At 43.6% G+C, this 67,023-nt stretch overlaps 3 protein-coding genes, 1 non-coding gene and 1 pseudogene across 9 annotated transcripts; 3 read left to right on the top strand and 2 right to left on the bottom strand.

Annotated features, from left to right (window-relative positions):
* Window positions 1-11,750: 11,750 nt before the first annotated feature.
* Window positions 11,751-20,314, bottom strand: LOC129858899 (uncharacterized; annotated as a pseudogene).
* Window positions 20,315-23,442: 3,128 nt separating this feature from the next.
* Window positions 23,443-24,819, top strand: LOC129858995 (arylamine N-acetyltransferase, pineal gland isozyme NAT-10-like). Its single transcript, XM_055928277.1, has one exon. It carries the CDS (start codon window positions 23,891-23,893, stop codon window positions 24,734-24,736), a length of 846 nt encoding a protein of 281 aa, XP_055784252.1. The 5' UTR covers window positions 23,443-23,890; the 3' UTR covers window positions 24,737-24,819.
* LOC129858994 (E3 ubiquitin-protein ligase MARCHF6-like) lies at window positions 24,776-53,415 on the bottom strand. 2 transcript variants are annotated; one of them, XM_055928275.1, is made up of 26 exons: window positions 53,044-53,415; window positions 52,330-52,429; window positions 50,808-50,881; window positions 50,296-50,439; window positions 49,846-49,918; window positions 49,446-49,617; window positions 49,179-49,353; window positions 48,835-48,896; window positions 48,693-48,725; window positions 44,850-44,901; window positions 44,667-44,725; window positions 44,392-44,472; window positions 44,205-44,273; window positions 43,900-43,974; window positions 43,650-43,784; window positions 39,848-39,967; window positions 35,683-35,783; window positions 33,864-34,001; window positions 33,083-33,392; window positions 32,882-32,951; window positions 30,751-30,932; window positions 28,696-28,830; window positions 27,177-27,266; window positions 26,299-26,431; window positions 25,390-25,543; window positions 24,776-25,141 (listed from the first exon to the last, which is right to left on the bottom strand). In XM_055928275.1, the coding sequence occupies exons 1-26, from the start codon at window positions 53,066-53,068 to the stop codon at window positions 25,054-25,056; spliced, it is 2,850 nt and encodes a 949-aa protein (XP_055784250.1). In that variant the 5' UTR covers window positions 53,069-53,415; the 3' UTR covers window positions 24,776-25,053. The 2 variants fall into 2 exon arrangements, with proteins under 2 accessions (XP_055784250.1, XP_055784251.1); XM_055928276.1 differs by having other exon boundaries at window positions 33,179-33,392; window positions 53,044-53,414.
* Window positions 53,416-53,496: 81 nt separating this feature from the next.
* Window positions 53,497-57,076, top strand: cmbl (carboxymethylenebutenolidase homolog (Pseudomonas)). 5 transcript variants are annotated; one of them, XM_055928278.1, is made up of 6 exons: window positions 53,497-53,573; window positions 54,576-54,790; window positions 54,897-55,004; window positions 55,334-55,476; window positions 55,925-56,016; window positions 56,275-57,076. In XM_055928278.1, the coding sequence occupies exons 1-6, from the start codon at window positions 53,544-53,546 to the stop codon at window positions 56,455-56,457; spliced, it is 771 nt and encodes a 256-aa protein (XP_055784253.1). In that variant the 5' UTR covers window positions 53,497-53,543; the 3' UTR covers window positions 56,458-57,076. The 5 variants fall into 5 exon arrangements, with proteins under 5 accessions (XP_055784253.1, XP_055784258.1, XP_055784256.1 ...); XM_055928283.1 differs by lacking the exon at window positions 53,497-53,573 and adding an exon at window positions 53,577-53,654; XM_055928281.1 differs by lacking the exon at window positions 53,497-53,573 and adding an exon at window positions 53,939-54,061.
* On the top strand, window positions 53,695-53,768 carry trnat-agu (transfer RNA threonine (anticodon AGU)). The gene has a single exon. It is a non-coding gene; the product is annotated as a tRNA-Thr (tRNA).
* Window positions 57,077-67,023: the final 9,947 nt, after the last annotated feature.

Genomic DNA, 67,023 nt, shown 5'->3' with positions numbered 1-67,023 from the left:
ATTATAGATTGGCATAATGATTTTGTATCAATACACATGATTGCTATTAGTTACATATAATAAATTACATATTTCCCCTGTTTTCGTTCACCCCAAGACAGTAACTTCAAACTTGGCCCATATATTTTCATATTCCTTTGACTTTACATTGGTAATAGTTTTCAAAAATTTGACAGTGTTCATTGACAGTTTGAGCCATTCTGCTCCTCTTATCGACGCCTTAAAATGACGCTTTTAACAATTCGAGGTAGTGACCTGAGCATGGAAGCATGTGATGTATCTTCTGGGAGGTTCATTCCCAACAAGATAAAGACTGCATTTTTGTGTAGTCTATTTTCTATTGCTCCTTGAAATAGAGAAATATTATTTTCCAATACGCCTCCAATTTATGACAGTGTGGTGAAGAAGGCTCAACAGCACCTCTTCAATGTCAGGAGGGATGAAATTTGGCTTGGCCCCTAAGACCCCTTAAACATCATCCAGAAGGCAAGGTCAGTACAGCTGCATCAAAGCTGGGACCAATAGGCTGAAAAACAGCTTCTATCTCAAGGCCATCAGACTCTTTAAATAGCCATCACTTGCCGGCCTCCACCCAGTACCCTGTCCTGAACTTATTCACTGTCACTAGCCGGCTACCACCTGGTTACTCAACCCTACACCTTAGAGGCTGCCCTATGTACATAGACATGGAACACTTTAATAATGAAACACTGGTCACTTTAATAATGTTTACATACTGTTTTACCCATTTGTCACGCCCTGACCATAGAGAGCTGCTTATTCTCTATGTTGGTTGGGGTGTGACAGCGACTAGGGTGGGTTATCTAGGTGAATAATGATCTATGTTGGCCTGTTATGGTTCCCAATCAGAGGCAGCTGTTTATCGTTGTCTCTGATTGGGGATCATATTTAGGCAGCCATTTCCCCATTGTGCTTTGTGGGATCTTGTCTAGGTATAGTTGCCTGGAGCACTACTTTGAGCTTCACGGTTCGTTTTTGTGGCTTTATTGTTTTTTTTCTTCCAAATAAAAGGATGGAAACATACCACGCTGCATCTTGGTCCACTCCTTATAACGACCGTGACACCATTTCATATGTATATACTGCATTCTAGTCAAGGTCATCCTATTCAACTATTGCTGTACATATACTATTCTATCCTACATACTCTACAGATATGCTATACATTCTGTCCATAATGTCTATAATGTCTATACATCCCATCACATACAGTATATATTTATACTCCGGACTCCGACATTGCTCATCCTAATATTTCAATATCTCTTAATTCCATTCTTTTAATTTTAGATTTGTGTGTATTTTTAGATATTACTGCACTGTTGGTGCAAGGAACACAAGCATTTTGCTACACCCGCAATAACATCTGCTAAATATGTGCATGTGACCAATGAAATTTGATTTGATTTGAAGTGTAACCAGATCTGGATGAATTACGTACTATTTTGCATTTTGCCTGTACCTTTAATAATACATTTTTAAAAATAGAACAGGCTTATGTATTGTTTTGGACTCTTGTTTAAAACTTGACTGTTATTTTTGCAAACACAATTATTTTGGATGTAGCAGTCAGGATAGCTAGCATACTAGCTAACAATCATAATGGCAAAGACAGTACAGTATGAAGAACTGCTTCTCCAATAGAAATCCCCAATCACACTTTTAGGTGATGTCATGGCAACGTTGGCTAGCTAAGTTCAGGTGTGGAAACAAGTCATCAGGTCTAACGGTTGTCTCACACCAAACTGCGCATGTGCAGGCCGTCAAATCAAAGGCATTCTGTCGACATAAAGTTGAGTTTGATGAAAATGAAAACGTATCAGTTTGTCACTTTCATGTTGTTGTAGTAGCCTAATAAAATATTCAACTTCTTAAGACATTGGTTCCCAGAAGTATTGCAATGTTGCGCCTCTGGGTTTAGAATCTATATGATAATGGGTTTGGTTAGCTAGCTAACTAACTAAGCTAGCTACTGTCGTCAGCCAGATTAGCATCTGAATTTGAATTATTTGGAGTGTAATGCAGTTGTGCGGAGACAATGGTATGCACATACACTGAGTGTACAAAATATTAGGAACACTCTACTAATATTGAGTTGCACCCCCTTTTAATCTCAGAACAGCCTCAATTCGTCGGGCCATGGACTCCACAAGCTGTCGAAAATGTTCCACAGGGACGCTGGCCCATGTTGACTCCAATTCTTCCCACATCTGTGTCAAGTTGGCTAGATGTCCTTTGGGCTGTGGACCATTCTTGATGGGAAACTGTTGAGCATGAAAAGCAGCAGTATTGTAGTTCTTGACACACTCAAACCGGTGCGCCTGGCACTTACTACTGTGACCCATTCAAAGGCACTTAAATTTTTTGTCTTGCACATTCACCCTATGAATGGCACACATAAACAATCCATGTCTCAAGGCATAAAAATCCTTCTTTAACCTGTCTCCTCCCTTTCATCTACACTGATTGAAGTGGATTTAACAAGTGACATCAATAGATGGGTTTGCTGACAACATCACGAAAATGTTGCGCGTGCTTCATGGGGGCAGAAGTCCATGTGTTGTTGTGATTCTGGATGGCCAGATGGCTAATAACAATTACAAAGAAACTGCCATGTGGGGAATCGTAAGTGGTTAGTTTCAGCTAGTTTCATCTTGTTCTTGATTTTGAGGTGTTTTGATTGATTTCATGTCAATGCTAGTGTAACGGATGTGAAATGACTAGCTAGGTAGCGGGTACGCGCTACTAGCGTTTCAATCAGTTACGTCACTTGCTCTGAAACCTAGAAGTAGTGTTGCCCCTTGCCCTGCAAGGGCCGCAGCTTTTGTGGAGCGATGGGTAACGATGCTTCGTGGGTGACTGTTGTTGATGTGTGCAGAGGGTCCCTGGTTCGCGCCTGTGTCGGGGCGAGGGGACGCTTTAAAGTTATACTGTTACATTGATGCTGTTGACCCGGATCACTGGTTGCTGCGGAAAAGGAGGAAGTTGAAAGGGGGGTGAGTGTAACGGATGTGAAATGGCTAGCTAGTTAGCGGGTACGCGCTACTAGCGTTTCAATCAGTTACGTCACTTGCTCTGAAACCTAGAAGTAGTGTTGCACCTTGCTCTGCAAGGGCCGTGGCCTTTGTGGAGCGATGGGTAACGATGCTTCGTGGGCGACCGTTGTTGATGTGCGCAGAGGGTTCCTGGTTCGCGCCCGGGGCGAGGGGGCGGTTTAAAGTTATACTGTTACACTAATATGGCTAAAATTCGCTAGCTAGCTAACCAACAACTGTAATTATGTATTTGAGAGACAAGTGCTCATTGTGCAAATGTATTTATGTTTTCAATAAACATTGGAGACAAAATATATGTTGTCAACATTCTAAGCCAACCCTGTCTTTCTTGCCCCATAGTTGGGCACGTGCAGGTTTTGTTGATAAACAACCAACCAGTCTATAAGGGATCATAGCTTTCACCTGGATTCACCAGATCATGGAAAAATAATTGGTGTTCCTAATGTTTTGTACACTCATTTTTGTAATCACGGTGCTTGCTTAGCAAGTACCACTAGTTTTTAATAGCAATAAGGCACCTCTGTGGTTTGTGGTATATGACCAATATACCACGTTGAAGGGCTCTTGCATTGTGCCTAAGAACAGCCCTTAGCCGTCGTTTATTGCCTAATTATGTGGTGGAATTTTTATCACTTGACCTCAGAATGCAATTAGCTGCGCTTGTATGACGTAAACTCTGTGGTGATATTGTATTTGGTAAGCCTGTGTTCCACACACTTCAAAACTAGTTTAGTGTAATTTACAAAGACTGAGCGGGACATTTTTATTGCTGTATCATAGCCTACTGATTCAATATTTCTATCAAAATGCACACACTAATTATACATTTATTCAATGCGATGCTTAGAGTATTATTATGTATAGCAATTAGCAATGTTTGTATGATTTGTTGATCAGAAGTAACAGAGTGTAAATTGTCTCATCAGGATAGGTTCACCAAGTGTCCAATAGCTTCTCCAGGAATCACTGAGGTGAAGCGTCCTGGCTACACAACTCATGAAGCCAATGCAGTAAATGACACTAATCTGATCCTGTCAATTCATTTTACGTCTGTATCAGCAAGTATCCCCCAGAAAACAACATATTAACGAAAACATAAGCATATAAAGATATATAATTGATTGTTGCAAAATGTGTTGGTTACACATGAATTTGTCAACTAATGTTGCTAGCATGCTAGTGGTTAGTGGACATTCGGATTGCTAGCTCACTACAGTACTTGTTGTGACAGTGGCAGACATTTTGTGTGTAGCCTATACTGCATGTCTATAGTTAAGAGGCTTGTTGTTATCCTGTTAAGTTGAGAACTAGTTGAGAATTTCATGACCAAATGTAGCTTCATATAAGTGCTATTTTGGAGTTTGTAGCTACATTTAGCTAATCATTTTGCTAGCCCAATAATATCTAGCATTACGTCACTACATGCCGCGCCCACTAGCATTACGTCACTGCATGCACACTAGCTAACCCAGCTAGCAATGAGGAAACGGCCCAGAAGCGGAACTGATTGAATCGGCCCGGAATCAGGTGTCGGACTAGGACAGGAATCAAATTGAATGACTGCCCATAATCGGCCCAAGTACATCGGGCCGTTTCTGTTGACCGGAATTCAGCCAACTTTGCCGGCATCTTACAAGAATCCCCCCAAAAGTGCAAATTTAAATAAATGTATACAAAATTACCTGATTTAGTAATTTTAAATATTACTAATATACATTTTATACATGCAAATTATACGCATCCACAAAAATGTTTTTGTGTCAGAGGAAACACCTGGTGACCGTGTCAGCGTGCTTGCGCCTGGCCCGCCAAAGGAGTTGCTACAGCGCGATGAGACAAGGACATCCCAGCCGGCCAAACCCTCCCCTAACTCGGACGACGCTGGGCCAATTGTGCGTCGCCTCATGGGACTCCCGGTCACGGCCGGCACGGGTCTCGAACCAGCATCTGTAGAAATGCAGTTGAGATGCAGTGTCTTAGACCGCTGTGCCACTTGGGTGGCTCCATCCACAAAGTTTTTAATGCTTATCAATTTGCACAACGTATCAAAATACTAAATACCACACAGGACTCTTAAAGAATTTCTTTAATATGTTAATTGTGTTTATTTGATCACAGAAACAATGAGGAAAATATAGAAAAATAAATAAATAATGAGATGTTAATTATATAAAGCGTAATCATCTGCCAGAGAGTAGCCCTAATGAGCCCAAACGCCAAGTAATACATTTGGGCCAGATAACTCTCACCGGAATCGGCCAGAGCTCAATCCCCGTATCCTAGCCATAAGTAATACTGCCGAAGGCGGCCCAGACTCGGGCCACATGACGTTGGCCGAGTCTGACTCTCAGCCGAGTACCATTTCCTCTTGATTCGGCCCATACCTGACAAACTCAGGACCTCTGCCTTGCTAGCACACGTGACCGCCCTCCTGAGGCTTCTTACCAGTCGTTGCCACACAAAAAGCAAGCTGTTCGCTGGCGCAAGTGGGGACACTTCAGACTGAGGAGTGTGCTACACTAGCTAGTTAGTACACGATAGCTAAATAGCAACACAACACTGTGCCCCACACGCCACGCACCCTTGTCTGCCGTCCACAGATAGCCCTACTCAGCTAGCCTAGTTATCTGTATTCCAGTCAGTCTATGTAGCCAGTTGGCACTTTGCTATGTTAAATCTGTTATTTGTTCTAATGAATATCTCCAATTCATGAATGTTGAATGTCAAAACTTAATCTGATAAAGCACTGAAAGGGCAGTTACCCACTCAATTCAACATGTATTTTTTCCTCACTAAAGTGGTTTATCTTTATGGCTAGCTAGCCCACTATAATATCTGCAGACTGCAGTAATTACATGCTGCTCCCACTACAGTCCGTGCCCAGTGCCATTGAGGATACTTCTAACAGTCAGACATGTGTTGACTCGTACTGCAGGATTTTCCCTCCCGTTTCCATGGGAGAGCTGGATGAATGCCACACACCACAACCTCAAGCTGAGTGAAGGAGGTGGCTGCAGCTATGGTCTACAACAGTCTCCGCCATGACAAGAAAAGGCACGCACCGCTGTGAGGGATCCTGCCCAACCCAAATGCTTCAAAAGGCATCATTACACAAGAGGTTGTCTGTTTTGACAGGTGTTTATCAAACGGAAACCACCAGAACATTAACCCTCACGAGACTTAAAAAGTGAATAAAAAGTGATTGTTTGATTGAAATTGTTTTATCATAAACGACTGATTCATTACATGTTGGCTACATATTTTGTTTCCTGATCTGGTTTAATAAATCCTGACTGCTGTCTCTGGGCCAGTCTTGTTTGGCACATGCATGGCCAATACCGCTCCAAATACAATACATTTCCATGCTGCTATATAATGTTTTTATTTTTATATATTTTTTTATATAACCTTTCTTTAACTATGCAAGTCATTATGTATCTCATTAATCATTTACATAAACGTCTGTGTGTGCTACATTGTGATGGGTTGTCCTGCGTTGACAGTTGCAATGGTCAAAATAACAAGTGTTACAAATGTTTTTACTTTGATTTTGGTCTAAGTACCAGTTCTACAAGATGTGCACTCTGCACGCACGCACGCACATACACACACACACACATACACACACACACATAGTTGTAGTGTGTTGATGATCTATGCCAATGCCACCCCAGGTTTAAACAAGAGCATGGGGAGCTCTGCCTAATAATACAGCACAATACAGATTATTAGCAGAGAATGGGGAGCTCTGCCTAGTAATACAGCACAATACAGATTATTAGCAGAGAATGGGGAGCTCTGCCTAATAATACAGCACAATACAGATTATTAGCAGAGAATGGGGAGCTCTGCCTAGTAATACAGCACAATACAGATTATTAGAAGAAAATGGGGAGCTCTGCCTAGTAATACAACACAATACAGATTATTAGCAGAGAATGGGGAGCTCTGCCTAGTAATACAGCACAATACAGATTATTAGCAGAGAATGGGGAGCTCTGCCTAGTAATACAACACAATACAGATTATTAGAAGGGGCTTCAATTGGGTAGGGCAGCTAGCTCAAGATGGAAAATGTAAAAGTAGGCTAGAAAAAAAGGAACAAAAATCATTCCAATCCCGATGAAAATACAACGTCTGTTTAGTGTAAAGGAAAAATGCCAGCCTGTTTGCTTTGTCAGCCAGCCGTTTAGGCAGTGCGTGTTGCTTTGAATTGATGTTGACATTTGAACTCGGCCTTGTAAGCTCACTGCCAGCTGTTTTATGCACCATTTACTTTAACATTGATGTCTGCATCGGCTGCGACGAGAAAATAAGCTTCACCTAAAATAAATGAAATTTGCGCATCAAATAGCCTACCAAATAGCTGATTGTTGAGTTGCAACGGTCAGTGAAAAGCACTTAAATAGGTATTTTGCATTACTTCAAGCCACAATCTTTGGAAAAACATAGTCCAGGAAGCAAATGGCTAATGCTGAATAGAGAAGACAAAGAAAATACTAATATGTTTCTATTTATCAAAATGCTCAACTCCAAATTAAGCGAACAGTAGCCTATCTTATTGGCACCAGAAGAGATCATTGGCCAAATCCCTCTGTGAGTGCACACAAATTCAATATCTTTATCATTGGATCAGTACCACTAACCACGTTTCCATCGACAGTTTTTGAGTAAAGTCATACCATATTTAAAAAAAAAATCAAGACTGCTGTGATGGAAACAGGAAGTTATGGTATAATTATTTTTTTGTTCAAATCAAATTAATTTGTTCAAATCAAGTCAAATGTTATTGGTCACATACACATATTTAGCAGATGTTATTGTGTGTGTAGCGAAAAGTTTGTGTTCCTTGCTCCAACAGTGCAGTAGTAGGGTAGTAGGGGGTAGCTAGCCCCCTGGAGTAAGTGATGCTTACCTTCATGCTGATAATTACCTGACACATAAGAAAAGTCACAACCAGGTTGATGGAAACATGAAATGCTGGTATAATTTTAAATGCCAACAGACAATTTGTTTGTTCAACACGGTGAGATCTTTTTGTGTTGTTAAAATTAATTTTGTGAGAAATGGCTGTGGAAACATACAGAAGAGTATTAAGGCCAAGAGATGAGAAAAGAAATGGAGGGGTGATGGTACTTGTGGCAATATTTAGAGAGTAAAGTGGCAACATAATAGAGACACCATTTTGACAATGACGTTGCAGTTATATTTCAAGATGAATGTTGGTTGCATGTTTCCTTGGCTCCCTGTTACTGTGCCCGCCACTGCTGAAATGCCTGAGTTAGATGACCTGCTGAAACTATACTTTAGAATTGGCTTTAGTAGCAAGGAAATCCTTGCTCTTTTAGCACATATAAGTCTTAGGACCAGGAAGCGGTTGTGCCACAGATTATTTTCAGATAGAGGGACCGTGGTTACATATAGGTAGAGATGGGTGGGTTGTGTGTGTATGCAGGTGTGTGTGTGGAGGCAGTAACAAGTAGGGGTAAAACAAAAGAACGGCCATCAATCTAATGATCTGATACACTAGTTCAAACAGGCGTCACTGTGCAGTGTGCACTCACGATTATCAATCATCTAATCAGGGGCGCAACTTTGGTTTTAGAAGTGGGGGTGACATAACAATTTAATTATTCTTAATTTTTTCCCCCAGTTGGATAAACTCTCCAAACAGCCCACTCGACCACTCGGAGGTGTCCACATGGTCCTAAAGCACACCGTTGACTCATTTTGTATCACTTTGCAACCGCACGGCAAGCGGTACCGTTGTGCCAAGTCTAGGTCCAAAAGGCTTCTTATCAGCTTCTACCCCCAAGCCAAAAGACTCCCGAACAGCTAATCAAATGGCTACCCGGACTATTTGCATTGACCCCCCCACTCCTTTTTTTATGCTGCTGATACTCGCTGTTTATTATCTATGCATAGTCACTTTATCTCTACCTACATGTACAGCTCAATTACCTTGACTAGCCTGTACCCGGCACACTGACTCAACCGGTACCCCCTCTATATAACCACCTTATTGTTATTTTATACTTTAGTTTATTTAGTAAATATTTTCTTAACTCTTATTTTTCTTAAAACTGCATTGTTGGTTAAGGACTTGTAAGTAAGCATTTCACATTAAGGTCTACGTCTGTTGTATTCGGCTCATGTGACAAATCAAATGTGATTTGATTTTATGATGTCAATTGCTAACCAACACTTCAGACTAAACTTTTTCAATACCTGGTTCGTATACCCATTGTTGCCTTAGCATTTACTGCTAGATATTATCAGTTAAAATGTCTTTCCTACCCTACAAGGCTAATTATTCTGTGAGCTGATCCATGCCAAAACCAGTTGAGAGCTGCATACTCTTGCTGCCTGCATATTCTGCTGAAACTAGTCTGTGTGCTGCGCCCATGTGACTATAATTCACATGCTTTGCGATTGTGTAGGCTACTTTGTGTACTTTCTCTATTGTACTACATAACAGATCAGTCATATACCTCCACTACACTACTTAGATACGCATCAGTAGGGATTAAGAAGTGAGTAAGCAATGCCCAAGGAAAAAATGGGTATACCGCCTATACCTGCCCTACGCTACACCACTGGCCCATTGTGTTTTACAAAAAGCGCACTCTCTTGCATGAGTGCACAGGTGGGTGATTATGCAACTACGGGCACTTCCATGTCCTCGGGTCAATTTTGGGGATTTTATAAAAAATAAAACAAATACAAATATGTTTATGTTAAATTCACACTGGAATCACCCCATACTTTTTTAAACACCTCTCTATCAAGTATTTTAGCTACTTTTCAAATGCATTTTTCACCTCAATTTCACTATTTTGCCCTTGTCCCTGACCCAGACTTTTAAGCTTCTACTATGTTTTTCTATGAGAAAACATTAATAATTACACATTATATGATGTTATGTACTACAGAAAGAGTCGATTAAATAAAATCCATATCAATATTTATTGTGAGTATGCCCTTTATATTGTTTTTTACACAAAATATACCTGTCCTTTGGGAGTGGTGTCACTGAGGACAAATTCCTCATTAATAAAGTTTTTTCAAGAGAATGTTAATTTAGTTACCATGGAAACGTATTATGACACTGAAGCACATGGCTGCAGTGGACAGTTGTTCCAGATGTGATGTCCAGAAGTTGAAGAAAAATCAATATAAATATTTTTTGTGTAGAGAATATTTAAATTGTCAGTCATTTCCAAACAGGCTATAATTATTTAATTTGTGAAAGTGGTGGAAATTACACAAACATATTATCTTATTCGTTTTTACTTAACTTTTTTAAAAACTTAATGAAGCCTCCAGTGAGGATCCATGGCACGAAACCTCCAGTGAGGAGTTATGGCACGAGGCCTCCAACGAAGGACGTCAGTCCGGAGCCTTCAGCAACGCCCTCTAGTCCGGAGCCTCCAGCGTCTCCCTCTAGTCCTGAGCCTCCAACGACGCTCTCTAGTCCGGAGCCTCCAGCGACGCTCTCTAGTCCGGAGCCTCCAGCGACGCTCTCTAGTCCGGAGTCTCCAGCGACGCCCTCTAGTCCGGAGCCTCCAGCGACGCCCATTAGTCCGGAGTCTCCAGCGACGTCCTCTAGTCCGGAGCCTCCAGCGTCGCCCTCTAGTTCGGAGCCTCCAGCGACGCCCTCTAGTCCTGAGCCTCCAGCGACGCCCTCTAGTCCGGAGCCTCCAGCGACATCCTCTAGTCCGGAGCCTCCAGCGTTGCCCTCTAGTTCGGAGCCTCCAGCGACGCCCTCTAGTCCGGAGCCTCCAGCGACGCCCTCTAGTCCGGAGCCTCCAGCGACGCCCTCTAGTCCGGAGCCTCCAGCGACGCCCTCTAGTCCGGAGCCTCCAGCGACGGGCTTCAGTCAGGAGCAGCCAGAGTCTCCCTCCTGTCCGGAGCAGCCAGAGTCTCCCTCCTGTCCGGAGCAGCCAGAGTCTCCCTCCTGTCCGGAGCAGCCAGAGTCTCCCTCCTGTCCGGAGCAGCCAGAGTCTCCCTCTTGTCCGGATCAGCCAGAGTCTCCATCCTGTCCGGAGCAGCCAGAGTCTCCCTCCTGTCCGGAGCAGCCAGAGTCTCCCTCCTGTCCGGAGCAGCCAGAGTCTCCATCCTGTCCGGAGCAGCCAGAGTCTCCATCCAGTCCGGAGCAGCCAGAGTCTCCATCCCGTCCGGAGCAGCCAGAGTCTCCCTCCTGTCCGGAGCAGCCAGAGTCTCCCTCCTGTCCGGGGCCCGCTGCGAGGGTCCCCGTTCCGGGGTCGGCGGTAAGGGCCCCGTCCCGCACCAGAGCCGCCACCGCGGTGAAATGCCCACCCAGACCCTCCCATATTGGTTCAGGTTTTGCGGCCGGAGTCCGCACCTTTGTTTCCTGTTTAGTGTTTTCAGGACTGTTCGTTTGTCGTTTTTGTTGTTTGTCAAGTGTTTTGGTATTTTATTAAAAAATATGACCACTTACCACACTGCACCTTGGTCCTCCTCTCCTTCTCCAGACGACAATCGTTACACTTTAGGCTAATTTAATCATATTTTAAATGAATTGAATCTAGAAAATGCTCCAAGGTGTGCGCACAAGTTGAAAACTAAGTGGTATTTATCTTTATTTTTAGAAGATGCCACATAAAACAACACAGAGGTCACAGACATGTAGAAACAAAATAAAACATTATCCTATACGATGCCAGGAACATCTGCAAAAAGACAGGGAGAGATACTGGAAGAAAAAAAGAGAAGGGAGAAGTGAAATCTATCTCTGAGCTTACAAAGCGAGAACAAAGAAACGAGATGAAAATGAAAATGTAACCAACGGAATAGAAGACAGACTTTAAAGAGAACAGTTGCAATGGAGACCGACCTATCAGGCAACACACCACCTCAGTCACCAGATGACTTGCAGCCAGAACATGAGGCCAACATACCTGCCCCTAACTTACCTGCCCCTGATGCACACCCTGATACCCCTTCCTCATCATCTGCAACATGAATGAGAAGTCAAATACTTGCTGGAAGGAAAAAGGTTGGAAGAGGTCGCTCAAAAGCATACAGAGATCTTAGTATGACAAATGTCAAACTTGATAATGCTTTACGGAAAGCTGAGAAGTACAAAAAAAGGTTTGATCGACTGATGAACAAAATGAAGAGACAAGATTCCCCAAAGACAAAGAAGCAAATGAAGGGAACTCCGAAGAACTTGAGAAGGATTTTATTGTTTCAAAATGCCATCATTGCAGAGTTAAAACAAAAGTATAAAAAAAATGTGCAGTGCCAAAGACAAACAAGTGGCTTCAAAAATGCTAAGGCAACATCCTGAGAAAGTATGGCCTGGTCAAAGCCGCAAACAGAAAACCCTCTGTTCCCCCCATGTCTGTGTGTGGAATTGTTTGTTGTAAAGTGTTTGTGCACTCTGACTGGTTCGCGGCGGGATATTTTGTACCCATATTTTGTTGTTCTGGGTGCCATTGGGTGTTTCCATATTAAACTGCTCCGGTTATTACCCAGTTCTGCTCTCATGCGCCTGACTTCCCTGCAGCCAGTCACGCACCTCTTACAATCACAAGGTGATCAGCTGCAGCAACATTGAGAAAGTTATTGAGTCTTTGTGCTGTGAGAACCTGAAGAAAGAGTGCATGTGTAGAGAGTGCTCCCTTTGTCAAGCCAAACAGCTTAAAACATCTGACATCTGAGAGAAGAAAAACCAAGAGGGAAACATGGAGAAGTTCACTGTAAAAGAAAAGGTATGTGGCACACTGTAGATTCTACTGGAGGACTTCTCCAAAGGATTGAAAGTGAAGTTGGGGAAACACGTGTACAATATTCGACACCAATACTCAACTGGGAGAATTAACAGAATCTGGGGAAAGAGGAGATCATTGTTCATATTGACTTTGCAGAGAACTACCTGTGTAAATACACCAGTGAAATCCACGCAGTTCACTTTGGTGATTCTCACAGCAGGTGACCCTCCACACGTGTTGGATACTACCACAAATGATACAGTTTCACTTTGCTCACTGAGCTCAATATGCGGCATGGACCCCCCTCTGTTATCTGGGCCCATCTCTCAAAAACACTGGCCTACTTCCTTGAGCTCTGCCCATCGGCTACTGCTGTACACGTTGTGAGTGATGGGCCTACAACCCAGTATAGGTCTGAAATGTTTGACGATGGTTGTTGTTCAAAATGTTTGCATTAAAATATTGTTTTCATATGTTGTTGTCTTTTACATAGATTTCATTTCCATCACACCTTGTCATTTCTATCACACCTTGTCATTTCCACCACACCTTGTCATTTCCATCACACCTTGTCATTTCCATCACACCTTGTCATTTCCATCACACCTTGTCATTTCCACCTCACCTTGTCATTTCCATCACACCTTGTCATTTCCATCACACCTTGTCATTTCCATCACACCTTGTCATTTCCACCACACCTTGCCATTTCCATCACAACCCATATTTTGAGGTAAATTAGTATATTATGTATAATTGACCTACATTTATTAGTTTTAGATATGGAAATCATATGGTTGTTATCATAATCTCACAAAAAGGTTGGGTGGAAACATCTTATTTTTCATGATAAATAAATGTTTTCAGCTGTCACCAAGGCAAGTTTATACATTCAGGCATCATGTTGAATTATTAATACTAGGAAAACCTTATAAATCACTTTAAATAATATTCAATACAAGTTCATGTACAAGTGTATAAGAAATCCGTTATAAATCAATTGTGTGATATTTCATTTTCAACTAAAATTGATGTTTAATGACGTGACGGAAATTACATTTGTGTATGGCTGTCTGGGAAAATTGACAAAACATATAAATTCCTGAATAGTACAATTGCAGCCATTATTAGATATAGTTCCTAGAGAAATCAAAGACAAGTACAATACTGGTAAAATGGTGTTTGAATAAGTTTTAATTTCTGAAAGTTTGCACAGCCAAAGTGCCCAAAGTTGCATAATCACCCAGATATTACGGCTGCTGTCCTATCAGAATCACCAACCTGTCACACACTGAAGGCCTATAAGTTTGACACTGCGCAAACATGTCTATAAAATATATAAACGCTGTTAAGATATTGTTTCAAGAAAGGAGTGTATATATTTGGCCTGGCGAAGAGGTTTTAGGCGCTGACTGAATGGAAGCTGATAATTCTGAGGTTAAATTCTGAGGTTTTTACTCTGCTGGTCTCAGGAAGAAATGAAGAGTCTCACTGTACGAGACTGATTCAAGACAGAGTGTCAGAGTGTCTCCGACACCAAGACACTCAATATGTGGTCTCGGTCTCGACAACACTGGGGCCAGGGCCCCTAGGCACATACCCTGTGTAGCCGGTCGGTAATTTGGTGATGATTAGGCCTTCTACACGTTTTAGATAGCTGGCTAGAATACCTTACCTAGCAATCAAAAAAATGTTAGCTTACTTGGGCTAATTGAGTGACTGTCAGTGACTGGCATAACAAGTGGATACACTACACTATTTTTCGCTACATATTCGTCGCCAGACCCACTGGCTCCAGGTCATCTATAAGTCTTTGCTAGGTAAAGCTCCACCTTACCTCACCTCACTGGTCACCATAACAACACCCACCCGTAGCACGCGCTCCAGCAGGTATATCTCACTGGTCATCCCCAAAGCCAACACCTCCTTTGGCTGCCTTTCCTTCCAGTTCTCTGCTGCCAATGACTGGAATGAATTGCAAAAATCGCTGAAGTTGGAGACTTTTATCTCCCTCACTAACTTTAAGCATCAGCTATCTGAGCAGCTGTACACAGCCCATCTGTAAATAGCCCATCCAACTACCTACCTCATCCCCATATTGTTTTTATTTCGTTTTTTGCTCTTTTGCACACCAGTATTTCTACTTGCACATCATCATCTGCACATCTATCACTCCAGTGTTAATTTGCTAAATTGTAATTACTTCGCTACTATGGCCTATTTATTGCCTTACCTCCTTACTCCATTTGCACACATTGTATATAGATGTTTTCTATTGTGTTATTGACTGTACGTTTGTTTATTCCACATGTAACTCTGTGTTGTTGTTTTTGTCGCACTGCTTTACTTTATCTTGGCCAGGTCACAGTTGTAAATGAGAACTTGTTCTCAACTGGCCTACCTGGTGAAATAAAGAATGTAATAAAAATGAATTAAAAATGTATAAATAGAAAACTAACACCTCACCATCAAAGGTCACACAAGCTGAGCCTCACACACTTTAACATCACAGGGAATCTTTAACATCACAGGGAATCTTACTGCATATGACACATACTGGTCTACTATAGACCTACATTGATACCTATTGGTCCACTATAGACCTTAACTGTGAGGCACCTCTTTTTTGAGGAAGAACAAGTACTGTACAACAGAAAGAAGGCAGCTAGACAGACTGGGAGGTTTCACCACCTGCTAGCCAGCACCAGTACTGCAAGGTGGCCCAGACACTAGGAACACACAGGTAAACCTTAAACATCAAGTCACTTGGTTTCCATGACACTGGCCAATGATGTGAGAGCATTAAGGTATCAAGCATATAATAAGAATGACTACAATACTACAAGACATTCCCTTTCAATGGTCTATGATTCAGATTTTATGGGATCGAGCACGTGCTGGAAACACTTCCAGTTCAGAGGTCGGAGCAGCTGATTGGTCAGCCCTTTATTTGGCAACCAACGGTGACCTCAGACTGATCCCAATTCACACCCTATTCCCCAGCCTGCACACAACTTTAACCCCTAACCCCTATGTGGCTCTGGTAGTGCACTATATGGAGAAATAGGGTGTAATTTGAGACACAACCCTCGTAAAAGGTAATGTTCAAGCACGGTTGTAGTCAATTCCATTTCAATTCCAGTCAAATTAAAACAATCATTGATCAATGTGTAATAAACCCCTGACAATGAGGTGGAACTGGTTAAGGAGGAGCTTGAGGCTATACTGTATACTCTCACATGACATGACCTTCCGGGTCGACAAGCAGCTTGTGAATGCATGTAAGCCAAACTATCTATTCACCCTGCACTAAAACGTAAAGGTGGTCCTTAGAGGCTGTCAGGTACAGCAAGCACCTGCCTTCCTGCACACACTATCTCTCTGTCCTAACAAATCTGCCCACATGCATGCAGGCAAACACGCTTTCTCTCTCTTCACAGATCTGACAACACACACCTTCTTAAGACATACTGTACCTTTCTTAGATCTATGTTTTGGACATCAAGAATGCAGCACATAATGTGGATGGACATTAAAATGTAATATTGAAAGTGCAAACGTGCCATCTTGTGCTATGACATTATTAACACCCGGTTGGAATCCCCCCATTTCACTTCAGCAATGGTTTAGTCCGGCATCCCCTCGATTGGGTCTTCTTTGCATAGTCCACCCATCCAACAATCCAAACACTCTATTAAATGATGTGTTAACAAAATAATGTTTCAACCATGTAGTCTTGGTGATATCTTCCAGATTCATACCATCAATTTTATAAATGTTGGGTGAAAAATCTGTACAAAACCATTATGTTCCAGTACCTCCCAGCTCAGATATAGTCTTCTCCCAGTTCAGGTCCTTCCTCAGGCCTGGTCCATGAAACACTCAGCTTTTGGCACAGTTAGTCTCCACTCTGTAGTGTAAAGATGGATTACTATTCCATGTGATGCTGAGATCTATTAACTGTCCTGGGTGAACACTCAGGGTCACAGTGTGTGTGGGTCTTCTGTGCAACTGCATGCATGGTTGTGTGTGTGCGTGTGTAACTTACTGATGATAAAAAGACAAGGCAAGGTGAAAGGAGTGCATTACCATGGTTATGCTGTGGGGCCGTTTCTATAGCTACAGGTATGCATTGGGATGCTGTTACCATGGTGACAAACAAAAGTGTGGCGTTGCTTAAGGCATCATATTAGATGGCTGGTTTCTTCTCCTGAGACAATACATTTAGTTTATGAAATCTAGTCACATAGAAGACAGCTGTAATCAGGTGCAGAAATCTGGTTGGCTCACCTGACAGCCTCGTTCTCCAACAGAGACCAAGGATCAGGGGTTAAAGGTGCCTGAGCAGAATGTACATTCACATTTTAGATCTTATCGAGGGCTACTTACAGTAGTGAATGGATTTTTAAAATATATTTTTAAACTTTTACTCATACTGGTCCCACGTGGGAATCAAACCCACAACCCTGGCGTTGCAGGCGCCATTCTCTACCCACTGAGCCACTCAGGACATACCAAATGTCATGGAGCCAAAGATTAATGTTGACCAGACCAGATACCTACCAAACTTCAGGGTGTCATTCTCTAGGTGTTCTGCCACGTTGGCGTGTTGTTCGTTGCCTAGGAGACAGTTCTGAGACTCACTGAGAGGACTGGGACGTCTGCAGTACTGGGAATAAAATAATAGGTTTTCAAACATCTGATTGATTATGCATTACTGAACATACAGTATGTCACAAAAGTGAGTACACCCCTCACATTTTTGTAAATATTTGAGTATATCTTTTCATGTGACAACACTGAAGAAATGACACTTTGCTACAATGTAAAGTAGTGAGTGTACAGCTTGTATAACAGTGTAAATTTGCTGTCCCCTCAAAATAACTCAACACACAGCCATTAATGTCTAAACTGCTGGCAACAAAAGTGAGTACACCCCTAAGTGAAAATGTCCAAATTGGGCCCAATTAGCCATTTTCCCTCCCCGGTGTCATGTGACTCGTTAGTGTTACAAGGTCTCAGGTGTGAATGGGGAGCAGGTATGTTAAATTTGGTTTCATCGCTCTCACACTCCCTCATACTGACTGGTCACTGGAAGTTCAACATGGCACCTCATGGCAAAGAACTCTCTGAGGATCTGAAAAAAATAATTGTTGCTCTACATAAAGATGGCCTGGGCTATAAGAAGATTGCCAAGACCCTGAAACTGAGCTGCAGCACGGTGGCCAAGACCATACAGCGGTTTAACTGGACAGGTTCCACTCAGAACAGGCCTCGCCATGGTCGACCAAAGAAGTTGAGTGCACGTGCTCAGCGTCATATCCAGAGGTTGTCTTTGGGGAATAGACGTATGAGTGCTGCCAGCATTGCTGCAGAGGTTGAAGGGGTGGGGGGTCAGCCTGTCAGTGCTCAGACCATACGCCGTACACTGCATCAAATTGGTCTGCATGGCTGTCGTCCCAGAAGGAAGCCTCTTCTAAAGATGATGCAAAGAAATCCCGCAAACAGTTTGCTGAAGACAAACAGACAAAGGACATAGATTACTGGAACCATGTCCTGTGGTCTGATGAGACCAAGATAAACTTATTTGGTTCAGATGGTGTCAAGCGTGTGTGGCGGCAACCAGGTGAGGAGTACAAAGACAAGTGTGTCTTGCCTACAGTCAAGCATGGTGGTGGGAGTGTCATGGTCTGGGGCTGCATGAGTGCTGCCGGCACTGGGGAGCTACAGTTCATTGAGGGAACCATGAATGCCAACATGTACTGTGACATACTGAAGCAGAGCATGATCCCCTCCCTTCGGAGACTGGGCCGCAGGGCAGTATTCCAACATGATAACGACCCCAAACACACCTCCAAGACGACCACTGCCTTGCTAAAGAAGCTGAGGGTAAAGGTGAAGGACTGGCCAAGCATGTCTCCAGACCTAAACCCTATTGAGCATCTGTGAGGCATCCTCAAATGGAAGGTGGAGGAGTGCAAGGTCTCTAACATCCACCAGCTCCGTGATGTTGTCATGGAGGAGTGGAAGAGGACTCCAGTGGCAACCTGTGAAGCTCTGGTGAACTCCATGCCCAAGAGGGTTAAGGCAGTGCTGGAAAATGATGGTGGCCACACAAAATATTGACACTTTGGGCCCAATTTGGACATTTTCACTTAGGGGTGTACTCACTTTTGTTGCCAGCAGTTTAGACATTAATGGCTGTGTGTTGAGTTATTTTGAGGGGACAGCAAATTTACACTGTTATACAAGCTGTACACTCACTACTTTACATTGTAGCAAAGTGTCATTTCTTCAGTGTTGTCACATGAAAAGATATACTCAAATATTTACAAAAATGTGAGGGGTGTACTCACTTTTGTGATATACTGTATTTAGATAATTTTTGACGTTACACTAGATAAAACAGTTTAAATCTCTCACGTTTCAGTTTATTCATCTACATCTGATAACCGTTTGTTGGTGCTGTCACATTGATTGACCTTCTGATCGACTGATCAGTTTTGATGACCTTTTATTGGCCTCTGGCTGCAGGGGGATTGTGGGCTGTTCTGGGTCAATATTGCCCGACTGTGCTGGGAACATCAGTCCATCTCCTTGACTGTTATACACCACACAGCACACAATTCACAACACACCACACAGTACCACACCACACACCACACCACATCCCACACCACACAGTACCACTTCCCACAGTACCACACCAGATCCAACATCACACCACAGTACCACACCACACAGTACCACACCACATCCCACACCACACAGTACCACACCACACAGTACCACACCACACAGTACCACTTCCCACAGTACCACACCACACAGTACCACACCAGATCCAACATCACACCACAGTACCACACCACACAGTACCACACCACACAGTACCACACCACACAGTACCACACCAGATCCAACATCACACCACAGTACCACTTCCCACAGTACCACACCAGATCCAACATCACACCACAGTACCACACCACACAGTACCACACCACACAGTACCACACCACACAGTACCACACCACACAGTACCACACCAGATCCAACATCACACCACAGTACCACTTCCCACAGTACCACACCAGATCCAACATCACACCACAGTACCATACCACATCCCACACCACACAGTACCACACCAGATCCAACATCACACCACATACCACACCACACAGTACCACACCACACAGTACCACACCACATCCCACACCACATCCCACACCACACAGTACCACACCAGATCCAACATCACACCACATACCACACCACACAGTACCACACCACACAGTACCACACCACATCCCACACCACACAGTACCATACCACAGTACCATACCACAGTACCACACCAGATCCAACATCACACCACAGTACCATACCACAGTACCATACCACAGTACCACACCACATCCCACACCACACAGTACCATACCACAGTACCATACCACAGTACCACCCCACACCACATCCCACAACACACAGTACCATACCACAGTACCACCCCACACCACATCCCACAACACACCACACAGTACCACCCCACACTACCATACCACAGTACGACACCACATCACACCACACCGGCAGAGAGAAGACACTGGTCTAGAGACTGGTTGTTACAAGTAGTGCACATCCATACATCTGGTTCAGATTTCATCCTTCCCACCATCTCCTCCCTCCCTCCAACCTCGTGAAGATGGGTAGCTGCCAGAACTTCTTCCTGTGGAGCTTTGAATGCCTCTGAGGAAGGGGGAGAGACAGGGAGGGGGAGAGAGAGAGAAGGAGGGGGAGAGAGAGGGAGGGAGAGGGGGAGAGAGAGGGAAGGAGGGGGAGAGAGAGGGAGGGAGTGAGGGAGTGAGAGAGGGAGAGATGGGGGGGGTGGAGAGGAGGGAGGGATGGAGAGAGGGCGGGTGGTAGGATAGGGGAGAGAGACGTAGGGTAGAGAGAGAGAGCGAGCGAGTGAGAGGGGGAAACAGACTGAGGGATGGAGGAGATGGGAAACCGTTACTCACTGTCCACTACTTGATGAAATACTGCAGTACGTGGCTGCAATGAACAAACAGAAAAATCCCACACAGTTGTTCACCCTGAAAGAGAAACTTTGATAAATTAAATTTTGATAAACTTTCATATCTATTGGGTGAAATACCACAGTGTGCCATCACAGCAGCAAGATTTGTGACAACCAGTGAAGAACAAACACCACTGTAAATACAACCCATATTTATGTTTATTTATTTTCCCTTTTGTACAATTTGCACATCATTACAATGGTGTATATAGACATAATATGAAATGTGAAATGTCTATTCCTTTGAAACTTTGTAAGTGTAATGTTTACTGTTCATTTGTTATTTTTTATTTCACTTTTGTTTATCTATTTCACTTTCTTTGGCAATTCTTTGGCAATAAAGCCCTTAAATTGAATTAAATTGAAATTGAGAGAGAGAGAGAGTGTGTAAATGTGTTTTCCGTGCCAATAAAGCCCCTTCAGAATTGAAAGAGAGAGAGAGAGAGAGAGAGAGAGAGAGAGAGAGAGAGAGAGAGAGAGAGAGAGAGAGAGAGAGAGAGAGAGAGAGAGAGAGAGAGAGAGAGAGAGAGAGAGAGAGAAAGACAGAGACAGAGAAAGACAGAGACAGAGACAGAGAGAGAGAGACAGAGACAAAGAGAGAGTCAAAAACGAAGTTGAGTTATGACCTTACTTCATCTGAACATTAGAACAGTTTGGAGTACACTTACACGTCGTTGTAGATGTTTCAGGGCAGTTATCTAAAGGAAAGGTACCTCTTTGGAGGGGTTGGCAGGACTGGTTAAGATGGTGTTCCAGTAGGACCACACAAACATGATGAAGGACAGGTGGAAGAACACTATGTAGATGACTGCAAGAGCCACACACAGTCACAGTCAGAGACACATTGCAGAAAACAGTCAAAACATTCAGGACAAGTGTACGAAGGGTTGCATTTTGTAGTAGTTTCAAAATGGACTCTGAACTGAGTGTGTGTGTTTGTGTGTGCCACAGAGGTTCTCCGCACTGCAAACGCTGACTCTCTCCTTTGTTCTTATCCTCCTAGATCTATCCGCTGCCTTGGACATTGTGAACCATCAGATCCTCCTCTCGACCCTCTCAGGGGCATCTCAGTCTCTGCACGCTTCTAGGACCTCTCCTCTTCTCTCCATACACCAAGTCACTAAGCTCCGTCACATCCTCACACGGTCTCTAATATCATCAACATATGACTAGGACGATAAAAAACACAGATATCCAAGCTAAGCCCTGTTGACAGCATCGCAGTATGTGGGTGGGCGCCATCTTTACTCTCCCATCTGAAGGGTTTCCACTAGATGGCACCAGTGCTAAATTTGTACACCCAGGTTAACACTCAAGACGAAGAAGAAAAAAGATAGAAACTACAGCCAAAGTCTTCAGAACAGCCTTAGAAGGAGGTTAAACATCACAGCCACATGGCCGCTCATGGCTCTGAGCAAGAAGTTCACTCTCAGGAGTTAAATGGACTTGACATGGGGAGAGTAATTGTGGGTGGTTTTGAAAACTAAGGCAGGACATTTTTCCCTTTAACTTGTAATCTTAATATGTGCTTCATATTACCCCATAGGCAGGCCTATATATTCTCATAGTTGTGTTCTGCTGTAGCCCACATTGATGTGTTTCATTTGAAGTTATATTCCGATATTGCGCTATAAGTTTTACTGCTACATCGATGTCTTGAAAATTATATGATATTCGGGTCTTGTAAACCCCACAGCACGTGTTCTGCAGTGTCTTCTAAACATTCTGTTGTACATTGATGTCTAGAAAATAAGTCTATATGAAATTCGGACATGTGCAAGCCCGGCTATACTCAAGTATGTAGGCATACTGCAGTGACGTCTAAAATACATTGAATTAATTAGCACCTTGGAGAGTGCTGTCCTTTCAACACCATAGACAGTAGGCTACTTAGCTGCTACGTTGTTTTGGACACTTTTTCGTCAATGTGTTCCGGTACCTCTGGACACCCACCCCATCTCACGCTCACTGTGTTCCGGGCCCTCCCGATTTACAAATTAAGTACTACTATATCGTAAAAATGCATGAAATATTTTTTTTGGGGGGGTCTCAATTTAAGGTTAGCAGTGATGTTAAAGTTAGGTTTATAATCACATTTTAAAGAGATAAATAGTAGAAATGGTTGGGGATTATAACTTCATAGCTGTGGTATCTAGTGACGACCCCACCCCATGGGAGAGTTTGCGTGACGTCACCGACCACACTTCCCTGTGCATTTCCCTTCGTCTCCCGGTAGAGTGTGCAAGTGTCCCACACTTTATATATATATATATATATATATATATATATATATATATATATATAATAGTATATCTGTAAGGTTTACACGTGTTGTATTCGGCGCTAGTATTTCTGGGGTGTATTCATTACGCCGATTCTGTTGCAAAATGTTCTGTCTGTTGCGAAACCGATTACTTGCAACGGTAGGTCCCTTTCTGTTTCGCACTGTTCTCTGTTTGCTTCCGTCTGGTTGTTAAACGATAAACGGTAATGAATAAGCCCTGGCCCGAAAAAAAAGTAGAAGTTTTGGAGTTTCTACTGTTTTGTATGCTTTTGTTAATCTCTTGATTTCTAGTTTGGATGTCTTTGTAAATGTAACCTTAATCAGGTCCCTAGACATATTCTACTAATCTAGGCGTCTCTTTAATTAGGATTGTATATTATATTGGTCTTAGACCTGGACCTGCGTGCTTTATTAGCCTTCAGTCGGCTCGGACTATTCTTTTCAAATCACTACTGATTGGTGTGTCCGCCAGGAGGCAGCACGTCCGTTTACTAGGGTAACATATAACCTTTGGCAGGACTGAAAGCAAACTGAAAGGAATATCCTCCACACACAGGAACTGCAGATTTCGACTAATCTATTTTCAAAATCCGAGGCATAGCATGTCTTCCCATTGACATTTTGTTCTTAAAGATAAATCATATTTTGTATAAAGTGAACGAGATTTTTTACTTAAAAAAAAAATCGATTAGAAAGTTCTCGATTAGAAATGGATGTTCAGAAGTATTTTCTACGCATTGGGTATGAGGGACCAGCTTTGCCAACGCCGACCTTGGACGCGCTCCAGCGTGTACACCGCTGTCATCTGAGGACTGTCCCGTTCGAGAATCTCACCATCCACAGCGGGGGACGCGTACGACTCGACCTCCCGCACCTCTATGACAAAATCGTTAACCACCGCCGCGGAGGGTTCTGCTTCGAGAATAACGGTCTGTTCTCTTGGCTTCTGTCGGAAATGGGATTCGAGGTCACCATCCTAGCGGGCCAAGTGAGAAACGCCATCACAGGGTGGTACGGCCCGCTGTTCGACCACTTCATCTCCATGGTGACGCTCGAGGGGCATCGGTGGCTGTGTGACGTGGCATTTGGTGGATCAGGGTTCGAGTTCCCCATGTCCTTAGAGACGGAAGAAGCTCAGAAGCAGGGCCACAGAGTGTACAGGATCAGACAAGTGGGAGAGATGCACTTTCTGGAGTGGCAAGATGAAGAGAGAGAAACTGGGCTCTGGACTGAGCTATACAAGTTCACTCTGGACACAAGACACAGAGGAGACTTCATAGAGATGTGTGACTACCATCAGAGCTCCCCTAGCTCCATCTTCTTCTGTAAGTCTCTCTGCTCCATCCTGAAGCCTACCGGGAGGCTCACCTACATGGGCCACAAACTCATCACCACCCAGTTTCCCTCAGATGAAGCTGGGACTGTGACTAAAACCACCAGAGAGCTGACTGATGAAGAGATACCTGACATACTAAAGGAGGAGTTTGGAATCATGCTGGAATCTCAACTTGTCCCAAAGGATGAAACTATCACACCACCCCTCAACATTTTTTAAAATGTTTTTCTTTCTTCTTCATGATAAACAAGACAGAAACAAATTGTCAGTTTGATTTAATAAATTAATATACATACACTTAAGATGTACAATGGTCATTTCATTAATCCAAATCTGTCCAATTTCAGACAGGTCCGCATCCAAAGTATTTACATATGTACAATCCTCAGGCTGCACTTAACACTTAGCAAGGCATGAACATGAAAGGGAGAGGGGGGAGAGAAAGAGAGGGGGGGAGAGAGAGCGAGCGAGGGGGAGAGAGAGCGAGGCGGAGAGAGAGAGAACACGAGATGGGTGGTTTCCAAAAGCAAACTTGACTATTCTGGGGTAGAGTTAGGGGGCGGGACAGAGCTGGCTCCCCTAGCCTTGCGTTCGTAGTTGACAAGCCGCTGGCCAACCAGGTACCTGCAGGAAGGCAAAGAGGGCACGGGGGTTAAAGAACAGTCACATGTCAATCACAATACTAGAGCATTTACCTAGTTTGTGTGTGAGCTGCTTATCAAGACCTTGAATAGTTTAAATCAGGTGTGGAAGTGCTGGGCCGGAACAAAAGCCTGCATATCCTGAAACTCCCTGGGACCATGGTTGTACTATCCCTATACAAGGAGCTGTGAAGGAACAGGCCAGGGATGGAGATAGGGGTGGGTGCCTACTTGTCGTTCTTGATGTGTTCGTAAAGACGTTTGAACTGTCGTATCTGGAAGGAGAGGATGCCGATGATGGACACCACCATCAGGAGGAATGGGTAGATCCTCCTCTGTATCAGAATCTGCATCTCTGGAGTCACACCTGACACACCTGACAGACCTGCCACACCAGGAGGGGTACAGATATATTAGTAGAGTTATACCTGGAGTCACACCAGGAGGGGTACAGATCTATTAGTAGAGTTATATCTGGAGTCACACCAGGAGGGGTACAGATCTATTAGTAGAGTTATATCTGGAGTCACACCAGGAGGGGTACAGATCTATTAGTAGAGTTATATCTGGAGTCACACCAGGAGGGGTACAGATCTATTAGTAGAGTTATATCTGGAGTCACACCAGGAGGGGTACAGATCTATTAGTAGAGTTATACCTGGAGTCACACCAGGAGGGGTACAGATCTATTAGTAGAGTTATACCTGGAGTCACACCAGGAGGGGTACAGATCTATTAGTAGAGTTATACCTGGAGTCACACCAGGAGGGGTACAGATCTATTAGTAGAGTTATACCTGGAGTCACACCAGGAGGGGTACAGATCTATTAGTAGAGTTATACCTGGAGTCACACCAGGAGGGGTACAGATCTATTAGTAGAGTTATACCTGGAGTCACACCAGGAGGGGTACAGATCTATTAGTAGAGTTATACCTGGAGTCACACCAGGAGGGGTACAGATCTATTAGTAGAGTTATATCTGGAGTCACACCAGGAGGGGTACAGATCTATTAGTAGAGTTAGAGCTGAACACTTCATACTCACCCACAAGTGTGCATGCAAACACTTCCCATGAACATGCACGCAAACAAACAAACACGTGCACACACACACACTGCACACACACACTGTTGACTGACCTACGGCAGGTACGACCCCGGCTGCTATGGCGTAGGGGACACACAGGGACAGCAGCAGCACCGAGATGACAGGGGCAGCCAGCTTACAGATGATGAAATGGAGGTCGATGTTCCTGATGCCGTTAGCATACACCTGACAGGAGGAGAGGTGGCAATGTTACCCTTCACTGGTCACTTTACACAGGATCAAAATCTAATGTTCAAGTAGGGGGAAAAGTTATTTGTCACAAGTGCTGAATACAACAGGTGTAGACCTTACCGTGAAATGCTTACTTACAAGCCCTTAACCAACAGCGCAGTTCAAGAAAGAGTTAGCAAAGTATTTACAAAATAAACTAAAGTGAAAAAAATAATAAGAAACAGAAGAAAATGACACAATAACGAGGTTATATACAGGGGGCACCTGTACCGAGTCAGTGTGCAGGGGACAGGTTAGTCAAGCTAAAGTAAAGTGACTATGCATAGATAATAAACAGCGAGTAGCAGCAGTGTAAAAACAAATGTAAATAGTCCAGTGGCCATTTGATTAATTGTTCAGCAGTCTTATGGCTTGGGGGTAGAAGCTGTTAAGCCTTTTGGACCTAGACTTGGCGCTCCTGTACCGCTTGCCGTGCGGTAACAGAGAGAACAGTCTATGACTTGGGTAACTGGAGTCTTTGACCATTTTTTGGGCCTTCCTCTGACATCGCCTGGTGTAGAGGTCCTGGATGTCAGGAAGCTTGGCCCCAGTGATGTACAGGGCCCTACGCACTACCCTCTATAGTGCCTTGCGGTCAGATGCCGAGCAGTTCAATCAGTCACAACGAAAAGAGTTGGTCAAACTTCGTGTGAGATTGAACATTGTATTAGGCATAATGACGTGGTGTAGGGTAACACACCTGCTCTATGACAGTCTTCAGCCACCACTGTGGACCCATGAGGGTGATGGCAGCGATGATTTTGGCATGGAGCACCCCCAGAGCCCAGTCCTACACACAAGATACCATATAAAAACAGTGACCTTTACTATTCCACACAAGATACCATATAAAAAAACAGTGACCTTTACTATTACACACACACACAAGATACCATATAAAAAAAACAGTGACCTTTACTATCACACACACACACACACACACACACACACACACACACACACACACACACACACACACACACACACACACACACACACACACACACACACACACACACACACACAAGATACCATATAAAAAAAACAGTGACCTTTACTATTACACACACACAAGATACCATATAAAAAAACAGTGACCTTTACTATTACACACACACACACACACACAAGATACCATATAAAAAAACAGTGACCTTTACTATTACACACACACAAGATACCATATAAAAAAACAGTGACCTTTACTATTACACACACACACACACACACACACACACACACACACACAAGATACCATATAAAAAAAACAGTGACCTTTACTATTACACACACACACACACACACACACAAGATACCATATAAAAAAAACAGTGACCTTTACTATTACACACACACAAGATACCATATAAAAAAAACAGTGACCTTTACTACTATTACACACACACAAGATACCATATAAAAAAACAGTGACCTTTACTATTACACACACACACACACACACACACACACACACACACAAGATACCATATAAAAAAACAGTGACCTTTACTATTACACACACACACAAGATACCATATAAAAAAACAGTGACCTTTACTATTACACACACAAGATACTATATAAAAACAGTGACCTTTACTATTACACACACAAGATACTATATAAAAACAGTGACCTTTACTATTACACACACACACAAGATACCATATAAAAAAAACAGTGACCTTTACTATTACACACACAAGATACTATATAAAAACAGTGACCTTTACTATTACACACACACACACAAGATACCATATAAAAAAAACAGTGACCTTTACTATTACACACACAAGATACCATATAAAAAAACAGTGACCTTTACTATTACACACACACACACACACACAAGATACCATATAAAAAAACAGTGACCTTTACTATTACACACACACACACAAGATACCATATAAAAAAACAGTGACCTTTACTATTACACACACAAGATACTATATAAAAACAGTGACCTTTACTATTACACACAAGATACCATATAAAAAAACAGTGACCTTTACTATTACACACACAAGATACCATATAAAAACAGTGACCTTTACTATTACACACACACACAAGATACCATATAAAAAAACAGTGACCTTTACTATTACACACAAGATACCATATAAAAACAGTGACCTTTACTATTACACACACACACACACACACAAGATACCATATAAAAACAGTGACCTTTACTATTACACACACAGTACCTGCCAGGGGTAGAAGAGAGGTGTCTGGTCCAGAGGAACGCGTAGCGGAGCAACGATGACCAGTTCAAACAGCAGGCCCAGCAGTAGAGGGATAACACCAGCCACTAGCAACGCTACTACCAGGGTCTTCAGAATCTACACACACACACACACACACACACACACACACACACACACACACACACACACACACACACACACACACACACACACACACACACACACACACACACACACACACACACACACACACACACACACACACACACACACACACACACACACACACACACACACACACGACATTAAAGGTAAGACATGATTGGATGTTGAAATATAAGTGATAATGACATGAAGATCTTGACCCTGGACATACAGCCCCCTCCATAACTAGTACAGCCCCCTCCATAACTAGTACAGCCCCCTCCATAACTAGTACTGCCCCCTCCATAACTAGTACTGCCCCCTCCATAACTAGTACAGCCCCCTCCATAACTAGTACAGCCCCCTCCATAACTAGTACAGCCCCCTCCATAACTAGTACTGCCCCCTCCATAACTAGTACAGCCCCCTCTATAACTAGTACAGCCCCCTCCATAACTAGTACAGCCCCCTCCATAACTAGTACAGCCCCCTCCATAACTAGTACAGCCCCCTCCATAACTAGTACATCCCCCTCCATAACTAGTACAGCCCCCTCCATAACTAGTACTGCCCCCTCCATAACTAGTACAGCCCCCTCCATAACTAGTACAGCCCCCTCCATAACTAGTACAGCCCCCTCCATAACTAGTACAGCCCCCTCCATAACTAGTACAGCCCCCTCCATAACTAGTACAGCCCCCTCCATAACTAGTACAGCCCCCTCCATAACTAGTACAGCCCCCTCCATAACTAGTACAGCCCCCTCCATAACTAGTACAGCCCCCTCCATAACTAGTACAGCCCCCTCTATAACTAGTACAGCCCCCTCCATAACTAGTACAGCCTACTACAGTCCATCTTCCTCTATACACACTTGCAGAAAAGTGGATTTGGTCATTATTAGGATCCCAATTAGCCGCTGCAAAAGCATCAGCGATCCACATGAAACATGACATGCTACATAGTACAGAATATAGTTAAGGACTGGAACACAAATCTAAAAACGTCTATATATCAGTACATACACACTATATCTAGCTGTAATACATACAGCACTACAGTGCAAATTACAATACAAGATACATCAAATGACTGTGTCTCTTCACAGTCCCTCTGATGACGTAAGATTATCTTTTATCTGTTTTTAGAAACAGTTTTTATTGCTAGCTTGAGTTACCCGGGTGGCAGATAGAGCCATGACTACATGGAACTGTGTGTTTCCCAGCCTCTGTTCTGGACCTGGGGGCTGTGAAGAAACCTTTGGTTGCATGTCTTGTGTGGTACCGATGAGAGTCCGAACTGTCTGCCAACTGCTTGAACAGACAGTCGGGTACCTTCAACACATCAACACCTCACACCAAGACCAACAGTGATGCAGTCAATCTCTCCTCAACTTTGAGCTGACACTTCCCCTCCGTGTACATCTAAGTGCTGCTTTGTTCTGGAACAACTGCAATTTACCTATGTCCTTCTTTGGCGCACATGACCCCACAGCTAGGCAGTAGTGCAGCTGTGACAAAACTTAGGCCTTTTGGACATGTCTGGTCGACTGAGATGTCAAGGCAGAGCAACAGGCAGACCTCTTCCCATTTTAGCAACCATTGAGTCGATATGTTTTGACCACGAAAGCTTGCCATCTAGGGTTACACCTAGCAGTCGTCTCCTCAACTTACTCAATAGCCACATTATTCAATAATAGGTGTCAACAAGGTTTATGCTTTTAGTTGAAATATTTAGGTTATTGCTAGTTACCCATTCTAAAACTGACTGGCGCTCTCCGATGTATTTTCCGTTTGAGTCGTCAGCGTACATAGACACACAGGCTTCATTCAAGGCCGGCTGCCACACTTAACTGAATTTGCCTTTCGAGAGAGGCTTCCATTAAGGAAAACCCTCTGTGGCTACTCTTACCATGAGGCTCCACTCCTGGACTTTGACCATGATGATAGTGCGTCCCTGGGGCATCCAGGCCAACAGCACGGTGGCACCGCGGATGGACAGCCAGCACACGTACAGACCACACGCTGCTGTATACAGCTCATGGATCTTCGAGCTGCCTGTCCAGAATGACATCAGCCAACGGCCCGCAAACACTTCAACACACACATTCAAAACAAAACCATGGCTTTTAGTGTCCTTTCGTAACATTCAGGTTAGTCATTCCAGGTGAGATTCCTGAAGAAGTACTCCAGTATTGAGATCAAATAAGTTCACTTATTTCCGCGCAGTTCAATTCGATTTAAAACAATACTAAGGTGTGTCGATAGATGAGAGGTCAGTGTTGGGGAAGCTACTGTGAAAATATAGTTTACCAAGCTACCAATTACTGAACACTGGAAGAAGGTAAGCTACCCTTAAGAAAAATATAGTTTACTGAACTAAATGTGAGAGTTCAGTGACCAGGAAGACGATGCGACAGCCCCCTCCTCAGGGGATAGGTACTCAGTGTAAAACCAATTAGTACACACCTGGGCCCACTAATTGCTTTGTGTCTTCCTCTATATAGGTGTGCCAGGAGAGGAGCTGGGGAGGATTGGGAATAAAGACTGGGACCTGTGAGAACGTCAGTGTTTCCTTCCTCAGAGAGAGCTTCTGTGACTGGGCACCTGTCTCTCTGTTAACCAAGGCAGGCTTTAGGTAGAGAGGAGTGTTCCTCCGGTAACTGTTATGTGTAGACGACAGTCTAAGACAGGTAGAGAGGAGTGTTCCTCCGGTAACTGTTATGTGTAGACGACAGTCTAAGACAGGTAGAGAGGAGTGTTCCTCCTGTAACTGTTCTGTGTAGACGACAGTCTAAGACAGGTAGAGAGGAGTGTTCCTCCGGTAACTGTTATGTGTAGACGACAGTCTAAGACAGGTAGAGAGGAGTGTTCCTGCGGTAACTGTTATGTGTAGACGACAGTCTAAGACAGGTAGAGAGGAGTGTTCCTCCGGTAACTGTTATGTGTAGACGACAGTCTAAGACAGGTAGAGAGGAGTGTTCCTCCGGTAACTGTTATGTGTAGACGACAGTCTAAGACAGGTAGAGAGGAGTGTTCCTGCGGTAACTGTTATGTGTAGACGACAGTCTAAGACAGGTAGAGAGGAGTGTTCCTCCGGTAACTGTTATGTGTAGACGACAGTCTAAGACAGGTAGAGAGGAGTGTTCCTCCTGTAACTGTTCTGTGTAGACGACAGTCTAAGACAGGTAGAGAGGAGTGTTCCTCCTGTAACTGTTATGTGTAGACGACAGTCTAAGACAGCAGTAGCCGTGTGTTGTTTTGTGTTCCCTTTTCGGCCACGGCCTTTTGGTCAACGGCTTAGTTTATGTGTTTTGTTACACTGGTGTTTCAGCGTTGGACGTCCCCTGTACTGGAGTTATTTTGTTGGGAGAAAGAAGACCCGTTTAGTAAACGATACAAAAGAAATCGATCCACAACTACTGCCTCTGGTCTGTTGATGTTATACCTCCACCGGTGTTAGGGTGCTTCGGATAAGCTGATTCGTTCACATAAAGTTCATTTGAAAACAAACTACTTTGTGATAAATTATCATATCACTACGGAGTCAGATGTTAACAGAATGTGTAATTTAGCCTATTAAAAAAAAAAAAAAAAAAAACTCCAAGTGAGAATTAGGCCAGTCTATTGCCGAAAAAGAAAAGGACATTCATTTTACCCATATTTTATTTTTGCAATTTGTATTTATTTACTTGTGTGTAGTTCCAGTAGTCAGCTAAATGTAAAAAAAAGAAGTTATTAATTACTGAAAACACTACCAAGAGTTCTGTGGAGGCTGGTGGGAGGAGCTATAGGAGGACAGGGTCATTGTAAAGGCTGGAATGGAATAAACGGAACAGAGTCAAACATGTGGCTTCCATATTCCATTTATTCCATTCCAGCCATTAATGACCCCGTCCTCCTATAGCTCCTCCCACCAGCCTCCACTGCAAGATTTGAATGTAGTTCAACTTCCCACTGAGCTACTGCAAAATATAGTTCAATTACTCCTTCAACTACATGTTGTTCACGACCCCCCCAACAATGACTTGTTGATGTCTCACCTGGTAACGTCAGACACACCAGACTGGAAACCAGCAGGGTGATACACATGAACCCTATCAGCAAGACGATCTACAGACAGGAGAGAGAGAGACATTCAAGTGGTAACGTGTCCAGAAGGGGAAGGGTCGGTGGTAGTGTGTAGTGTAACTGACCCTGAAGGGGAAGCGTAGGGGTCGGTGGTAGTGTGTAGTGTAACTGACCCTGAAAGGGAAGCGTAGGGGTCGGTGGTAGTGTGTAGTGTAACTGACCCTGAAAGGGAAGCGTAGGGGTCGGTGGTAGTGTGTAGTGTAACTGACCCTGAAAGGGAAGCGTAGGGGCCGGTGGTAGGGTTGGAAACCTATAGGTCCTCCCTGCTGTAGTATGGCCTGATGGGCTGCATGAAGCCCCTCCCCCACAGCAGGGGCGGGGTTAGCGTTGTTGTTGTTATGGTGACCGGGAGCAGGGTTGTTGTTGACAGGCTGGTTAGCATCATTGTCTTCCTGTTCCCCGAGCAGGTAAGAGTGGAGGTCTCTGAAAGGGGGTCGAGGAGAGGAGGTGAAAAGGAGAAGGTCGAGAAAGTGAGCTAACAAATATATACTTCATTTATGGGTCTGTAGCTACAATGAAAGAACACTTTGGGAGTGTGTGTATAAGTGTAGTGTATAGGTGTAGTGTTTAGTGTGTATAGGTGTAGTGTATAGGTGTAGTGTGTATAGGTGTAGTGTGTATAGGTGTAGTGTATAGTGTGTATAGGTGTAGTGTATAGTGTGTATAGGTGTAGTGTATAGTGTGTATGGGTGTAGTGTATAGGTGTAGTGTGTAATGTATAGTGTGTATAGGTGTAGTGTATAGTGTGTATAGTTGTAGTGTATAGGTGTAGTGTATAGTGTGTATAGGTGTAGTGTATAGGTGTAGTGTATAGGTGTAGTGTATAGTGTGTATAGGTGTAGTGTGTATAGGTGTAGTGTATAGTATGTATAGTTGTAGCGTGGATAGACCCACAATAGGTATCCAGCGCTGACGGTCCAGGCCCTGACCAGACCTTTGAGCCACTGGCGTGTGTGACCTTGTTCCAGGAGAGCTGGCAGAACCACCTGCAGTAGCAACAGCTCCAGAGACAACTCACTGACTGGAGCATCACTGGAGGAGAGGAGAGAGGGGGTGGAGGGGGGAGAGGATAGAGGAGGGGAGAGAGGATAGAGGAGAGAGGATAGAGGGGGAGGAGAGAGGATAGAGGAGAGAGGATAGAGGGGGAGGAGAGAGGATAGAGGAGGGGGGATGAGAGAGGATAGAGGAGGGGGGGAGAGGATAGAGGGGGAGGAGAGAGGATAGAGGGGGAGGAGAGAGAAGAGAGGATAGAAGAGGCGGGGAGAGGATAGAGGAGGGGGGGAGAGGATAGAGGAGGGGGGGAGAGGATAGAGGAGGGGGGGAGAGGATAGAGGAGGGGGGGAGAGGATAGAGGAGGGGGGGAGAGGATAGAGGAGGGGGGGAGAGGATAGAGGAGGGGGGAGAGGATAGAGGAGGGGGGAGAGGATAGAGGAGGGGGGAGGATAGAGGAGGGGGGAGAGGATAGAGGAGAGAGGATAGAGGATAGAGGAGAGAGGATAGAGGAGGGGGGAGAGGATAGAGGAGTGGGGAGAGGATAGAGGGGGAGGATAGAGGGGGAGGATAGAGGAGGGGGGAGAGGATAGAGGGGGAGGAGAGAGGATAGAGGAGGGGGGAGAGAGGTGGGTGAAGGTACATCACTTACCGGGCATACATCTATATCTAGGTATTTTGATGCTGGGCTGGAACAAAAACCTGCACACACAGCAGCTCTCCAGGACCAGGGTTGGTGACCATTGCTGGCCACAGTTGAGCCATGTGAGTGTCCCTGTAAAGCTTGACATGGTAAGGGAGGAAGGAGTGTACCTGTAAAGCGTGACGTTGTAGGGGAGGAAGGAGTGTACCTGTAAAGCGTGACGTTGTAGGGGAGAAAAAAGTGTACCTGTAAAGCATGACATTGTAGGGCAGGATGGAGTGTATCTGTAAAGCGTGACGTTGTAGGACAGGAAGGAGTGTACCTGTAAAGCGTGACGTTGTAGGGGAAGAAGGAATGTACCTGTAAAGCATGACGTTGTAGGGGAAGAAGGAGTGTACCTGTAAAGCATGACGTTGTAGGGGAGAAAAAAGTGTACCTGTAAAGCATGACATGGTAAGGGAGGAAGGAGTGTACCTGTAAAGCGTGACGTTGTAGGGGAGGAAGGAGTGTACCTGTAAAGCGTGACGTTGTAGGGGAGAAAAAAGTGTACCTGTAAAGCATGACATTGTAGGGCAGGATGGAGTGTATCTGTAAAGCGTGACGTTGTAGGACAGGAAGGAGTGTACCCGTAAAGCGTGACGTTGTAGGACAGGAAGGAGTGTACCTGTAAAGCGTGACGTTGTAGGGGAAGAAGGAATGTACCTGTAAAGCATGACGTTGTAGGGGAAGAAGGAGTGTACCTGTAAAGCGTGACGTTGTAGGGGAAGAAGGAGTGTCCCTGTAAAGCGTGACGTTGTAGGGGAAGAAGGAGTGTACCTGTAAAGCGTGACGTTATAGGACAGGAAGGAGTGTACCTGTAAAGCGTGACGTTGTAGGGGAAGAAGGAGTGTACCTGTAAAGCGTGACGTTGTAGGGGAAGAAGGAGTGTACCTGTAAAGCATGACATTGTAGGGCAGGATGGAGTGTACCTGTAAAGCATGACGCTATAGGACAGGAAGGAGTGTACCTGTAAAGCGACGTTGTAGGGGAAGAAGGAGTGTACCTGTAAAGCGTGACATTGTAGGGGAAGAGGGAGTGTACCTGTAAAGCATGACGTTGTAGGGCAGGAAGGCAGGGAGGAGGAGCTTGATCATCCTGATGGGCAGCCACAACATCAGGAGAACAATAGAGCCGAACACCACCTAGGAGAGGACATACATCATACACCTTTAATGATCAGCACACAATCAAAGCACAACCATAGCTGTATGTGACTACTTTTTACCAACAAATCTGTCTGTAGATGGACGGACCACAGACAGGGTGAACCTGCGGAGGCAGCATTTTTATTTACTGGACAATTAAGACATTTACAGGACCCATATGCATTGTTTGCGTAGCCTGATGAGGGCGTCCACCCACGGTTCTCAGAATGACAGAAATCACATTTAGTTTATGGTAATTCATCTTAACAGAACATGCCAGTCGGATGCAATGGCGTGCGTCATTCTTACCGAATTCTGATGAGCAATTTGAAGATGTTAGAATATATAGGTGATGTATCCATACGGCTCGGGAAGCTTTCCTTAACGTCCATTTCATTAAATTGCCAAAATTAGAGCCTAATTAGCTTATTCCTGTCTATACATAAACAAAATATTTCAAAATAGCCTACTACACCAAACAGCATGTTTTGACCACAGAATATCATGAACTTGTATAATATGTAGATTGTTTTAAATCGCATAGCCCACAGTCGGAAGGGCCTGCAATTTAGGCAGAGCGTGCGGTAAATACCAAAAAAGATGTGATGAGTTTTGACTGTCAGTGAAAAGCAGATAGACCCAGCCAGGCATATCGTAATATTTAAAAAATAAAATTAAACAGCAATAGCCAATTGTTTTCTAAAGAGAAGACTCCAATCTGTCTTTTAGTTATCAAAATCAGCAACTTAATTGAGCGAAAAGTAGGCTATCCTATTGGCACCAGTGGAGCACATGGGCCATCACCCCAGTGACTGTGCATATTCACCGTCTTATCATTGGGTCACTGCCACTTGTGTTTGTTTTACGACAATCATTTCCTCCTCCAGGTTAGATGGGACGTCATATTGTGTCTCTCCTTCTCGTGGGCATAATATATGGATCAGACAACGCTGTCTGTATTGATCTGCTTCTCAGTGTCAGCAGAGTAGGCTTCTCTGTCATTTGTCATATTAAAAATATTAGGCTAATGTCTCCAGTCATATAAAGTATAGCAGAATTGCATAAAATGTGTTTATTAAAAAGGCCAACATTTTCTTATACAAAAGAAGATATGTAGCCTCGGCCCCACTAAGTCGCTACACCCTGCATTCAACAGTATTTTTGCACATATTGAGTTATATTATTAGCCTAAATTATGACTATCCAAATCTACTCATCACATTATGAATAGTAGAATATCTTACACAAGTCTGCAAATAGAGGATGCATGAAATGGTTTATTATAAAGGTGCATTTTTATGGTGAGACTTCGCTTCCCCAAACTTGAAACCCACATGCTGCATATGTTAGAATAACTGCCCACATTTACTTTTTCCTCATCCAACAAGAAACGAACAGCAAAATTACTAGCCTATGTCAATCTACTATCCGCCATAGTAGAAAAGTTGACCTATTCTATTGGTCAGCTTATCGTCCTAGGCCACACCCCAAAACGTAAAAAAGCTCATGCAACAGATCAGAACGTTTAGCATAAAATGTTGATAAGTTATTATTTCTTCACATTATAAGCGTGGCAGTGCACACAAGGCAGTAAGCTATGCACGAATGTTCGCTCCATAATGCGTTTAGAGGAAAACACATTTTGAGCAGTTTCATGTGGCGGCAGGTAGCCTAGTGGTTAGAAATGTACAAAGAGGAGATCTAAAGATGCAACAACTAGCATTGGTTGCTAATATGACTAGGATTGCACCTTTGGCTACTGGACAATGAAAATCAATAGAACATGAGAGAAACAGACTACTGGTTTCAATTGCCTGCATGTTTGGATTGATTTTGGCTCAGCTACTTTTAAGCAAGGTAAGACATGCCTCATAATATGTAGTAAAACGCTCAGGTTTCAAACAACTAAGTACGTTTTCAAAATGCATACGGCCTCCAGCTCATTGTAAAGTGGTGTGACGCACTGAAGCCTGTTAAATTGCCTATGTACTTGAATGGCGAATGGGAAGTGCATTTTAATTACCAGTTCAGAAATACAAATAGCAGCTCTAATCTTGGCCATTGTTTTTTTTTGTTTTTTTTTTACATGCGATTGCTTGGTATTTCAATCATGGAATAGGCTTTTCGGCCAAAAGTCGGGAATTACCGGCCAACGGAAACCCTGCTGCCGGAGGTGTCTGGAGATGTACAGTGGATTTGGACCCCTTTCACCTTCCCCACATTTTGTTACATTACAGCATTTTTCAAAAATGGGTTAAATAAAATAAAAATCCTCAAATCTACACACAATACCCAATAGAAATCTTTGCAAATGTATAAAAACTAAAAAACATTTTACGTAAGTATTGTGAGCTCTGGTGCATCCTGTTTCCATTGAGCATCCTTGAGATGTTTCTACAACTTGATTGGAGTCCACCTGTGGTAAATTCAATTGATTGAACATGATTTGGAAAGGCACACACCTGTCTATATAAGGTCCCACAGTTGACAGTGCATGTCAGAGCAAAAACCAAGCCATGAGGTCGAAGGAATTGTTTGTGGAGCTCCGAGACAGGATTGTGTCGAGGCACAGATCTGGGGAAGGGTAACAACACATTTCTGCAGCATTGAAGGTCCCCAAGAACACAGTGGCCTGTATCATTCATTTAATGGAAGAAGTTTGGAACCACCAAGACACTTCCTAGAGCTGGTCGCCCAGACAAACTGAGCAATCGGCGGAGAAGGGCCTTGGTCAGGGAGGTGACCAAGAATCCAATCGTCAAGCTGACAGAGCTCCAGAGTTCCACTGTGGAGATGAGAGAATCTTCCAGAAGGACAACCATCTCTGCAGCACTCCACCAATTATGGAAGAGTGGCCAGATGGAAGGAAGTCACTCCTCAGTAAAAGGCACATGACAGCCTGCTTGGACTTTGCCAAAAGGCACCTAAAGGACTCTCAGACCATGAGAAACAAGATTCTCTGGTCTGATGAAACCAAAATGGAACTCTTTGGCCTGAATGCCAAGCATCCCGCCCCCCTCAGACTGGGGCGAAGGTTTACCTTCCAACAGGACAACGACACTAAGAACACAGCCAAGACAACGCAGGAGTGGCTTCAGGACAAGACTTTGAATGTCCTTGAGTTGCCCAGCCAGAGCCCGGACTTGAACCCGATTGAACATCTCTGGAGACCTGAAAATAGCTGTGCAGCGACGCTCCCCATCCAACCTGACAGAGCTTGAGAGGATCTGCAAAGGAAAATGGGAGAACCTCCCCAAATACAGGCGTGCAAAGCTTGTAGCGTCATACCCAAGAAGACTTGAGGATGTGATCGCTGCCAAAGGTGCTTCAACAAAGTACTGAGTAAAGGGTCTGAATACTTATGTAAATGTGATATTGTAGTTGAAAAAATAATAATATTAACTAAATGTTCTCTACCTGTTTTTGCTTCATCATTATGGGGTTTTGTGATGTCATTATGGGGTATTGTGATGTCATTATGGGGTATTGTGATGTCATTATGGGGTATTGTCTGTAGATTCATTTTTATTTATTTAAATCAATTTTAGAATAAGGCTGTAATGTAACAAAATGTGGAAAAAGTCAAGGGGTCTGAATACTTTCCGAATGCACTATATGTACCACAGACAGGATGAACCTGCGGAGGTGTCTGTAGATGTACGTACCACAGACAGGATGAACCTGCGGAGGTGTCTGTAGATGTACGTACCACAGACAGGATGAACCTGCGGAGGTGTCTGTAGATGTACGTACCACAGACAGGATGAACCTGCGGAGGTGTCTGTAGATGTACGTACCACAGACAGGATGAACCTGCGGAGGTGTCTGTAGATGTACGTACCACAGACAGGATGAACCTGCGGAGGTGTCTGTAGATGTACGTACCACAGACAGGATGAACCTGCGGAGGTGTCTGTAGATGTACGTACCACAGACAGGATGAACCTGCGGAGGTGTCTGTAGATGTACGTACCACAGACAGGATGAACCTGCGGAGGTGTCTGTAGATGTACGTACCACAGACAGGATGAACCTGCGGAGGTGTCTGTAGATGTACGTACCACAGACAGGATGAACCTGCGGAGGTGTCTGTAGATAGGTAGGTGGATCATCTCCTGGACTGGGTTGAAGTCTGGATCGTTCAGGTTTCTCAGAAACCACAGGACCCCAGGCCTCAGCACCTGATCCAACACAGCACCACACTATAGTCAGGAATTAATCAACAGTACGACGACAACAAACCAGTCAATAGCTACGTTTCCATCCAATTGGTAACAGATTTAAGTGAATATTCTAAAAACTGCATAAAGAAAGTATGCACATTTTCCGGATAATAAGCACTGCGTGATGACCTAGTGCACTGCACATGAGTTACTTTTTGCATACATTTTCATGTACCGAATAAAAGCCTGAAGTTGAATTTGTTTCCATCGCATTTCACACAAAACTGTTGCGTTAAATAGCAAAGGTTTGTGGCACGTGCGCTCTAGCCAACAGCTCACAGATACTGTGCAGGTAGGCTAGTGAAGCATCAATCACGTCACCAGAATAAGACACTCAGTATTTATTGGAAAGGAGCATCAATGCTCATCGCTGTGCACTTTCACCACATTGGTAAGTTCATCATAACATTTCACCTGTAAACAAATAAACTGCATGCTTTCCCGAGTCGTAGTTGGAGGACCACACAACATACACTACATGGTTAATAATATGTGGACACCTCATCAAACATCTCATTCCAAAATTATGGGCATTAATATGGAGTTGGTCCCCCCCTTTCCTGCTACAACAGCCTCCACACTTCTGGGAAGGCTTTCCACTAGATGTTGGAACATTGCTGCGGGGACTTGCTTCCATTCAGCCACAAGAGCATTAGTGAGGTCGGGCACTGATGATGGGTGATTAGGTCTGGCTCGCAGTCAGCGTTTCAATTCATCCCAAAGGTGTTCGATGGGGTTGAGGTCAGAGCTCTGTGCATGCCAGTCAAGTTCCTCCACACTGATCTCGTCAAACCATTTCTGTATGGACCTTGCTTTGTGCACGGTGGCATTGTCATGCTGAAACAGGAAAGGGCCTTCCCCAAACTGTTGCCATAAAGTTGAAAGCACATAATCTTCTAGAATGTCATTGTATGCTGTAGCGTTAAGATTTCCCTTCACTGGAACTAAGGGGCCCGAACCATGAAAAACAGCCCCAGACCATTAACTTTACAGTTGGCACGATGCATTCGAGAAGGTAGCATTCTCCTGGCATCTGCCAAACCCAGATTCAGCCGTCGGACTGCCAGATGGTGAAGTGTGATTCATCACTCCAGAGAACGTGTTTCCACTGCTCCAGAGTCCAATGGCGGCAAGCTTTACACCACTCCAGCCGACGCTTGGCATTGCGCATGGGGATCATAGGCTTGTGTGCAGCTGTTAGGCCATGGAAACCCATTTCATGAAGCTCCCGACGAACTGTTCTTGTGCTATCGTTGCTTCCAGAGGCAGATTGGAACTCAGTAGTGAGTGTTGTAACCGAGGACAGAGGCAGATTGGAACTCGGTAGTGAGTGTTGTAACCGAGGACAGAGGCAGATTGGAACTCAGTAGTGAGTGTTGTAACCGAGGACAGAGGCAGATTGGAACTCGGTAGTGAGTGTTGTAACCGAGGACAGAGGCAGATTGGAACTCGGTAGTGAGTGTTGTAACCGAGGACAGAGGCAGATTGGAACTCGGTAGTGAGTGTTGTAACCGAGGACAGAGGCAGTTTGGAACTCGGTAGTGAGTGTTGTAACCGAGGACAGAGGCAGATTGGAACTCGGTAGTGAGTGTTGTAACCGAGGACAGAGGCAGTTTGGAACTCGGTAGTGAGTGTTGTAACCGAGGACAGAGGCAGATTGGAACTCGGTAGTGAGTGTTGTAACCGAGGACAGAGGCAGATTGGAACTCGGTAGTGAGTGTTGTAACCGAGGACAGAGGCAGATTGGAACTCGGTAGTGAGTGTTGTAACCGAGGACAGAGGCAGTTTGGAACTCGGTAGTGAGTGTTGTAACCGAGGACAGAGGCAGATTGGAACTCGGTAGTGAGTGTTGTAACCGAGGACAGAGGCAGATTGGAACTCGGTAGTGAGTGTTGTAACCGAGGACAGAGGCAGATTGGAACTCGGTAGTGAGTGTTGTAACCGAGGACAGAGACAGATTGGAACTCGGTAGTGAGTGTTGTAACCGAGGACAGAGACAGATTGGAACTCTGTAGTGAGTGTTGTAACCGAGGACAGAGGCAGATTGGAACTCGGTAGTGAGTGTTGTAACCGAGGACAGAGGCAGATTGGAACTCGGTAGTGAGTGTTGTAACCGAGGACAGAGGCAGATTGGAACTCTGTAGTGAGTGTTGTAACCGAGGACAGAGACAGATTGGAACTCGGTAGTGAGTGTTGTAACCGAGGACAGAGGCAGTTTGGAACTCGGTAGTGAGTGTTGTAACCGAGGACAGAGGCAGATTGGAACTCGGTAGTGAGTGTTGCAACCGAGGACAGAGGCAGATTGGAACTCGGTAGTGAGTGTTGTAACCGAGGACAGAGACAGTTTGGAACTCGGTAGTGAGTGTTGTAACCGAGGACAGAGGCAGATTGGAACTCGGTAGTGAGTGTTGTAACCGAGGACAGAGACAGATTGGAACTCGGTAGTGAGTGTTGTAACCGAGGACAGAGGCAGATTGGAACTCGGTAGTGAGTGTTGTAACCGAGGACAGAGACAGTTTGGAACTCTGTAGTGAGTGTTGTAACCGAGGACAGAGGCAGATTGGAACTCTGTAGTGAGTGTTGTAACCGAGGACAGAGGCAGATTGGAACTCTGTAGTGAGTGTTGTAACCGAGGACAGAGGCAGATTGGAACTCGGTAGTGAGTGTTGTAACCGAGGACAGAGACAGATTGGAACTCGGTAGTGAGTGTTGTAACCGAGGACAGAGACAGTTTGGAACTCGGTAGTGAGTGTTGTAACCGAGGACAGAGGCAGATTGGAACTCGGTAGTGAGTGTTGTAACCGAGGACAGAGGCAGATTGGAACTCGGTAGTGAGTGTTGTAACCGAGGACAGAGGCAGATTGGAACTCGGTAGTGAGTGTTGTAACCGAGGACAGAGGCAGTTTGGAACTCGGTAGTGAGTGTTGTAACCGAGGACAGAGGCAGATTGGAACTCGGTAGTGAGTGTTGTAACCGAGGACAGAGGCAGATTGGAACTCGGTAGTGAGTGTTGTAACCGAGGACAGAGGCAGATTGGAACTCGGTAGTGAGTGTTGTAACCGAGGACAGAGGCAGATTGGAACTCAGTAGTGAGTGTTGTAACCGAGGACAGAGGCAGATTGGAACTCGGTAGTGAGTGTTGTAACCGAGGACAGAGGCAGTTTGGAACTCGGTAGTGAGTGTTGTAACCGAGGACAGAGACAGTTTGGAACTCGGTAGTGAGTGTTGTAACCGAGGACAGATGATTCTTACATTCAGTACTCGGCGGTCCCGTTCTGTGAGCTTGTGTGGCCTACCACTTCGCGGCTGAGCCGTTGTTGCTCCTAGATGTTTCCACTTCACAATAACATCACTTACAGTTGACCGGGGCAGCTCTAGTAAGGCAGAAATGTTACTAGCACCTACAACGGTGCCATGTTGAAAGTCACTGAGCATCTTCAGGAAGGCCATTCTACTGCCAATATTTGTCTATGGAGATTGCATGGTGGTGCGCTCGATTTTATACACCTGTCAGCAACGGATGTGGCTAAAACAGCCGAATTCACTCATTTGAAGGGGTGTCTCTGGTTAAAAGTAGTGCACTATAAAGGGAATAGGGTGCCATTTGTGTCTTAACCTAAATGTGATCCCTGTCCCCTACCTCTCTCAGTAGGAGGATGAAGGATGCGAAATAGAAGACATAGACCATTCCCACCAGCCAGTGCAGGAACATGGTGGTGCCTGGAGCAGACTTAAAACTCAGCTCTCTGTCCTTCAGAGACGCGTCAAACATCTCCTGCAGAACGGATGGAAGAAAAGGTGGGAACGGTTAAAGAAAAGAAAGGGGTAGGGTGGGGGGAAATGGAGAGCAAGGTCAGAAGAGGGTGAGAGAGAGAAAGATCTGTACGTACTAAAGAGCAGATGTCGAGCCACCAGCCACAGATGAGGGGGAAAACTCCTATCTCCACGACAACAAGCAGTGAGACCTGGAACACAAACCACGTTAAACACCATGGGCAGACACATGACCTCAGTGACTATGAAGACCCAGGGGAAACTAAGGCAATTCCCAAAATCATGCATTGATGTCAATGGGAGATTTACATTTTAAAAAATTTGACCATCCGTCATTCAATTAGATTTCATTTTATATAGTCAAGTCCTTCTTCGGGTTTACAGTAATATGAAAAGCCTAGATTTAAAACCGAAATGTTACCTTGACAACGATGTAGCAGACCCCTAGTAGACGGCGGGACCGCTGGAACCTGACCAGAGCAGCGAACCCCTGAGAGACACAAGTTAAGGACAAACACACACTTTTGTACACAAAAACAGTGGAAAGTTCTCCATGGAAACACTGCATGGTCACAGGAAGGGATTCCGGTCAGTAGGCGAAAGGATACGTGACAGAGGATGAGCGTCATGGCCAGCAGGATGTACCCTACGATGGTTGTGATCAGGCCCTCGAATTGGGAGGCTTGTACCTAGAGGACAAGACAAGAGCAGTCAACCATACTTGCTTTGTTGGTGAGGCCAACTTTGTTGAACGCATAAAGTAAACAGACTAGTCTTGACTATATCGATTAAATAATGCAATCATCTTTGTAAATACAATATTACTGTATAACATTATGTTTTGCACAGAGTCAGGAGTGGTGTATTAGAGAATGGTTCTTACATATTCCTCAAAGCCAAGGCCCATGACAGAGAAGTGGCCAATGTGGTATGGACAGAACGCTGGAAGAGAACAGTGCTGCATCAAACCTCACAGCCTTCTACTGAGCCCTACCACCATACCTGGCTAGTTCATTTTAAGAAGGGTACTACTTTATGGGGAATTAGTGTTCATTTGTGTACTCACCGAAGACCAGGATGAAGAGAGTGTTCAGAGACACAACCCAGAACACATGCTCCTGGAAGACGAGACACAAAGCAAAACGTCACTACTTCCTAGTGCTACTACTTATAGAACAGACGGGTCATTGCAATACTTCATTGCAATACTATGCCGTACTCGGCATGCAAATACTACGCCGTACAAATACTACGCCGTGCAAATACTACGCCGTACAAATACTACGCCGTACAAATACTACGCCGTACAAATACTACGCCGTGTTAATACTACGCCGTGCAAATACTACGCCGTGCAAATACTACGCCGTGCAAATACTACGCCGTGCAAATACTACGCCGTGCAAATACTACGCCGTGCAAATACTACGCCGTGCAAATACTACGCCGTGCAAATACTACGCCGTGCAAATACTACGCCGTGCAAATACTACGCCGTACAAATACTACGCCGTGCAAATACTACGCCGTGCAAATACTACGCCGTGCAAATACTACGCCGTGCAAATACTACGCCGTGCAAATACTACGCCGTGCAAATACTACGCCGTACAAATACTACGCCGTACAAATACTACGCCGTACAAATACTACGCCGTACAAATACTACGCCGTACAAATACTACGCCGTGCAAATACTACGCCGTGCAAATACTACGCCGTACAAATACTACGCCGTACAAATACTACGCCGTACAAATACTACGCCGTGCAAATACTACGCCGTACAAATACTACGCCGTACAAATACTACGCCGTACAAATACTACGCCGGGCAAATACGGTGTGTTAATACTACTCCATTCTGTGTGTTAATACTACTCCATACTAGGTGTTAATACTACTCCATTCTGACTCCATACTAGGTGTTAATACTACTCCATTCTGTGTGTTAATACTACTCCATTCTGTGTGTTAATACTACTCCATACTAGGTGTTAATACTACTCCATTCTGTGTGTTAATACTACTCCATACTAGGTGTTGATACTACTCCATTCTGTGTGTTAATACTACTCCATTCTGACTCCATACTAGGTGTTAATACTACTCCATTCTGTGTGTTAATACTACTCCATTCTGTGTGTTAATACTACTCCATACTAGGTGTTAATACTACTCCATTCTGTGTGTTAATACTACTCCATACTAGGTGTTGATACTACTCCATTCTGTGTGTTAATACTACTCCATTCTGACTCCATACTAGGTGTTAATACTACTCCATTCTGTGTGTTAATACTACTCCATTCTGTGTGTTAATACTACTCCATACTAGGTGTTAATACTACTCCATTCTGTGTGTTAATACTACTCCATACTAGGTGTTGATACTACTCCATTCTGTGTGTTAATACTACTCCATTCTGTGTGTTAATACTACTCCATTCTGTGTGTTAATACTACTCCATTCTGTGTGTTAATACTACTCCATTCTGTGTGTTAATACTACTCCATTCTGTGTGTTAATACTACTCCATACTAGGTGTTATTACTACTCCATTCTGTGTGTTAATACTACTCCATTCTGTGTGTTAATACTACTCCATACTAGGTGTTAATACTACTCCATTCTGTGTGTTAATACTACTCCATTCTGTGTGTTAATACTACTCCATTCTGTGTGTTAATACTACTCCATTCTGTGTGTTAATACTACTCCATTCTGTGTGTTAATACTACTCCATTCTGTGTGTTAATACTACTCCATTCTGTGTGTTAATACTACTCCATTCTGTGTGTTAATACTACTCCATTCTGTGTGTTAATACTACTCCATTCTGTGTGTTAATACTACTCCATACTAGGTGTTGATACTACTCTATTCTGTGTGTTAATACTACTCCATTCTGTGTGTTAATACTACTCCATACTAGGTGTTAATACTACTCCATTCTGTGTGTTAATACTACTCCATTCTGTGTGTTAATACTACTCCATTCTGTGTGTTAATACTACTCCATTCTGTGTGTTAATACTACTCCATTCTGTGTGTTAATACTACTCCATTCTGTGTGTTAATACTACTCCATTCTGTGTGTTAATACTACTCCATACTAGGTGTTAATACTACTCCATTCTGTGTGTTAATACTACTCCATTCTGTGTGTTAATACTACTCCATTCTGTGTGTTAATACTACTCCATTCTGTGTGTTAATACTACTCCATACTAGGTGTTGATACTACTCCATTCTGTGTGTTAATACTACTCCATTCTGTGTGTTAATACTACTCCATTCTGTGTTTTAATACTACTCCATTCTGTGTGTTAATACTACTCCATTCTGTGTGTTAATACTACTCCATTCTGTGTGTTAATACTACTCCATTCTGTGTGTTAATACTACTCCATTCTGTGTGTTAATACTACTCCATTCTGTGTGTTAATACTACTCCATTCTGTGTGTTAATACTACTCCATTCTGTGTTTTAATACTACTCCATTCTGTGTGTTAATACTACTCCATTCTGTGTGTTAATACTACTCCATTCTGGGTGTTAATACTACTCCATTCTGTGTGTTAATACTACTCCATTCTGTGTGTTAATACTACTCCATTCTGTGTGTTAATACTACTCCATTCTGTGTGTTAATACTACTCCATTCTGTGTGTTAATACTACTCCATTCTGTGTGTTAATACTACTCCATTCTGTGTGTTAATACTACTCCATTCTGTGTGTTAATACTACTCCATTCTGTGTGTTAATACTACTCCATTCTGTGTGTTAATACTACTCCATTCTGTGTGTTAATACTACTCCATTCTGTGTGTTAATACTACTCCATTCTGTGTGTTAATACTACTCCATTCTGTGTGTTAATACTACTCCATTCTGTGTGTTAATACTACTCCATTCTGACTCCATTCTGTGTGTTAATGCTACTCCATTCTGTGTGTTAATACTACTCTGTACTGCGTGTTAATACTACTCCATTCTGACTCCATTCTGTGTGTTAATACTACTCCATTCTGTGTGTTAATACTACTCCATTCTGTGTGTTAATACTACTCCATTCTGTGTGTTAATACTACTCCATTCTGTGTGTTAATACTACTCCATTCTGTGTGTTAATACTACTCCATTCTGACTCCATTCTGTGTGTTAATGCTACTCCATTCTGTGTGTTAATACTACTCTGTACTGCGTGTTAATACTACTCCATACTAGGTGTTAATACTACTCCATACTAGGTGTTAATACTACTCCATTCTGTGTGTTAATACTACTCCATTCTGTGTGTTAATACTACTCCATTCTGTGTGTTAATACTACTCCATTCTGTGTGTTAATACTACTCCATTCTGTGTGTTAATACTACTCCATACTAGGTGTTAATACTACTCCATTCTGTGTGTTAATACTACTCCATACTAGGTGTTAATACTACTCCATTCTGTGTGTTTATACTACTCCATTCTGTGTGTTAATACTACTCCATTCTGTGTGTTAATACTACTCCATTCTGTGTGTTAATACTACTCCATTCTGACTCCATTCTGTGTGTTAATGCTACTCCATTCTGTGTGTTAATACTACTCCGTACTGTGTGTTAATACTACTCCATTCTGTGTGTTAATACTACTCCATTCTGGGTGTTAATACTACTCCATTCTGGGTGTTAATACTACTCCATTCTGTGTGTTAATACTACTCCATACTAGGTGTTAATACTACTCCATTCTGTGTGTTAATACTACTCCATACTAGGTGTTGATACTACTCCATTCTGTGTTTTAATACTACTCCATTCTGTGTTTTAATACTACTCCATTCTGTGTGTTAATACTACTCCATTCTGTGTGTTAATACTACTCCATACTAGGTGTGTAAATTAATACGTACTAAGAAAACCAAGGAGCCATCGAGTCCAAGCATCTGAGAGGTAAAGAGAGAGACATTAAGAGGTGATGATATAATCATGCACAGTGTGGTGTCACGTGTTTGATTCAGGACAGATGTGTTGGAAAAACGAAACCAGTTTTACCCTCTCCCACGTGAGCTCCTCTGCTGCTCTGTCCCATTCTAGAGCATTCCAGTTCATATCATCTACAGACAGAGAAAGAGAAAGAGGGAGAGAGAGACAGAGGGAGAGAGAGATGTAGAGACAGAAAGATAGTGAGAAAGAAATAAGTGGTAGAGAGAGAGAAAGAGAGATGTAGAGAGAGAGAGAGATGTCGAGAGAGAGAGAGAGAGAGAGAGAGATGTAGAGAGAGAAAGATAGTAAGAGAGGAGAAATAAGAGGGAGAGACAGATCTCATACTGTAAAACTTTTAGTATTGTTTTTGCCATATGTTAGTCATCTGATGAGTGCTGGCCCGAGTCTCATACCCTGAGCCCCGTTGTTGGCATCCACATCTTCGGCAGCCGCCCCCTCCTCTTCCTCGTTGTCTAGTTCTGGCTCCTCCCCCTGTTCTGGGGGGCCGTCCGGGGGCTCTGGCTCTGCCTCGTGAGCTGGGGGGTTGGCAGGGGCAGGGGGTTCATCAGCTGCTCCTTGACCGGCAGCCTGCAGGGGAGCAATGTGGATGGAGGGGCTGTAAATGTGTGTATGTGTGTGTATGTATGTGTGTGTGTGTGTGATGAACGTGTGTGTGTTACCTCGTTGGGCTGTTGTCCGGCTGCATTGGGCTGGGGCTGCTGGTGGTGCTCCAGCCACAGGGGGGGACCTCCATGGACTATCTGCTCCCTGAGCCACACCAGACTGATGAACGCACACAGTGTACACGTCACCACGAAACAGCCCTGCAGACAGTCTGCCAGCAGGTTATCTCTACAGGGAGAGGGGATGTGAAAATGTCAAAGATCTACAAAAAAGCACTCACACATCTTGTTGCATGTGCGTGGGAAACTGGGAATAAAGCAATAACATCTGTAAGCTCTGACCAAGGCCAAGCGGCCGACACGTAAGCTTGAATAAACAATGACATGATCTGATACAGGAAGGAGGTGAGGAGGTAGTCTGATTGGCGAAGGAGGAGGATATGACGTCATGACTCACGTGGAGAGCATGTCCAAAGGCAGCGTCAGGAGCGAGGTCACAGAGCCGGTAAACAGACACTTGTAGATTCGACCTGAAGAGAGAGAGAGACAGAGAGGAGATAAGGGCATCATCTCACCAAGGGAGAACATGCTGAAGAAAGAGGTAGGCCTTCATGAAGGAAGATCTTGGTTAGGACTGAGGACAAATGTGTTTAGGCAGGGGCAGTAACTGTATGCTTAATGCTGGTATTGTAATCCACCCTATCCTAATAGCGTAGACAGTGGACACACAAACCAACACACCAGTAGGATTAACAAAACTGGGAAAATCCCAAAATCCCACTTCTGATCCTAATAAAAACCATGGACACAGCGCTAGCGTACAGGTTCTTATGTGAGGGATACTATACTTAAGAGTAAAGTGTTGACACATTAGTGTGTGTGTGTGTGTGTGTATCAGTCTACTCACATGCAGTGAGGGGGACCACCCCCAGCCATGCGAAGGCCACCAGTGTGTAGTGAAACCAGTATCGTATGGCCGTGCCCACACTGGTCAGCAGGCCAGCACAGATGTCCTGGATGGGCAGCCGGGGGGGCATGTCTGGGGAATAGACTGGAGCAGAGCAGATAGAGGGATGAGACAATCATTTATAAATAACAGAGCAGATAGAGGGATGAGACAATCATTTATAAATAACAGAGCAGATAGAGGGATGAGACAATCATTTATAAATAACAGAGCAAAAATAAAGGTGGAGACGTTTTGAAGAACCCTTTTGGGTTCCAGGTAGAACCCTTTTGCGTTTAAAGAACCCTTTTGGGTTCCAGGTAGAACCCTTTTGCGTTTAAAGAACCCCTTTGGGTTCCAGGTAGAACCCTTTTTTATGTATTCAATGACAGAGCATCCCAGTCTGTAGTCAACCTCTTGCAACATAGCACATTTCTGAGACTGACAGGTCAATGCCACGGACGGGTACTTACTTGGTGTGAAAGCAAATCTGTGCTTGCATAATTCACAGTACTCCTTCCTGCTGTGCTTCAGCCATTGGACCAAACTGTAAACAACAACAATAACAACAAAGGTAAGAGCGGTGAATGTTAGGTGAGGAACTAACGATAGTGAGAGAACAAACCACACCGAACACCCTAAAAGACTCTTTCATACCACACAGCAGTCTACTCATTCAGAAGTTTAACACTTCGTAATGCTTTCTTTAATATGCAGTACAACGCTTGCTACTGGAGCCCTGAGCTGTCTAGCATTGGTGATTATGTGGTCCTAGTTCGCAATATATTAAGAATGAGATATTTCTGTCTCACACACACCTGGTGAATGAGAACTGGTCCACACAGAGGTTCCTAAAACACTGATTTGAATCCTCATGATAGTGTTATTACTGCCAGTTAGGACTATATGTTAATAACCCCAAGACAATCCAAGTTACATATTGTTTTATTATTTAAATAGGTAAGTCAGCTAAGAACAAATTCTTATTTACAATGACAGCCTACCCAAACCTAGACGACGCTTGGCCAATTGGCCAATGGGATTCCCAATCATGGCCAGTTATGATACAGCCTGGAATCTAACCAGTATCTGTAGTGACGCCTTTAGCACTAAGATGCAGTGCCTTAGGCCGCTGGGCCACTCGGGAGCCCCAAGTTCCATGTAACTAACTAGGCCGAGGTTACATGGTTATCTTCCTGTACATCTGAATGAATCGTGTGTGAACCAACAGGGCCCTCTGGAGATCACTGACATTATGCCAGAGCAGACGGTACCAGAAATGGAATGATAACACAGTGCTCCGATGCACTTCTGTACCTGGCTCAGCAGACCACAAATGTGTAACCACACCTGTAGTAAATGTGTAACCACGCCTGAAGTAACTGTGTAACCACACCTGAAGTAAACCACATTATAGTAGTTCAATAGTGTTCCGACTGCTTCTTATCACAAGCACAGTAAATGACAGATCAGAAACTTTCACTGTCTTTTATCCTTTATTGTTTTTCCTTTGTTAGATCCACATGGCAGAGAAAACAGCTGCGATTGCATCGACATAAGTGGGATGATCACTTGGGACACACGTCAACATAATCGCCTCAGGACAGTCTTAGGCAATAGCGAGGCCCTATGCTGTGTCTTTATATCAACATTACTTCCTCCTACTGACTCAAATGTGATTCGTCTATGGCCATTATATCAGAGGAGTGAGTAGGTTTCTCTATGGCTAGTACTGGGAGCTGGTGTGGGGGGCTAGGCTACAGTTCCATTATAAATACTAGTACCGTATATAATACAGTATAGGTTAAAAAAACAAACCAGTATATAGTTGACTCCTGATAATAAGTGCACTTAAGTGTAAAACAATCTTGAGGTCGCAATTCAATGACAATCTTTGTAATTGTTCCTGATGACTGCGTGTTCCCAAGCCGTGTCAATCATTCATCAGGACAGGAGTTGACAGTGATTGAGTCAGACAGACAGAGAGACACTCACCATTCCTGGTGGATGAACTTGATGCTGCCAGTGCAGACACAGGGGTGGTACAACGGTTTGTCTGGGGTCCCCTCTGAACGACACACGCGACATATATCCCCTACACAGAGAAGATGTTTGTCCATTGGTTCAGAGACAGACAAGACGACACACACACCGTCTACACATAGGAAGAACAGCCTTCTGTAGTAGCAATCGATTTGAAGCTACCTAATGGATTGTTCCAGTGCTTAATCAAACAATATTGTAGTTAGCCTCACACTGACAAGATAAATGGCAACATCAGCCATGAGCGCAGACATCAGCTAACAAATAGCTAGCTTGCTATGGGGTTAGCTACGTTTCATTGATTACCTTGCTACTGTAGTTAGCTACATTACGTTAGCTCCAGTTAGCTTAACGAACTAACATGCCAGTGCTAGCAGCCGCATCAATATCTGTACTGGGGAAATGTGCTCGATTATATAACTAACTAGCACCGGTCTAGCTAGCTAGCTACTTGTAGCCCATTGATGATCGATTGCTTCTAGCCAGGCCCTAACTGGTGTCACTGTGTGGGTGTCAGTGGACGAAAAAGGTGCTAAAAACTTACGTTGGAAAGGTAACGTTAGTTAGAGACCACCTTTGTCTTGGAGACTGCGTACAGAGTAACTAGCTAGTTTCACTAAGCTAACTTAGCTAGCCAACGTTAGTGGACTGTAAAATTACATTTACCTTCGTCTGCAATGTCCATCTTCATAGATGAGGCTCTGCCCCTCTTTTGGAGTTATACAGTAACGTTAGTTTGCTATTGCACACCCATCCACAACGTGAATGGCACTGTTATTAGCCGATTTGGATCAGACTATCCTTGAAGTCAGATACATTGACTATCATAAAATGGTGTCCACTTTGAACACCAGAATCCCTCCTGTTTCGTGACACGCTCGGACCATGTATGTTGGACCGGTAGCGAGTGTCAACCCGAGATCGCTAGCAGACCTTTACTTGCAAATTCAACACGATGGAGGCGACGAATAAGAAATTTACCCGACACAAGTGACACCTTGCGACAGTGTGCGCCGTTTTCCGTCAGCGGTCACAGCATCCGGAATCTGCGTCACATGGTACCATTTTGTGGTTTCTGTCCCGTGTAGATAGTGACATCCTGTGGTATTTAGCCGGTACTACATCATACCGATATATCTGTGACTGAATCCCATTTCTTTAAATTGATGTCTGATCCACCGCTTTACTCCGTTATGGTATTTACAATTAATCTCGGAATGTAATTGGAAACTGCACACAGCTGACTTTACAAAGAATACTCATATTACCAAAGCCAGGTCAAGTATTGTTAATATCTTTAACGCATATGGCATCAGTGGTGCTGTGGCTTAGTTGGTTAAAGCGCCTGTCTAGTAAACAGGAGATCCTGAGTTCGAATCTCAGCAGTGCCTTTTTGAGACAGTAGGTTTGTACACTTCGAAATTGTCCCAGTTAAAACTCGACTAAAGCGAATTGAATGATTATTACACGTTTACATTTTCTACACTCAAAATGCAGATTATAAAATGATCCATTTTGGTGGGTTTGGACTTCGGACTGGGAACGGCGCTCACGCTATTGAAGAGGGCGTTCCTTGCAGTCAGCCATTCCATAATTATTTTCACTTTTCCACTCCGGAAGAAAACTTAACTCTAACGTGAAGGGGAGAAATATACTATTTTTTAGAGTCAGTGTGCGGGTACAGGTTAGTTGAGGTAATTTCTACATGTAGGTAGGGGTGAAGTGACTATGCATAGATAATAAACAGCGAGTAGCAGTAGTCTACAAAACAAATGGAGGGGGGGGGGGGGTGCCAATGTAAATAGTCCGGTGGCCATTTGATTAGTTGTTCAGCTTTCCTATGGCTTGAAGGTGGAAGCTGTTAATTAAGGAGCCTTTTGGTTCTAGACTTGGCGCTCCGGTACCGCTTGCCGTGCGGTAGCAGAGAAAACAGTCTATGACTGGAGTCTGACGATTTTATGGGCTTTCCATTGTATGTGGAAATAACTGTATGGTAGGCTATAATGTTGCCCTTTAGAGCAGAGTCAGCATGACACACTCAGTAATGAGTGGGAACACTTTAATTACCCACTTATGTCAAAGGATTCCGTATCCCTGTATCGATTAATAAAATCCATGTGTTTCAGTGTACCAGTATGCTTGTTTCTAAACATGTTTGTATGGTTATGTGTGCGATTCTCAATGTTATCTCTTTCCAGATGGCCAATGAGGCGAAGCCGTGTCCATGTGACATGGGATACATGATGGAGTACGGAGGTGTTGGCCAGGAGGTCCAGATAGAACACATCAAGGCCTACCTGGTCAAGCCTCCCTCTGATTCAGACAAGGCTGTCATCATCATCCAGGACATCTATGGCTGGAAGCTACCCAACACCAGATACATGGCTGACATGCTGGCCTCCAATGGATACACGTACGTAACAATGCATACTTAACAATGTTGTTACTTACCATGTACTGTAATTCACCAGTAAATGCCAGGTATCAGTATTGTCATGCTGGCTGTCTATCTCCCCTAGTGCACTGTGCCCTGACTTCTACGTTGGAAAGGAGCCATGGAGTCCATCACATGATTGGTCTACCTTTCAGCAGTGGCTGGAAGACAAGAAGCCCACCAATATCAACAAGTAATGCAAACATTCCCATTGGCCAGAGAGTAGTCTCAGAAAGCCAGACTCCACTCCATTGGCCAAAGAGTAGTTTCAGAGAGCCAGTCGTCACTCCATAATCTCACATCTGTATACAGTATTAATCTCTATCAACACACATCCACGGTTGGCCACTCTGGTCCATCACGAAGCCAGACTCGTTAGTCTTATATTCTGTCAATAGAATATAACTTTATTAAAAAATAACTTTATCCCTCTGTTAACTTACAACTGAAATGTGTCTGCCCTGTGCTCCCCTAGTAACCCAACCCCTTCCTCCCCTCTCCCCCTGCTGTCTGTCCGTCCAGGGAGGTAGACGCAGTCCTGAGGTTTCTGAAGAGCCAGTGTGGGGCACAGCGTATTGGGGCAGTGGGCTTTTGCTGGGGGGGGGTGGCCACCCACTACCTGGCTCTGCAGTACCCTGAGGTCAGGGCAGGGGTATCTGTCTATGGTAAGGGTAGGGGTCAGAGGCCTGTCCAATCAGAATACAGTAATAACCATGAGGTAGAGTGTCTACCAACGGTCGCAATCTAGGCTGATTACATTGCAGATGCCTGCGGGATCTCGTAAGGTCTAGCTAACCACATCATATGGTCCCGTGTAGCTGGGTTTGCTCAGTTGGTAGAGCATGGCGCTTGTACCGCAGTGCGAAAAAGGTATGAAAATGTATGCACTCACTACTGTAAGTCACTCTGGATAAGAGTATCTGCTAAAGGACAAAAATGTTTAAAAAAATATGATTTAGCAGCCCGATTCCCGACTGCACATTCGATAATATGAAACACAACCATTGGTTGATGCAGTGTAACAGCTGCAATGCAGTCAGTCTGGAACGCAACCATTGTGCTTGCCTAGTAATGCTAATGCTATTCTGTTTGGATGTGACTGCATGTCTGCAGGAATCATCAGAGAGAGGGAGGACAGGTATGAACTGAAGAGCCCAACACTGTTTATCTTCGGAGAGAAGGATGACGTCATCCCACTGGACCAGGTCTGGTATTATTAAATACTACACCGCACTACATTTTTTAAAGAAAAAAGTCAATGTAGATCATAAATATATTGAAAACTATATTGAGCACCATTTATTGCAAACCAGTGATCTCTTGAGTGAAATGAACCGTCATCATCAGCATCTCTGTCGGTTACTGGCCTTATACCACAATTTAGTGTCATCCAATCAAATGCTTTGAGTTGTGTTTCAACCATCCTATCACCATTTCATTCATTCCCTGTTGTTTCCTTCCAGGTGAGTGTCCTGGAGAAGAACCTGCAGGAGAAGTGTACAGGTGTAGACTACCATGTGAAGGTCTTCCCAGGTCAGACTCATGGCTTTGTTCACCGGAAGAGAGAGGACATCAACACCACAGACCAGCCCTGCATCCAGGAGGCCAGGACGGACATGCTCAACTGGTTACAGAAATACATGTAGAATATCTACAGTGCAGTTGTCTATCATCTGCCGTCCGTGGTAGAGTGAACAGAAAGGAGAAAAACACAAATCCTATTTCACTACACCACTAACCTTATTAAAAAGGAATAGCTTATAGAATTGATCATCAGCTCTGAGGTCATTTCCACACATGTCCTTTCTGAATAGCAGCCTATCTGGTGATGATCATGTCCTTGATTTATCATGATCACATTCAAGCTGACGGGGTGTTTTAATGTGGAATCTGCAGTTGCCATATTTGTAGTAGACCTTAGTTTTGTACCTTTTTCTTGCAGTACATTGTATACATGATATCTTCCTTGCATACATCATCTCTTCCTTGCATACATCATCTCTTCCTTGCATACATCATCTCTTCCTTGCATACATCATCTCTTCCTTGCATACATATGGTACGTTTTGCATACATTATCTGTTCATTTTGTGTATCCATTGTACACATTACCTCTTCATTGTATACATTATCAAACTAGGCATTACTTTTAACTGCAAAGTGTAATAGTCATTATATAAATGTAAGTATATTTTATTTCTGATTTGATGTTTGTGTATAATATCATGTAATACCCAATGATATCAATAAAGATATTATGCTTTATGTATCATTGTAATCTCATGTGCACATCTTATCCTGGATTCAGACTCTCCAGCCACAGCTGTTGTATAGGTGTTTACTTTGGCTGACCACAAACACAGGCTGAGCAGGAAGGGAGAGACCTTCAACTAAGGCACAGGTTCACTTCTCCCACGGTCTGAGAGAACATCAGATAGTAACCTGCTATGACAATCTTTGGCACTTGATGTTTTTCGTTTTTTCTGTCAGAAACATTTTCAATTTCCATCTAATTAGGGCTGACCCCATTTAGTCGACTGGATGATTGTTTGGTCGGTAGGCTGTTGGTTGACCGATCATTTTTTAGTAGGGCAGTTGTCATTATGACTAGGGCAGTTGTCATTACACAGTCATTATGACAACATCCGGAGGACGTCCTCCAGTCTCAAAGCTCTTGCAGCATGAACTGACATGCATAAGCTATAGCTAGCTGGCACTGCAGTTTATAAAATGTGGTGAGTAGTTGAGAAAGAGAGAAAATAGTTAAACAGTTTTAACCAAATACATTTCTTCCAAAATGAAGGAGAAGCAAGAGAGAAAGTGTCATTTAAAAAAAAACAGAGTTTCACTTACTTAGCTAGCAAATGCAGCTAGCTAGATTAGCCAACTGAAACACCCTTCTCAAACAGAGGGATGCTACAGCGGCTTGCGAAAGTATTCACCCCCTTGGCATTTTTCGTATTTTGTTGCCTTACAACCTGGAATTTAAATATTTTTTTGGGGGGGTTGTATCATTTGATTTACACAACATGCCTACCACTTTGAAGATGCAAAAGATATTTTATTTAGAAACAAACAAGAAAGAATAAAAAACATTAAACTTGAGCGTGCGTAACTATTCAACCCCCCCCCCCCCCCCCCCCCCCCCCCCCCAAAGTCAATACTTTGTAGATCCACCTTTTGCAGCAATGACAGCCGCAAGTCTTAGGGAATGTCTCTATAAGCTTGGCACATGTAGCCACTGGGATTTCTGCCCATTCATCAAGACAAAACTGCTCCAGCTCCTTCAAGTTGGATGGGTTCCGCTGGTGTACAGCAATATTTAAGTCATACCACAGATTCTCAATTGGATTGAGGTCTGGGCTTTGACTAGGCCATTCCAAGACATTTAAATGTTTCCCCTTAAACCAATGATTACACCCTATATCAGCTAGATGCAGTCAATAGTGTGCAAGGTGGTATTGAATGTCACTGTCCATGTGTCACTGTCTGCTGCCTCAAATTTGTCTCTCGACCTGTGTGCACTTACGTTATAAAACTTAAATTTGTCGGCTAGGTTGTAGCAACCTCATGATGGGCACAGGGAAAATTAGAGTATCGTAGTAGCCTACACCTATCGATGTTAATGATTTTTTTCATGAGTATGGCCTTATTTCTATTACAGCATCTTGGATGATTCTCATTCATATTCCATTCACCCAGTTCAATGTGTATTCATCTTAAACGGCACTGACCGCCGCTGTAATCTACAATGTTTGTTTGGTTGACGTAATTTCTCTAATGCATTCAATACATTATTAGTAGTATTTTACAGTTCTCATTGTCAGAGTGGACAAGTTGTTTTCAGAGCACACAACCTAGTCTATACTTGTGAGAAACAAGTTTTAGTTTTTCATTCCATGTACGAGTTGTCAATTTATTCATTGTGTTTTGTTTGGAGAGCTCCTGTCAATGTTGAGTAAGAACGCGCAGCTGATTATGCACTGAAGTAGGCCTAGGCTACTTGGCCAGTGTGCAAATGTAGGCTTATAAATGTGCCCATTTGGGGATCTGATAGCATTTCTGATTGTCTTAACTCGCCACTAATGAGCTGTGGAGCTTCTCAAAGTCATTTTTTCTTCACCTCAAACAGCAAGTAAACAAAGTCTATTTTTACATCTATTGAGAATGAAAATAGTTCCTCAATGTAGCCTATTTGAAAAATCTTTCCAGCTCTCTCCCTTTTGATAACCACTTAGCATGAACGGGGAAAAAATGTCATGCTCTGATCTACAGTTGAAGTCAGAAGTTTACATACACTTAGGTTGGAGTCATTAAAACTCATTTTTCAACCATTCCACAAATTTCTTGTTAACAAACTATAGTTTTGGCAAGTCGGTTAGGACATCTACTTTGTGCATGAGACAATTAATTTTTCCAAAAATTGTTTATACAGATTATTTCACTTATAATTCACTGCATCACAATTCCAGTGGGTCAGAAGTTTACATACACTAAGTTGACTGTGCCTTTAAACAGCTTGGAAAACTACAGAAAATGATGTCATGGCTTTAGAAGCTTCTGATAGGCTAATTGATGTCAATGGGAGGTGTACCTGTTGATGTACTTCAAGGCCTACCTTCAAACTCTGTGCCTCTTTGCTTGACATCATGGGAAAATCAAAAGAAATCAGCCAAGACCTCAGAAAAAAAATTGTAGACCTCCACAAGTCTGGTTCATCCTTGGGAGCAATTTCCAAACATCTGAAGGAACCGCGTTCATCTGTAAAAACAATAGTATGCAAGTATAAACACCATGGGACCACACAGCCGTCATACCGCTCAGGAAGGAGACGCGTTCTGTCTCCTAGAGATGAACGTACTTTGGTGCGAAAAGTGCAAATCAACCCCAGAACAACAGCAAAGGACCTTATGAAGGTGCTGGAGGAAACAGGTCCAGAAGTATCTATATCCACAGTAAAACGAGTCCTATATCGACATAACCTGAAAGGCCGCTCAGCAAGGAAGAAGCCACTGCTCCAAAACTGCAATAAAAAAGCCAGACTACAGTTTGCAACTGCACATGGGGACAAAGATTGTACTTTTTGGAGAAATGTCCTCTGGTCTGATGAAACAAAAATAGAACTGTTTGTCCATAATGACCATCGTTACGTTTGGAGGGAAAAGGGGGAGGCTTGCAAGCCGAAGAACACCGTCCCAACCATGAATCACAGGGGTGGCAGCATCATGTTGTGGGGGTGCTTTGCTGATGGAGGGACTGGTGCACTTCACAAAATAGATGGCATCATGAGGGAGAAAAATGATGTGGATGTATTGAAGCAACATCTCTATACATCAGTCAGGAAGTTAAAGCTTGGTCGCAAATGGGTCTTCCAAATGGACAATGACCCCAAACATACTTCCAAAGTTGTGGCAAAATGGCTTAAGGACAACAAAGTCAAGTTATTGGAGTGGCCATCACAAAGCCCTGACCTCAATCCTATATAAAATTTGTGGGCAGAACTGAAAAAGCGTGTGGGAGCAAGGAGGCCTACAAACCTGACTCAGTTACACCTGCTCTGTCAGGAGGAATGGGCCAAAATTCACCCAACTTATTGTGGGAAGCTTGTGGAAGGCTACCCGAAACATTTGACCCAAGTTAAACAATTTAAAGGCAATGCTACCAAATACTAATTGAGGGCATGCAAACTTCTGACCCACTGGGAATGTGATGAAAGAAATAAAAGCTGAATAAATCAATCATTCTCTCTACTATTATTCTGACATTTCACGTTCTTAAAATAAAGTTGATACGTTTTAAGTTCCTTGCAGACAAGCCATGCATAGACAACGTGATTTATTTTTAAATAAGGATATTTTCTACCTGCAGGCTACAATGTTTTTATTTGTTGGCTTTCTGTAGGCAATTTTTTTTTTTTACATACAGTAGTTGGCAATGGAAGTTACTTTTAGATTTCGCACAATTTTCATTTTGGTTTAGATATCATTTTGAGATACGTAGATTTTATTATAAAATACATGAAACTGTTCCACGAAAATGTGCATCTAAAAATCATAACTGGCATGCAGATTGATAGAACTGGTCATTTAAATTGGCATTCCAAATGGAAAAGGTTGCTAACTCCTGGTGGAGCCTATTACTGGCAACTTCGGGAGCTTAATGGCAGAATCTCCAAAGGCCATCAGAAGGTGGTGGTTCGGGAAGAGTTTATTTTCTTCTGGTTAGGCTATCTTGATCTCTGCCTCCCTCGAGTCATTTGTGTCTTCATTATTTAAAATCACAGTGTGCTTAAAGCATCAGACAAGCTCAGTAGCCAACATATAATTGTTTAAAACATTTTTTTTTTTTTAAACACGTTTTAAAATTTCGATCAGTCGATTGGTCGAAAGAACAGAAGACTCTTGGTCACCAAGATTTCAAGCTCACTACGTTCTGAGTGTACAGTATATACTGTAGAGAAGGGACTGAGCCTCATCGGCTACATCATTTCTGAAGAGGTTCCATTTCAGAATGAGGGGTGCTGAAACTGTGCCGGTGTTGCTGTTCTGTCTGTCTGGGGCATGGGCTCAGGGAGAGAGTGGAGGGGTCAGAGAGAATGACATCACTCAATAGGGTCACAGTGGAGGAGACCACCACCCCTGACATCTGGACAGAGCTGAAGAAGCTGAGAGACATGGTGGTGGAACAGTGAGTAGAGCTGGCTGTCACTGAACTGCAGCTCCAGAAGAACAAGGTGGAGACAGAACGCATGTCATGTTAACACCAGAACTATTTATTCTTAGATATATTCTATATTTTAAAACATAGCCATTGAGAGTGAGGTGAAGGAGCTGGAAAGAGAGAAAAGTATTTACTGTGTGACCACCCTCTAGTTGTTCTGTGTTGAGCTAAAACGAAGAGTCAGGAATTTAGGGCTTCCTCGATGTGCCAATCTACTTCTCACAACCTTAAGGCATTACAAAGGCTTAATGTCTGTCGGTCATTGACTTCCTATTTACATTCAGATGCTAGCATTAAACAACAGTAACTATAACAGCTGCATCCTGATAAAGGTTGAGAGTATAGCACACTGCTAGGTCTTATCCAATCAGTTGTAACCAGGGATAACTCCTGCACTGTCTGCTAGCTGGAGGCATAAGGGGAGTATGGTGCAAAATAATGTCCTTGGCATTATTCCAGAACTTTCACTGGGACTCAGCCTCATAAAAATGACATCCTTTCTGAAGAGTTGTCATTTCACAATGAAGGTTGCTGCAGCTCCATAGAAACAAGGTGGAGGAGCTGGAGAGAGGTAACAGGTATTAAATCAATCAGACAGGTAACACAGGCAATAAAGTAATCAGATAGATACTGTTTTCCTTCTGTTGGAACCCATACTTGAGTTTTGTTTGGGCTGTGAATCTCTTCCTGTGATTTCAGCCCTGGATGGTAGAGTGACAGCTGGTGAGACAGGGGAAACAGGTAATGTCTCCAAGAAACATTATCCTAAGCTTAAGGTTCAGTTTAATCTATAGCTTTCTGTAACTACTGTGTTGGATGTCAGATTGAGTGCCAGTGAGAAGGAGGTGGAGGTTCTGAAGAGAGAAACTGCAGGTAACACAGACATGACCAACTGGGCACAGACGTCAGTTCAACGTCTAGTTTAAATTGATATTTGGTTGAGTTTTCAACTAAACATGACTACTTTTTTCAAATTCCATTCCGTTTTCCATGTTGATTCAACGTCCTCACATTGATTTTTGGGGTTGAAATGATGTGGAAACAATGTTGATTCTACCAGTTTTTGCCCAGTGGGGAACTAGTAAAATTGATTTTATGAACACTGCTAATGTAACTTTCTAAATACACAGCATTAATATGCTGTCTTGTGTTTTTCTGTGTTTACAGACACAATGGCCTTCTCGGTTGGTTCGACTGACTCAGGACCCATCAATACACTAATCACACTGACCTACAGCAGAATAATCACAACTAACGTTATTAATCAACAAACACTGAATCCAGCTACAGTCCAGCATCATAAACAGTGTCTATGAGTGACAGACTCATAGACACTGTCTATCTCTTCCTGCTTCTCCTCTGATGCAGGTATCTTCACAGCACCAGTGGGAGGAGTCTACTACTTCAGATTCACTGCCAGTCCACAATGGATTGGCATACAACTTTACCAAAAATGACCTGTATGTTACCTATAATAGGGAACACAATGCCGGCGAAGTTGATGTGTACATATCTAATGGTTTGTCTCTAGAGCTGAAGCAGGGGATGTGGTCTACATGAGTCTCCACCAAGACGTGGGTCAAGATGCCACAGCACCTTCCGTGGGCTCCTGCTCTTCCCTATTTGAGGGCAGCACCATTTTTTAAATCTAGGCAAGTCAGTTAAGAACAAATGCATATTTACAATGACGGCCTACCGGGGAACAGTGGGTTAACTGCCTTGTTCAGGGGCCGAATGACAGATTTTTACCTTGTCAGCTCGGGGATTCGATCCAGAAAACTTTTGATTACTGGCCCATTGCTCTAACCACTAGGCTACCTGCCGCCCCACCATGCTATAATGAACTCCGCTTTCTGATGTGAGCAGTTCTGGTGTTAAAGAACCCCGATCTCTTTAACCAATAAACTGTATTCTAAAAATACCAGACCTTCTTTTGTACTTCATATTTCTCCTGATTTGGATTTGTAAATGCACATCCTTGTGTGGACAGTCCCCATTCATACATGGGTCATTCATTCAACCAATTGGGTGCCTTTTGAGTAGCGTACCTTTGTAAAAAAAAAAATATATAATAATAATAATAATAATAATAATTAAAACACGTTTGATTTTAACATTGTGATAAAGAGCACATGTTCAACTTAAAACACATATTCATTAAGAGTTATTGGTTGTTTAGCAACAAAACCAAGGCTTGGGAAACTATTGGGCGAAACAGACAGGGTTGGCTTAGAATGTTTCCTGAAAACGTAAATACATTTGCACTATGAGCACTTGCCTCTCAAATACATTCTTAGTTGTTGGTTTGCAAGCTAGCGAATTTTAGCCATATTTGCATTGGCATGAAATCCATCAAAACAAGACATGGCATCATTAACAAGATGAATCGAGCTTAAACAAGCCACTTACGATTACTCACATGGCAGTTTCTCCTCATTCTTGCTAGCAATGGCCATCCAGAAACACAACAGGCTGACTTCTGCCCCATGGAAGCAGGCACATCGTTTTGGTGACGTTGTCAGCTAACCCATCTATTAAAGTGCCAAATACAGGGTTGACTGGGTTATATCCATCCCCCTGTGACAGGGGGATGGACGTTTGTTGTGTACAACAGGGAAGGGCAATTGAAAGTAACCTTCACAGAAATAGTAATTATTCAAACATTTCTAGATTCCAGTGGTGGGCCGTCAGGGCCAGCAAGGCCTTCTCTGCTGGCCTAAACATCATCAGAATATATATATTTTTTTTATATATTTTCCCACAAATATGTATTAAATTATTCCCCAGAGTAAGAATTATACTCTTCATTTCATAGCTTTCCTCTTGGTTGCACTGCTTCCAGCCCCAGGTTGAGATTGAGGGCTGGCCTTTATGTTAGATCTTTTATCCAATCATATTCAGCCATCATGTGTTGCCAGGGGTCTAAAATCTGCCCTCAGGCCTTCAGAATCAACAGTGCGGGCGCTTGTAGCTTAAATTGAATGGAAATGAAAATTTAGTGTCAACCAATCAGCTTTAGAGTTGGCTATTGTACGCCTGCTGGCTGGCTCCAGTGTTACACAGGAGCCAGCTAGCAGGCGTAGTGCGTGCACGTCTTTTGATCTTTTGAACAAATTAATTTGCGTACGACTAAGCTGTTTTTTCAACCCACAATGGCGGAAGGAGGAGAAGATATCGATTTGGTCGAGGATATAATTATAACGCCATTCTCAAGACGAACTTTTCAAGAAAAGTTAGACATTGTAAGGAGAGGTCGCCCGACGCCGATGCTACAAAGCCTGTCACAGGCGGGAAAGGGGTTCGTTCGCCACTTTCAAAGTTCCAACTATGAGCGCTGTCAATGGCTCACAGGCTCCGAGAAGCACTGCAAACTATACTGCTGGGAATGCCTATTATTTACAAGTGATCGATTTGGTGTTTGGAGCCACACTGGCTTTGCAAACTTGAGTTGTCTAACCAAGGCAGCAACGAGACATCAAAGTACGGCTGGGCACTTACAAGCAATGGTGCTTTTGAAAACTTTTGAGGACACCCGAGTGGATCTACAGCTCAATGAACAATCGCGCAGGGCAACGGAGCTGCACAATGAAAAGGTGAAGAGAAATAGGGAAATATTGAAAAGACTCATTGATTGTGTCATGTTTTTGGGTAAACAGGAACTTTCATTTAGGGGACACAATGAAAGTGCTGACTCCACAAATATAGGGACCTACGTGGAGCTTCTTTCTTTTCTTTCTGAAAGCAACACAGATTTACAATACCACCTGTCCACTAACACAGTGTTCATTGGGAAGTCCGGCAAAATACAAAATGACCTAATTTATGCTATTTTTGATTTATTTTACCAGGTAAGTTGACTGAGAACACGTTCTCATTTGCAGCAACGACCTGGGGAATAGTTACAGGGGAGAGGAGGGGGATGGGAGAGGGGAGAGGAGGGGGATGGGAAAGGGGAGAGGAGGGGGATGAATGAGCCAATTGTAAACTGGGGCCAATTGTAAACTATTGCTGAAGTGATGGGAGAAGAGATCAAATGGAGATTAAAAAAAGCTCCCTTTGTTGCTGTTATGGTGGACGAGACAACAGATGTGGGAAATGCAGCACAGCTCTCACTCGTCCTGCGTTATGTGACGGACACAGGAGTCAAGGAGCGATTTATCCGATTTGAAGATGTGACAAGCGGCAAGCGAGCTGATGACATTGCCGCTCTTATTTTCCGTTTCTTGGAGGAAAATGAATGTAGTCTAGATAAAGTTGTGGCACAGTGTTTTGATGGCGCAGCAGTCATGGCATCTGGACTCAATGGGGTGCAGGCTAAAGTTAAGGAGAGGGCACCGATGGCCTTATTCATTCACTGCTATGCACATCGACTAAATTTAGTACTGACTCAAGGAGCCTCAAAGCTTAAAGAATGCAAGGTCTTTTTTGCCAACCTCAATGGCCTTGCAGCATTTTTCTCAAGATCCCCTAAGCGCACGCAACTGCTGGATGACATCTGCAAGCGTCGTCTTCCTAAGGTTGCACCAACGAGGTGGCAATATACATCTAGATTGGTCAATGCAGTCTTTGAAAAGAGAGTTGCCCTCAAGGAGCTGTTTAACCACTTACTGGAACATCATGATGACCATGACGGGGATACTGTGCTTATGGCTGATGGATTTAATGGAACATCATGATGACCATGACGGGGATACTGTGCTTATGGCTGATGGATTTAATGGAACATCATGATGACCATGACGGGGATACTGTGCTTATGGCTGATGGATTTAATGGAACATCATGATGACCATGACGGGGATACTGTGCTTATGGCTGATGGATTTAATGGAACATCATGATGACCATGACGGGGATACTGTGCTTATGGCTGATGGATTTAATGGAACATCATGATGACCATGACGGGGATACTGTGCTTATGGCTGATGGATTTAATGGAACATCATGATGACCATGACGGGGATACTGTGCTTATGGCTGATGGATTTAATGGAACATCATGATGACCATGACGGGGATACTGTGCTTATGGCTGATGGATTTAATGGAACATCATGATGACCATGACGGGGATACTGTGCTTATGGCTGATGGATTTAATGGAACATCATGATGACCATGACGGGGATACTGTGCTTATGGCTGATGGATTTAATGGAACATCATGATGACCATGACGGGGATACTGTGCTTATGGCTGATGGATTTAATGGAACATCATGATGACCATGACGGGGATACTGTGCTTATGGCTGATGGATTTAATGGAACATCATGATGACCATGACGGGGATACTGTGCTTATGGCTGATGGATTTAATGGAACATCATGATGACCATGACGGGGATACTGTGCTTATGGCTGATGGATTTAATGGAACATCATGATGACCATGACGGGGATACTGTGCTTATGGCTGATGGATTTAATGGAACATCATGATGACCATGACGGGGATACTGTGCTTATGGCTGATGGATTTAATGGA

The sequence above is a fragment of the Salvelinus fontinalis genome, chromosome 7 (genome assembly GCF_029448725.1).
Source record: "Salvelinus fontinalis isolate EN_2023a chromosome 7, ASM2944872v1, whole genome shotgun sequence".
NCBI lineage: Eukaryota > Metazoa > Chordata > Actinopteri > Salmoniformes > Salmonidae > Salvelinus > Salvelinus fontinalis.
Note: the sequence above shows the minus strand (reverse complement) of the source record. Positions and strands in the feature narration are given on the sequence as shown.

Coding starts and splice junctions, on each gene's coding strand:
- LOC129858995 (XM_055928277.1), top strand. CDS start 23,891: ATGGATGTTCAGAAGTATTTTCTACGCATTGGGTATGAGGGACCAGCT.
- LOC129858994 (XM_055928275.1), bottom strand. CDS start 53,068: ATGAAGATGGACATTGCAGACGAAG. Junction 43,785..43,899: donor GGCTCGACATCTGCTCTTTA/GTACGTACAGAT, acceptor TCCGTTCTGCAG/GAGATGTTTGACGCGTCTCT. Junction 33,393..33,863: donor GTCAGCGCTGGATACCTATT/GTGGGTCTATCC, acceptor ACCCCCTTTCAG/AGACCTCCACTCTTACCTGC.
- cmbl (XM_055928278.1), top strand. CDS start 53,544: ATGTCTGATCCACCGCTTTACTCCGTTATG. Junction 53,574..54,575: donor CACCGCTTTACTCCGTTATG/GTATTTACAATT, acceptor ATCTCTTTCCAG/ATGGCCAATGAGGCGAAGCC. Junction 55,005..55,333: donor AAGCCCACCAATATCAACAA/GTAATGCAAACA, acceptor CTGTCCGTCCAG/GGAGGTAGACGCAGTCCTGA.